At 38.1% G+C, this 72,089-nt stretch overlaps 4 protein-coding genes and 1 pseudogene across 4 annotated transcripts; 2 read left to right on the top strand and 3 right to left on the bottom strand.

The window, feature by feature from the left end:
• Positions 1-4,760: 4,760 nt before the first annotated feature.
• LOC110876865 lies at positions 4,761-5,748 on the bottom strand. Its single transcript, XM_022125025.1, has 2 exons — positions 5,203-5,748; positions 4,761-5,102 (listed from the first exon to the last, which is right to left on the bottom strand). The coding sequence occupies exons 1-2, from the start codon at positions 5,746-5,748 to the stop codon at positions 4,761-4,763; spliced, it is 888 nt and encodes a 295-aa protein (XP_021980717.1).
• Positions 5,749-33,508: 27,760 nt separating this feature from the next.
• On the top strand, positions 33,509-39,652 carry LOC118488394. The gene is made up of 4 exons (XM_035985915.1): positions 33,509-34,294; positions 37,761-38,141; positions 38,327-38,576; positions 38,663-39,652. Exons 1-4 carry the CDS (start codon positions 33,565-33,567, stop codon positions 39,411-39,413), a joined length of 2,112 nt encoding a protein of 703 aa, XP_035841808.1. The 5' UTR covers positions 33,509-33,564; the 3' UTR covers positions 39,414-39,652.
• Positions 34,615-36,103, top strand: LOC110879836. Its single transcript, XM_022128371.2, has 2 exons — positions 34,615-34,800; positions 34,889-36,103. The coding sequence occupies exons 1-2, from the start codon at positions 34,629-34,631 to the stop codon at positions 36,052-36,054; spliced, it is 1,338 nt and encodes a 445-aa protein (XP_021984063.1). The 5' UTR covers positions 34,615-34,628; the 3' UTR covers positions 36,055-36,103.
• Positions 39,653-40,923: 1,271 nt separating the features above from the next.
• On the bottom strand, positions 40,924-51,454 carry LOC110879835 (annotated as a pseudogene).
• LOC118488393 lies at positions 48,913-50,437 on the bottom strand. Its single transcript, XM_035985914.1, has 2 exons — positions 49,335-50,437; positions 48,913-49,137 (listed from the first exon to the last, which is right to left on the bottom strand). Exons 1-2 carry the CDS (start codon positions 49,789-49,791, stop codon positions 49,097-49,099), a joined length of 498 nt encoding a protein of 165 aa, XP_035841807.1. The 5' UTR covers positions 49,792-50,437; the 3' UTR covers positions 48,913-49,096.
• Positions 51,455-72,089: the final 20,635 nt, after the last annotated feature.

The following is a 72,089-nucleotide window of genomic DNA, read 5'->3' as shown; positions in this document are numbered from 1 at the left end:
AACACGGGAAAAACTATACAAATTTTACACTACGTAGACAAAGTTGAGGTGTATTTTTACACTACGAATACGGGTTGAGCCGTAGCCCGTGCAGCCCCTACTAACACCTTAACTATCACTTAGAATATGAGCTTGAATGAGCAATATAGAGTGTGTGTGTGTGTGTGTGTGTGTGTGAGGGAGTATTGGAGCTTTCATTGTACAAAAACTCTGCTCGAATCAATATATGACATGTTGATCGCTAAAATCTTTATTTATTGATACATACTCCCACTCGGTTGTGGTGTAACTTGGATTCTTCACTCGTTATACCATTCGAAACAACAAATCCTTGTATTCGAGATCCGAAATTTGGACCTACAGTTATCATTCCATAAAACACAGGCATCATTCCACTCTACATCCAAATTAAGCTTCCTCACCACCTACCACAAACTATAGTTAGTCTCTATGAGATTTGTTGACTTTCAAGACTTTTGATCCGTGAGTATATTCATACGTTTAGTGATGTTTCGTAGGACGCTTGGATGGTCCCATGTTAACACATATGCTATAATTGTTAGCATCAATCTCATGACATAGAATTCTTGCAACCAACACATGGTTTCATTGGTCCAAAAAGTCTACTAAAAATATTTCATACAATGGAACATTAAAAGTATAAAATATGAACCCAAAGTGTGTATTCACGTTAACAAACGCTGTTAGAAACGCCTAACTTACTTTTTTTCAAAAAAAAAAAGCCACTACAGAAATAAACTAAATATAGGAAAACTTACTTTTCTTTGGAAATTAATCTGTTTATGAAGACGGCAACAATCTTTTGATATTAGTTTTCTATTCTAAGTTAAGCCTTGTAGGGAGTGTTGCCGGCTATAGTGTGTAATTCGTCAAAGTTGCACCTAGACAACAAGATCATTACCATAACTTTTGAAAACAGGGTCTGGTTTCTCTTCAATAATGAATACAAGATATGAAGGTATGACACCTGGCACTTGGTATCCCTTCGCTAGAAATGATAGGTTTGTTCTCTTTTTCACACTGGTTTGATGTCTATTGTCAACATCTTTTTAGCTGTTATTGCTCTCCTGCATCAAACAGTAGAAAATCATGTTAGACAGAATCGATGTATCAAAATATGAATTTTGTATTAGGGTTTGCAAATAAAATCCATGTTCATATAAGGCATGTAATCCAGCTCACATGGATAGGTGGTATAACCACCAGGAGCGGACCTACTCACTTGCGTGGGTGGGCAACCGCACCCTTTGAAAAAAAATAGGGTTAAATTTCACGTAAAATCATGACCGCACCCCTTGAAAATTTTCGACTGCACCCGTTGGAAATTTTCAACCACCCCCCTTAGAAAAAAATGTTATAAATTTAGAGAAGAATTGTAAACACTGATTTTTATTAAAATATAACCCATTATATATAATTATTCTTTAACCACTTTACTTAACAATTTAACCAAATAACTTTCACTTAATCATTTAGCCATTGTTAGAATTCTGGATTTAGGGTTTCGAAGAACGGAGAATATCTTGTGTTCATAAAATGAATTGATAAAAAACATCCGGTCATGTTACATAAGTATATATATACATACATAACAAGGCAATAACTGGCGTATAATAATAAATAATTATAATAATAATAATAATATGATCTAAGCTTATAAACATTCGTCTAACACCCTCCCGTAAGCTTGATCATTTCAGATTCATATGCAGCAACTCCTTTATCCGAGCAAAGTCCTTAGGCTGGAGAGCTTTTGTCATAACGTCTGCCAACTGTTCTTTTGTTGTGCAGAACAAGACTTCAACTTCCCTCTTCTTAATTAGGTCTCTTATGTGCTTACTTTAACCATGATACACCGGGTCTCTGGCTAGATAAATGGTTGATTTGTTGTCACAAAATATCGAGATTGAATATTCTTCTTTTCCTAGCAGATCATCTAGGATTCCTTTGATCCATAAAGCTTGGCATCCTGCTAGAGAAAGGGCCATATATTCTGCTTCCGTTGAAGATAACGCTACTACCTTTTGTTTCTTTGATTGCCATGATATAGGTCCGGTTCCTAGATGAAAGATATATCCTGAGGTATTCTTGCTGTCATCTATGTTTCCTGCATAATCACTGTCACTGAACCCTGTTAAGTGTTTCTTTCCTCCCTTCGAATACGTAACTCCTTGTTCTTGGGTTCCTTTGATATACTTTGGTATACGTTTTGCTGCTTCCTAGTGACTTCTCTTTGGACATTCCATGAACCTACTTATTTTGTTGACCGCAAACATAATGTCTGGTATGGTGTTTGTCAAATACATTAGACTTCCTATCAGACTACGGTATAGTCCTTTATAAACTCTTCTGGATCATCTTTAGATAATTTTAACCCGTATTCCATTGGTGTTGATACCGTGTTGGAATGTGTCATTCTGTACTTTTCTAAGAGATTTTTCGTGTACTTCTTTTGGGATAGAGTGATATTTCCTTTTTCATATGTAACCTCCATGCCAAGAAAGTAATGTAATCGACCCATATACATCATTTCAAATTCCTCTTTCATTGATTTTTTGAAATCTGAAATTAGTTTCTCCGAACTACTTGCTATTATTAAGTCGTCCACATACAAACAAATGATGATCTTTCCCTCATTTGTATCTTTGATATACAATGTGTGTTCATAGATGCATTTTTTGAATTTGTTTTTAACAAAATATGCATCTATTCGACTATACCATGCCCTAGGAGCTTGTTTTAAACCGTACAGTGCTCGTTTGAGAAAGCATACCTTTTTCTCTTCTCCTTTTTTAACATATCCTTGAGGTTGTTCGATATACACTCGTTCTTCTAGTTTGCCATTTAAAAACGCCGTTTTCACATCCATTTGATGGAGGTGCCATTCATATTGTGCTGCAAGTGCTAGCACTAAACAGACTATTTCGAATCTAATCACTGGAGCAAAGACTTCCTGGTAGTCTATGCCATACTTTTGCTTATATCCTTTTACAACCAACCTGGCTTTGTACTTGTCCACATTACCTTTTTCATCATACTTCGTTTTGTAAATCCATTTAACTCCAATCGGTTTTTGCTGTGAAGGAGGATCTACAAGTTCCCATGTTTGATTTTTATGTATGGACTCTATCTCTTTGTTCATTGCTTCTAACCATCTTGGATCTTGACATGCTTCTTCAAATGATGTAGGATCGGAGCTAGTGAAGAGAACAAAATTGACCACTTGATTCTCATGATATTTCTGTCTAATTTCTGCTTCTGTCAGTGCTTTCGTTCTCCGATAAACATTATATATGGTTTTTGTACGAATAACTTCGTTCTCCGAGTCTGATGTGGAGGAGTTATCTTCATGATCCTGTGCTGATTCTACTGTGGACTCGTTCTCGTTGTTCTGATTAAAAGCAGTCCGGTTCTCGTTGTGCTGATTACAAGCAGTCTCTAGATGTGATTCTTCATTCTCTGGTATTGTTGAGTCATTGTGCTCCGGAACATCATCTGTTTGTATCTGCTCTTCGTGTGTTTTATCAGGTTCTGCATGTTTTTGTGCTGAAGCTTCATCACCGTCCGATACTATGAATGGAGCCTCGGAACTCTCTGAGGGTATAACCCACTGTTCTACATCACGACTTACAATAATTTTATTCGTTTGGGGATTGTATAACTTGTAACCTTTACTGTGCTCACTGTACCCAACGAACACGGCCTTTTCGGATTTTTCATTCAACTTGCCTCGATGTTGCTTTGGAATATGGACGTAAGCTAAGCAGCCGAAAACCTTTAGATGTTCTACTTAACTCCATACCAGGCTTCATAGTGAGTTATATTGGGCCTGGTCTTGGTGATAGTTCGGTTCAAAATATATGTGGCACAAGCTATTGCTTCTGCCCAGTAACTGGTCGGTAATTGCTTAATATTCATCATACTTCTACTCAATTCCATCAACGTCCTATTTTTCTTTCTGCCACTCCATTCTGCTGGGGTGTGTAGTTATTCGTGAGTTGATGACGTATACCATTTGTTCTCAGATAATCTTGGAATGTCTTACTACAGTATTCACCCCCACGATCTGTTCTTAAAGTTTTGATTAAATGTTCGGACTGTCTTTCATTCAGGGCTTTGAAAGTCTTAAAGAAATTTAATGCCTCTGATTTAAATTTGAGAAAATACACCCATGTTTTCCTTGAATAGTCATCGATAAAAGTAATGAAATATCTGCATCCTCCTATTGATTCTGTTCTCATGGGACCACAGATATCGAAGTGAACTAGCTGTAAGGGTTTGTTGGCTTGCCACGTATTTTTCTTTTGAAAAGACTTCCTTGCCTGTTTACCCGAGACACATCCTTCACATACACCTCCGTCCTTCATGATCTTTGGTAATCCGAGCACTAATCCATTAGTTTCCATATTGATTAGTGTATCCATATTTACATAACCATATCTCTTATGCCATAGTGAAGACATCTCCTTTATTGTCATGGTCATTGCAAGATTTATATCACTGCTTAGTCGAAGTGGAAACATCTTATTGCTTGTCATTTTGATATTTCCAACGATTTCATTGTTTGCATCCTTGATTATGCATTGATCTTTTTTGAATAAAACTACATACCCTTTCTCGATGAGTTGCCCTACGCTTAAAAGATTATGTTTCAAGCCCTTTACATAGAATACCTTCGGTATTCTTCGAGTTTTGTCCCTAATTGTGATCGACACTTCGCCGCATCCTAACACTAACAGTCATTTATCGTCACCGGTTCTCACTTCTTTCTTTACTGATTCATCTAGTTTGATGAATAATTCTATGTTTCCCGTCATGTGGTTACTACAACCACTGTCTAAATACCAACAATCATCCTTGACTGTTTCCTCCATATTGAAGATCATGAACATTGTGTCTTCTTGTTCATTGTTTTCTTCGTCTATGTGGATTAGTGCGTTGTCAGATTTCTCGTAATCATCCTTCCGATGACAAAACTTGACAGTTATAACATCTAACTGTACTCCATTTTCGACTCTTGTTCTTACCGATTCGGTCTTGATTGGAATTACGCATTTGACATGCATGTTCGGTTGGAATATCTTCATAGCGTTTCAATCTCAGTTCATGAGATTGTAAAATTCCCATTAATTCCTCGGTCGAAATACTCTCTAAATTTTTTGTTTCTTCCACAGTTATCACCACAGACTCATAATTCCGAGTCAAACTTCGTAGGATTTTTTCTACGATTCTTTGTTCACTAATTGATTCTTCGTTCATTCTTAATTGGTTAACAATAAGAATTGTTCGATTGAAATAATCATCAACCGATTCCCATTCCCTCATTTTTAACGAATCAAATTCACATCGAAGAGATTGAAGTTTAATTGTTTTTACCCGATTTTCTCCGCGACAGGATTTGTGCAGAATATTCCATGCGTCTCTCGATGATGTTGCAAGCGCAATTCTTTCGAATATGGTTTCACTCACTGATTGAAATAAGATATGCAGTGCACGTTTATCTTTCTTGATTGCATCCCTGTGCGCTGATGTCGCTTCTTCCGTTGGATTAGTACCCAGTTCACGAATTCCTTCATCAACAACATTCCACAGTTCTTGAGATTCAAGCAGGACTTTGATTTGAATGTGCCAGTGGTAATAGTTTTGCCCTGTGAATTTAGGAATTTGAGTTTGAATTCCTTGTCCCTGATTCATATCTCGAGAGTTTGATAATTTCTTGGATTGCATCTATGTGGCTCTGATACCACTTTGTTAGAATTCTGGATTTAGGGTTTCGAAGAACGGAGAATATCTTGTGTTCATAAAATGAATTGATAAAAAGCTTTCGGTCATGTTACATAAGTATATATATACATACATAACAAGGCAATAACTGCCGTATAATAATAAATAATTATAATAATAATAATAATAATATGATCTAAGCTTATAAACATTCGTCTAACAGCCATTAGCCCAATAAAAATTCCATTGTAACCCAAGCCCAATTAAATTTGAAGCTAAATGAAATAACTTAACCCAATCGCCCTTCCAATTCTTTCTCCCTCTCCCTATACTTATCGCGCGCGAGCGACGCACGAAAGTAGTCAACACGTACGACGGGAGCGGTGTTGATGCACTTAGTGTGGATGTCGCTAGTGATGTTCGAGACCGTTCAAGACACGACTGAAGTCGACGGCCTTCCTCCGTCGATTCGACTCGGCATACAAGATGCAAGTGACAACGAAACGATACGGCAGGAGAATAGCATCATCACAATTTCAAGATCTCATCATCATGACATGGCGATGATGATGTCATGTTCATTCATAACTTAACAACATTCTGTTGATTTTGTAATCACACGAAACATGACTTTTGCATGAGTTGTTTATGTATACATGAAATATAATGGGACATGAAACACAATATCACGAAATACACATGTTTCGTGTATATCCCATATATTTTGTGTGACATGAAGCTAGTGCTTCGTCCTGTTATTATGTATTTCGTGTTGCTTCGTGTGTGTTCCCTGTTGTATCGTCTATAAATAAAGCAGGATAGGGTTCATTTTAGAATAGTGCATTTTGAGAGAGTATTGGAGCTTGTATTGAAGTTTTTGTATTGTTACTCTGTCAAAATCAATTGAGAAAATTTTGAGTGATTTGGGTGTTCTTGATTGTTTGTGCTCTTTCTTGGTTGTGTATAAATCAGGGATTCCGCACCTGTTTTATGCATTTGATTACTTGAAATCACCTAGTTGTTGGATCCTTTTAGGGACCTACAAGTGATATCAGAGCATAGGAGTGATTTCTTGTTAAAAACCAAGTATTTTGGTGAGATTTTGTGAGTTTTTGAGTGATAATTGAAGGATTTTAGACAAAAACACAAAACCCACTTGTGAATGACATAAAATGGACAAAAATCAACCTAAATGATGTTATTTTTATGAATTTCTAGTTGAAATCTTGCTAAAATCAATTGAGATAATGAAAACCCAGCTTGTTTTTGAATTTTAAACAAAAATTTTTCAAACTCCGTTTTTTCCGGCAAGAAGGTTGGCTGGAATTTGTTGCCGGAAAAGTACACTCACCTGAATATTCCCTTTTGTGAGTTGGAAGGATTTTATATAACCGAATGGTACTATCTGTCTGTTAAGTTTTTGTCTTATCTGTGTCTTGAGTATGCACACGAATCCTCTTTCATGTCACATTTTCGTGTTCTGCATGTTTGTGAAAGAAAGTGTTTTGCCTAAAGAAATTTCTTCGCTTGAAAGAAAGTATTTCGCCTGAAGAAAGTGTTTAGTGTTTCGCTTGAAAGAAAGTGTTTCGCATGAAGAAAATGTTTTGCCTGAAGTTCTAGTATTTCTCCCCACAATGTTTCGTCCAAAATCTTAGTATGTATTTCACCTGGAATTCTAGTTTCGTGTAACTAAGTATTTCGTGTAACCAGCATACTGTTTGCGTACTTTCGTGTGGATTCACAACTATTTCGTGTCAGCTCACAATTATCAGATTTTTCAACAGTAAGTGTTTTTGTCCCTGTTATCCATCATATTTCCAAAAGTTATTTTTATCATTTTAGTATAAGTCAATATATCAACCAATCCATGGGATTGGAGTGTCAACGGTACTTTGAGCGGTACCGCACCTACACAAAATACTGGAACATCATGGGTTCAATCTCTCATGCCATCTCCATCTGCAATGATATCGGCTAATCAGTGGGCATTCATCGCAAACTAGAATCAAAGCATTCAAAACCTTTTGGTTAGTGAAAGCTAATCTGGAAGTAATATTCATCCACCTAAGCTTGCCCTTAATAACGACTATCCTCGGTGGAAAGGTAGGTTTCACACGTATGTCCTTGGTCATAATACCGAACTTTGGACGTGTTTTACAACTCCGTACAACGAAGCACTTAAAGAATCTGGATCGAGCGCCACAACATAAGCAAATTTAACAGAGGAAGAGAAAAAGGCATATGATTTGGAAAAGAAAGCTTTTGCCCTTCTCACTCAGGCGCTTGATAAAGACATCTATTATCAATTTATTTAATGCACAACTACTAAGCATTTGTGGGATACTTTACAAGCTAGAGTAGAAGCAAATGCGGCTTCGAGAAAGACTCGACATGATTTATTGAAGAAAGAATTTGAAAGGTTCATGCTTGTGGAAAACGAATCATTGGGAGAGATGACAGCAAGATCTTACCACTTGTTAAGCAAAATATTTTCATATCAAGTAGTTGTGTGTCCGCAAGAGATTGTTTCCCGATTTGGCGATGCACTACATCCAAAATGGGGTCAATTTCTGGAAATCTGAAAGCAAAATGGTGTTTTGAGCACGATTAGTATCTATGAATTTGTTCAAACGTCAGAGAATAAAGATGAAGAAGATATTAGAAAGGCCAAAAGAATTTTAGTTCCGCAAAATCCATAAATGTATTTCTGTATTGTTGGTGGTATTAGTGGAACTTCACAACCGACTCAACATACCAAGTTGCAAACCGCTTTTTTCTCCAACATAAACCCTTTCCTACCACAACAACCCACAATTTTGGAACCCGTTGGCCTAATCCCTTCCAACGCAAACCCTTTCCTACCACAACAACCCGCCTTTGTTCCCCAACCATTCCTAGACCCAAATCAAGCAACTCAACAAGCTTTCTATGGAGGTTCATCTAATCCTTATGGTAGACCAACATTTAACCCAAATCCAGTCCATCTTAATACCTCCGATCTCAACAAAGTTAGTGTAGAAGGTGCCAAAGAACACATGGAGCTTCTAAACACTTTGGTGAGTTCCTATTGCGGATTAGTTGATGGACAAGTTGGCAACATCAATTTAAGCAGTGAAGAATACGCATAGATAGATAAGGAGGAGATGGAGTTGACTGATATCGAAGGGGCCTTTGCAAGTGCAGTGAGGAGAGCAAAAGACTTTATGGAGAAAACGGAAAGAACTAGCCTGGAAAGCAAAAAGAATACTCCATTTGGTTTTGACAAAGGAGTGGTTACTTGTTTCAACTGCAGAGAAAAGGGGCACTTTAAAAGAGAATGCACAAAGCCCCCACAACAAGGAAATCAGTATCCTTTCAACAGAAATCAAGTATCCAACAATGAAAGAGTAATGGTTCTTGAAAAAAATGTCAACCGGGCGTTGTTTGTTCAGGCTGATGAAATCTATGATTGGTCTGTTCAGTTAGGAAACAGTGGTGGAGGAGGAACTGCATGCTATGCAGAAATTGTAAAGAATGTTAACGATGGGGAATCTTCGGGAAATTATGAAAGTTCAGGGTATAGCGGTAGTTCAGATGAAGAAGGATCGAGTTATGGTGAAGATGGTGCTGAGGTAGATGATTTGATTGCTGAAGCTGAATTGATGGATAGCAAGGAAGCAGCTTTGGAACAGAAAATTGAAGACTTATCTGATGATTTCTCCAAGCATCTTTCAGAAGTTGGATCTTCTACTTTTTGTGTTGCATTCATGGCTCGCTTGGATTACTAGTCCAGTCAGGAAAGTTTCAATAAACCTATCTTGTCTAAGTGTGTTGAATGTATGTTGTTAAAATATAAATACTTACAACTAGAGGGTAAATTTGATCACTCCAAGAAAAATCATTAGAGTTTGATTGTGGATTTGACAATGTGTACTGAGGCAAACACAACTCTTAAAAGATGAAAAGGAATTTAAAATGACAATTGAAACCTTAAGGAAAGATAATTTTGTACTTATGAAAACTATTCTCAACAAGCAAATTGGAAATAATAACTACATTAATATCATTGATGAAACAAAGATGCGAATATGATGCAATCAAACTTAAGTTGGATAACTACTCCAACTCGAGATATGTTTTGGATCATATCATTGATGTTCAAAAGAAGAAGGGTGATGTAAAATGCATCGGTTGGTTATCTGGCCTGTCCTCCTCCGGTTAGACACAACTACACCAAAATGCTAGATGACGAGGATATGCCACATTTTGGACCCACTGCTCCTTTAGATTTTGATGAATTTACAGTCGGTCTTGGGTTCACTAAGGGTGCATCCTCAAGTCAAAGTGAATCGGATGAGACCAATGATTCAAAGTCCATGAATAATCAGAGTCCTCCCATTGTTGAGGATTGTGATAGTTTGGACGACGAATCGGATGAGGACAAACCTAAGCAGTCAGATACAGTAACAAAAGAGGAAAACATACCTATCGAGAATCACATTCTTTGTGATCCACAAGCAAAACCGTTTGTGACTGTTACGGCCAGGTCTGTTGAACCATCTATTGAAAGTTGTGAAAGCGTGAATTTGCTTTACACGTTGATTAGATCTAATAAAATATATTCAGATAAGGATTTCCCAATAAAAAATGTCAATCAATTTTTTATCGATAAAGTTTTGAAGATTCTACTAGTAGGTTTTTGGGCAAACAAGTCCAAAACAAAAACAATCAACGAAAGCAAAATTACGCTAACCAAAGAAAAGGAAAGGGCAAACAAGGCCAAAACAAGAAGAAGGTTCAGAATGTGAACATTGTGAAATCTCAAAGGACTGACAAAATCAAATCTTTTGAAAACAAATCCAACCCTGATTTTGTTAAACAATTCCAGATTTTGAAAAGAAACAATCAAAACAACTACACACAACACACAAACTATTATAATGTAGGCCAAGGTACCTTAAGATCACGAAGTTCATCATCAAGCTATCACAGTCATGACACTCCAAGGTTTGTTGAGTGGAGATCATGCTTTGAATGCGGAGAGTGTGGGCACATTGTCAGAAACTGTCCATACCGCACGAAGGGAAAAGAAAAAGTTGATACCCCTCGTGGTAACAAGGACCATGCAAGATCTGTTTCACCAAAACAGGATCCTCATCTTGTTAAACAGCGACAAATGAAACAAAAGAAGAGAAAAAAGAAAAGAAGTTGAAAATGCTTTAAAACTGAAGGTTATCCAAACACAGTCTGTTAACTCAAGTGTTAAAAATGAAAAACAAAAAAAGATTTGGAAACCAAAATCGGTAACTATGTCAGGGGGAGCTCAATCAATTTTGAATCATCAGGAAATCAAAGTCACAATTCTCGATGATGCCGGACGACACAAGTCTACGAAGGCTTGGGTCCCACTCTCCAACTGATCGTTAAAAGAGTGTATAAGATGTTCCGGCAGGAACTATTGATAGTCGTAGGATTTTTGATAGTGGAGCATCCAACACCTGATCGGCGACATGAGGCTTCGAAACATTGTTAATTCAAGGAGGATATGTTGCCATTGATGGAGAGAAAAGAAGACAAAATGTCCGGTGAAGGAATGATGATGAAAGAACGTGGATGAATGAAGTTGAAAAAACCGACAAAATGAAAAATGTGTCAAAATTTGATTGCTATGGCTTTGATCGGGTCAAGAGGATAGATTCCAACAAAATGTACGCACTTGCAGCACGTCTGTCACACCCTCAAATTCCACAAGCGGAGTACTACCGCGAGGCGTGTGACTGGCCAGGATCCATCCACCAATCATATTGAATAATTATAGTAGTAAGCAGTTATATTTAAATACAATTAGTGACGAATAAAGTTCACATCCAAAGTATTGAGTTCAAAACAACGTTTGAAGGAAATAGCGGAAGCATAATTTAAACAGTTTAGTCAAAAGTTCAAAGTTTAAAAATTATTAAAAACCCAACACGGGTTAATGCGTCCACTACACTTCCCAAGTTGCAAGCTCCTGAGTCACTATGTCCCTACAAAGCAGGAAATCAGAAAATGTTTTTTGTTCATTAGTGAAGTTATTGGCTGAGGTTTTTGTGGCTAGATAGGTCAGCTCATTCATATTTAACTCTATAAATTAGGCTTGTAGATCTTTATAACAACCAGGGTCGTAAGATATGTTAATGAACTCATTAGTTTTAGTTATGATGGTTATATTTTGAGTAACAAACTTACCTCACAAGTTTTCCGATAGGAGAAGTGAAAACCTGCTTGATTTAACTGGGTATACGGTTGATCTAGACACTTGCAATGTAAATCTAGTATAAAATCTCAAAGTGAATTAAATTTGATGCTCCTAGAGACAAGTATGGATGAAAACAGATGATAAAGAAATATAATATGTCAAGTAACGGAATGAATTCAGAGTAGGATTGAGTACTAAATAAAGTATTGATGTGAAATGAAGGTGAACGAGCCTAATGGGCATTAGCATTAGATGTAGATACCGTATAAATCTCAGTTTTTAACTATACATACAGAGATAATGAGTCATCGGCCTTAGGATTTGGTATTAATCCTCTTCTATTTTGAAAATCTAACAAAACTTGTTATGTATGTAGGAAGATGTGAAGATTCATTTATGTGAGAAAAATCGTTTATTTTGTCTATCCGAAATGCAATTATGGAACTAATACTAGATAGTAAAATTACTCTAGTGCGTTTGTGTACCAAACCACGTACATTCTATAATTCTTTATCATTTTCCTGTTTGCATTTCGAATATGTGCCATATATGACTGACTGTGTGTTGTATGTTTGTGAAATGTTCTATGTGAGATTTCATATATACATCTTGTCAAAAATCTACATGAATGATGATCAAACTACTCTTTCTTGGTTAGGACACATCCAACAATGATTGGCATGTGAAGTTGTCTTATGGACCATGATGGATTAGATTATTTGGTGGCATTGGTAACTTCTTTTGTTCAACAATAATTGACATGATTAATTATATCTTAATTCTCTGTTTAACTTTTCTTTTTCTTTTTTGGGTTTTAGTTGTGATGAATGGCATGATGTTGATCCGCATACAATTGTGGAAGAAATATGGTTTTATATAAGGTTAAATATTCAAGAGCGCCTGCAATATATAAAAATAGACAATGTAGCATCAAGTTCGGATTTTATATACAAACAAAGACGGTGATGGTTGATGATTTTGAAGGTGTTGTTTTTCTTTGTTTTTTTTTTTCAAAAGTGGCGTATCCAAAAAAGAACGTCCAAAGAAAGGATTGTAGACCTTACCGATCCATGATTTCTGACAATCCCCTTCCAATGCCAGATAAAAAAAGTTAAAAAAAGTTGACCCAAATATTGTCCTCATGTAAATTATGAAAAATATCACAATTGTCTCTTCCATTAATCATTTTTTGGATTATGTTAAACTTATACCGACTCGTCAAATCTTTGATTGTCTTTATTTTCGTATAATCGCCAGACTAGATTTTAGTTTTACTCCATGAGTTTTATTAGGATTTCTCATCATGATGTCTTGATCCTAAAACTACATGAATGTATATCGTGAGGAATGTGTGGTTCAATGAACACAAGTTGTTGTTGATGGACTATTCTGGATGCAGCTAGTGTCGGTCTGACCGAAGTCGAACGACGTTCCTCCATCGTTCGACTCGAAGAACAAAGATCAAGTGACATTAAATGAATATTATAAAAGTTGCAAGGAAATAATTTAAAGTGAAGACTTTAAGTCCATGCATGTCATATACAAACCATCGTTTGGAGCGTGGTCCTTAGTTTGGAATTCCTTATTTGATGGAACCATCATTTGAATATACACAATGACACATCTTATCCAAAAAAACAGGGGTATCCCATTTTTTTTTAGAATCAGGGGTATCCTTTGTATAACACCGGAAAAACTATACCAATTTTACACTAAATAGATAGAGTTGAGGGGTATTTTTACATTACGAATACGGGTTGAGCCGTAGCCCGTGCAGTGCAACCGAACACTTTAATTGTCACTTAGAATATGAGCTTGAATGAGCAATATAGAGTGTGTGTGAGAGAGGGAGTATTGGAGCTTTCATTGTTTAATCATTGTACCAAAACTCTGTTCCAATCAATATATGACATGTTGATCGCTAAAATCTTTATTTACTGATACATACTCTTACTCGGTTGGGGTGTAACTTGGATTCTTCACTTGTTATACCATTCGAAACAACAAATCCTTGTATTCGAGATCCGAAATTTGGACCTACAGTTATCATTCCATAAAACACAGGCATCATTCCACTCTACATCCAAATTAAGCTTCCTCACCACCTACCACAAACTATAGTTAGTCTCTATGAGATTTGTTGACTTTCAAGACTTTTGACCCGTGAGTATATTGATACGCTTAGTGATGTTTCGTAGGACGCTTGGATGATTGCATGTTAACACTTATGCTATAATTGTTAGCATCAATCTCATGACATAGAATTCTTGCAACCAACACATCGTTTCATTGGTCCAAAAAGTCCACTAAAAGATATTTCATACAATGGAACATTAAAAGTATAAAATATGAACCCAAATTGTGTGTTCACGTTCACAAACGCTGTTAGAAACGCCCAACTTACTTTTTTTTCAAAAAAAAAAAGCCACTATAGAAATAAGCTAAATATAGGAAAACGTACTTGTCTTTGGAAATTAATCTGTTTATGAAGACGGCAACAATCTTTTGATGTAAGTTTTCTATTCTAAGGTAAGCCTTGTAGGGAGTGTTGCTGGCTACAGTGTGTAATTCGTAAAAGCTTCATCTAGACAACAAGATCATTACCATAACTTTCGAAAACAGGGTCTGGTTTCTCTTCAATAATGAATACAAGATATTAAGGTATGACACCTAGCACTTGGTATCCCTTCTCTAGAAATGATAGGTTTGTTCTCTTTTTCACACAGGTTTGATGTCTATTGTCAACATATTTTTATCTGTTATTGCTCTCTAGCATCAAACAGTAGAAAATCATGTTAGACAGAATCAATTATAACACCTCGAAATTTTGCGTCCAATAATGTATTGACACGTGTCTTAGGTTTACACGTGGTAATAAATACTAAATAAGGACTAAAGTTGACAAACATAGAAAGTATGTGAATCCAAGGGTTCAAAATGTCAACAAGGGATAAATATACTGTACAGTAACCCTAAATGATGCCCGTACCTTCAAACGAATAAATCATGGATCGTACGGAACGAAATGTGGAAAAAAGTGAGAGATTACAAACTACAGGGGTTAAATGTGTCAACATGTTTAAGTTATACCTCTGAGTGACCCTTTAACAAACCCGAGGCTTTGTAACAGTAAATTACGCTCACTAGAATATACGATATAAATTTCGCAAAGTTCTGTTTTAAAACGAGAAAGTTATGATCAAATTCGTATGCGAGGGGTTAAAAGCGTCAACATTAAAAGTTAAGACTTTTCGAGTAGTAATAAACTAACCGAGGACCTAACGGCGCGGGTAAAAGTCACGAGGCCCTTATACGTAAATAAAAGAGGCCCAAAGTGCAAAGTTACCCCTTCGAATCGGCAAAGGCCAACAGTAATAATTGAAAAGATTTGAAAATCTTGAAGACAGGTCTCAGGCGGGCCGCGTAAAGGTAGCAAAGGGCTTTACGCGGGCCGCGCTGACAGTGAAGATATGGGCTCTGACAGTGAGATCCAGGCGGGCCGCGTAAAGGTTACATGATCTTGGACGCGGGCCGCGTCAGCCTTCAGATGCAGAAAAGTCGGACAGAAGCACTGTTTGATGTTTTAACCGACATATGAGCCATTATGAGCAGCATGGGCACCCCCTAAACGTCCCCTAGCACTCAGGGACAGGTGTTGATCATCTAGGAACACTTGTAGCACTTGTTGGCAAAGATCTAAGGTGCCTAAACTACTATAAAAGGGCCTTATGTTGCAACATTGTTCTTCACACCTCAATCTGCTTTCTTGATCACTTCTGGAGCTCAAGAACACTCTCCTAGCATCTCTGGTCGTGTACCAAACTTCTGTAAGTGTGCTTGACCCTTTGTGGCTTAGTTTTACTTAGATATAGCTTAAAAGTCAATCCGTCATAATTAACGATTGACTTAACGGTTAATCACAAATGGTCCAGTGATTAATCGAAACAAAGGTAGTTATATGTTGGTAATCATGTGGGCATTAAACCCTTAAAAGGGCACCCTCTGATTCCCACTTTATCTAGTCCAAATGTCGGGTCAAGTTGCTTAGAAAAAGTCAACAGAATACTAACTTTCGATTTTATGCATAATCAGCAATGTAGATGGCGTGTAACCTATTTTGACACTCATATAACATGATAATAAGTATTATAACTGGTCTAAGCTTGTTTGATCCGACCATTTACTGTTTTGACCCGGTGCGGAACCGAAAGTCGCAAGACTTTGACTTTTGCTTTGACTTCAGTTCTGACCCGTTATGGTATGATTTAGATATGCCTTAGGACTCTCTTGGGACCAGGTTACATGATGGTATAACCATCTGTGACCAGTTCGTTGTTTGTCCGAGTTGTACGCACATTTCCGTTATATGCTTAAATGTTGACCATAACGCCCTTTTAACTTTAAAACGAGAATTTTGGACATGTGAAAGGACAATAACCTTAATTACTGATTTCTAAGCATGTCCCTAAAAATTCATGTCAATCCGAGGTCTAGAATAGGAGTTATGCTAAATAGCGCAATTAAGGAAACTTTGGTAATTAAACGGCGCAATTAGCATAAAGCCTACCATAACCCAAATTTCGACAACAAACCTTTTGCACACTGATGTAAAATAATATTTTGAGAATTTTAAAGATTTTTAATTATTTTTACCTTGCTCATAACCTAAGGTTATGGCATTGATTCGGTAAATACCGAATATACCCTTTTCGGACGTAAAATGAGTTCTACATGGTATTTTGACCCGAATCCAGTTGCTACTGATTTTAAATATTAAATAAAGTATTTTGAACTTTATAACATGTTCGGAAAACTCAGATTTCCTGTAGAACTCGGAAACCTCTTTTATAATCTTTAAAATGACCGAAATACCCCTACGGGGCGTATATTGGGATTAAACTCGTCATGGGCATAATGGAAGGTATCCTACTAATACCACAACCTCTTTTAAGCAAATTAACTTAAGAAACCTGTGTAGAACTCTTACGGTTACCCGATACGCCTTTTACACGTACGGTTCGGTTTATGTAACTAGTTTACATCAACTGGCCGAAACGGGTCAAACCTTATCGTTTTTACCTCAAAATCCAGAATGTGTTTATATTACCCACATAAAACAAGTCTTCAAAATTGTTGGGTCCAAACCACATTCCATTCTCGGTTTTCGCCTCTCATGCGATTAAACCGTATTTATCATTTGAAACTGACCGGTCTAAGCTAAGGCTAAATTAAAGACCCGTTAGGATTCTAATAGTTTGTTATAAACCTTCGTTCCAGAATAGGAGACCAGTAAAAGATACTTGCATTTGTTTATTGAGGTTATTACTTGTTCAGGTAAATACTTTTAACTTATTTCCCGTTATACGGGCTTGGTTTACGGTATATAAAATACCGCTTGGTCGGGCAATTGACCCCAACTCATTAGTAGTTGGGTATTACCAATGTGACCCGTTTAAAAATTTGGTTTTGTTGGCTTTACGCCTTTGGGAGCTTAATGACCATGTCCCGGATATCCTTGGCAGCATTTTACGAAATGGCCACGACCTCGACACGCGGGTGTAGGCGTACACCCGACAATGTGTCTATATTTATAAAGGTATAACCGTTGGTTTTCCCGCCACGGCTTTATGCTATGTGGCGTGTCTATTAACCTTAAACCCGGCACGACCCGGGCGACTGAACGCATAGCGAAAATGTAATTCTTTTACAAGATTCGATTGATTAATTATCCCAAGTTATAAAGAGTTTGTGCCTTGTGCATTCAAATCAATTTTCATAACCTTTTACAAAAGTGTCGGTTGAATGTATTTACCAGTGTAAACTGAGGTATTTTCCCCAAAAAGATTAAATGCAGGTTCTACACAAAATAGGCTGGCCACTCCTTAGCATCGTTAGAGTCTCGCAAGCTTGGGATGCCACTATCTGTTGAACATTATATTTCTATTTTATTTTGATCCCCTGTGGATTTATTTCAACTACTTGTGATACTTGGATATTACATTCTATGGTTGAAATATATCTATCTTTATGCTTCCGCTGTGCATTTAAATATTGTGTGGTTTGACTATATTGTTGCCAACTACGTCACGGTAATCCCCCACAGGGCCCACCGGTGAAACGTATGGAAATCGGGGTGTGACAGGTTGGTATCAGAGCCAACGTTGAGTGAATTAAACACTAGTCTTTTGTGTTTAATCTCAATGACACAATTGCACATAATCGAGTCTAGACAAGAACCTAGGAAAATCTCGAATTGTTTCTTTAGTTGTCCTTTACTGTATATTGTTGATTTAAAAAAAAATTATGAAAGCAGGAAATATGCCTCCAGCAATTAGAAGAGGAGGAAGAGGCAAAGGGACGATCACTACCCACAATGATCACGAGGCCGGACCTTCACATATGCGAGCTCCTTCTAGCACGAGGAGTGAAGAACCTCAGAGGCGTAGGAGGAACCTCTTTGAGCCCGCTAGACGGTCTACCTCGCATAGTTCGACACCTTCATACCGGTACTCATTTGGGCCAAATTCAGAAAACGAGCCCAGTAACCCTCAACCTTCGTTCATACCTCTCCAGCGTTCTGTTTTGCACCGTTCCTATGGTGATCTCACTCCTTTCTTCCAAGGCAAATTCAACCTGGCAGACTATGTCCAAGAACCAGTAGGTTTTAACCAACTAGGACCAGAGGACCATTTCTCCGAAGACAATGCGATGGATATGGACGAGGACACGGATCCCATCGAACCTGCAAGAGGTACCCCGACCATCCTATCGAGATCTCTGATGGGTCATCCTTTCATGGAACACCTTATCAGGGTCCCGACAGTTACCAGGCGAGGTTTAACCAGTGCGAGTGGTACTTTACACCCTCTCACCATTCTTCACCTCACCAGCAGCAACAGCAGCAGGATCCTTCCGAGGATTCGCGTTTCGTGGCAGTTACGCCACCGCCTCCACCGCCACCAGTTCAACAAGCACCTCCGGACCCGCCGAGGCATAGGAGATCAGGCGCGCGGATATCTGCAAGAAGAGGGGATTTTCATTTCAGCACCCCTCGACACTCCAGCGGCAGTCATTTTCCGCCACTGCAAGAAGACCCAGAAATGGGTGGACCTTCGAGTCACCCTGCAGAGGTAAATTCTGCACCAGTTGCACCACCTCCGCCACCATTCGGCTATGATAACCCGATACCAGCATACGCCGGATCCACAGCATATAACCCGTTTGAGTTACCGACTCACACCCACTATAATTATGCTGACGCCGACCCATACTTGGTAGCGGCCAATTACAACGCCCTCCATCCCGCAGGACCTTATGGAAATCCCTGGGGATTAGGATACGCAGCTCATGGGTATCCAACACCTTCTAGACCTCTGGTTAAGCAACCGTCGCAGCAGCCACGTTTTTCCCCACCGGAGCAGGAAGAAATCCTTCACCGTTTAAATAGGGTAGAACGAGACTTTGAGCAAGAACGTAAGAACAATCGTGGATTCCTTAAAGGCCTAGCAAACCTGTTAAAAGGGAAGAAGAAGCGAGATCATTAGTCTCTAGATGTACTATTGTATTTCCTATTTTAATCGAGTCCCTGTGTGGACATTTATTTGTTTTAGTCCCTGCGTGGACCATTGCCTTTTAGTCCCTGCATGGACTTATCTCTTGTCCCTGTGTAGACATCTATCCTTGTATTTGGTCCCTGCGTGGACTTGTTTTCTGTAAACCTCTGCGTAGGTATTTTGACTATTTAAATGTCCCGTTTAGGGCAGGGTGTAATCGTTCTTATGATTAATGGAATGTTAAGTTATAAAACTTCATTTTTGTCATTATATACATTATTATATGAAGTAAATCAAAAATCATTGCTTTTAAATAAGTCTGCCCAAATAAAGAATCTTAATGGTAAGACCTAGCCTGGTGTCATTATAAGACCCGGCCAAGATGGTGAGACCTGAGTAAAAGATTCAGATCCCTGTTAACCTCTGAAAACATGTTAACATTCTTGGCAGATGTGATTTGTTAAAATGACACGCGTCATTCTTATATAAGAATCCTTCAAAGGATTCCAAAACCAAATTAATGATTTATAAATCATAGGTGTAAAATCATCAATTAAGATGATCACTTATCAAACATCCATTAGTGATGTAGTGCCTACGGGCCATACTTATCGTCATATAAGACAAAAGACAGTTGTAGTCTATGACTCCCTGTCAGAAAAGGTAAAAGAACTATGGGTCGAACCTTCATGCCTTGATTCTCTGAAATCGTGGCTGATAATATATAAAGCGTCCTTGTGACTAGGCTTTTGTGCCACTAACAATATTGTTTGTAATTAGGATAAGTTATATTCAAATCCTAAATAAAAGTGAGTAACAAATTAACCAAATATGGTCTATGTTTACCATGGTTAATGAATTGCCATAAAAGACAATTCCAGAATAAACCCCTAAATAAAAATTTTGTCATTATCTTCTGTAGCAGATCAAGTTTTCAATGGCTAACTCGGAGGAGAATAATAGTCATCCGAAGGAGAATGACAATGATAACGCCCAAATTAATATAACGGGCGCTGAACTAAAAGCTTTGGTAGACGACGCTGTTAAGACGGCCTTAGATCGGCAATATGAAGAGTATAGCGAGTCTCGAAGCAGGACCCTATCTACACCACACTCAAAACCAAGAACCCATTCTGCATCCCAAAGCAAACCACCCTCAACCCAGTCTAAACCTAAGAAGAATGACGATCGACACTCATCGAATGAGAATAGTGTCCGTCCCAAGAAATTAGTGTTCACTGATGCACCTCGCGCCAAGGGTTGCACGTATAAGTATTTTGTTTCCTGCAAGCCCCGAGATTTTACTGGGGAAAAAGGCGCGGTGGATTGCATGACCTGGCTAGACGAAATGGACACAGTTGTGGACATAAGTGGTTGTGCTGAGAGGGATGTGGTGAAGTTTGTATCCCAGTCATTCAAGGGTGAAGCCCTAGCGTGGTGGAGATCATTGGTTCAAGCCTCTGGGAAGGTTGCTTTGTATAGCATGACATGGGAGCAATTTATTGCTCTCATCAAAGAAAACTACTGCCCTCAACACGAGGTTGAGAAGATAGAGTCTGATTTCCTATCACTGGTCATGAAGAACCTGGACTGCCAGGCTTATCTCACAAGTTTCAACACCCTGTCAAGATTGGTTCCGTACCTTGTGACCCCGGAACCTAAACGGATCGCGCGTTTCATCGGGGGTCTGGCCCCGGAGATCAAAGCTAGCGTGAAGGCTTCTAGGCCCGCTACATTTAGATCCGTGGCAGATATATCTCTGTCTCTCACACTGGATGCAGTGAGACAGAGATCTCTGAGAAATGCTGACACCGAGAAGAGGAAACGTGAAGATGATGATTCACGTAGGTCAAGCAAGAAGCATCGGGGAAATCATGACCACAAGAAGGGATCAGAGGCCAAGAAGAATGACCGACAGTCGGGCGATTGGCCCAAGTGCAATGTTTGCAAGAAGCACCATTTCGGAAGGTGCAGGTATGAACAGAAATCCCAGCCGAAGGCATGTGGGATTTGCAAGTCTTCTGAGCATAGGACACTTGAGTGCAAGAAACTCAAGGATGCAACTTGTTATAGTTACAATGAGAAAGGGCACATCAAGACTAACTGCCCAAAGCTAGTAAAAAAGGCTGAAGAAGGGAAAAAGACCAATGCCAGGGTCTTTCAGATGAATGTTCAAGAGGCTATCCAGAACGACAACGTCAAAACCGGTACGTTTCTCATTAATGATGTATTCGCAAGAGTATTATTTGATTCTGGAGCAGATAAATCCTTTGTGGATGATAAGTTTTGTGAGTTGTTAAAATTGCCTGTAAAAACCTTGAATGTGAAATATGAAGTAGAACTAGATGATGGGACTATGGGAACAGTCTCAACTGTTTTAGATGGATGTGTTATATCCATTAGGAATCACTCATTTCCTTTATCCCTGTTACCCTTTAAACTCGCTGGTTTCGACGTAGTATTGGGTATGGATTGGTTATCGCATAACCAAGCCCAAATTGTGTGCAACAAGAAATAAGTGGTGATCAAGACTTTGTCTGGAGAACCACTTACCATTCAGGGAGATACTCGGCATGGATTGCCCGCGCAAGTGTCTATGCTAAAGGCATCCAGATGTTTGAAGAAAGGATGTGTCATTTATATGGCACAGGTGACTATTGGTGAGGAGAAACCCAAGATTGAAGACATCCCAGTCATCTCTGACTATCCTGAAGTTTTCCCGGAAGAACTACCTGGTTTGCCACCAGATAGGCAAGTGGAATTCAGTATCGACATCTTTCCAAGAGCAGCGCCTATTGCAAGAGCACCTTATAGATTGGCACCGACAGAAATGAAAGAATTGAGAACGCAACTAGATGATCTGCTAGCCAAAGGTTTTGTTAGACCCAGTTCGTCTCCATGGGGAGCACCAGTATTGTTCATCAAAAAGAAAGATGGGTCGATGCGTCTATGCATCGATTACCAAGAGCTTAATAAGGTTACAATCAAGAATAGGTATCCTTTGCCCAGGATCGACGATCTGTTCGATCAGTTGCAAGGAGCGAGCTACTTTTCCAAGATTGATCTCAGGTCAGGCTACCATCAATTGAAGGTCACGGACGAAGATGTGCACAAGACTGCATTTAGGACTCGTTATGGTCATTTCGAGTTCCTAGTGATGCCTTTTGGGCTCACTAATGCACCTGCCGCATTCATGGATCTCATGAATCGCGTCTGCAAACCGTATTTGGATAAATTTGTCATTGTCTTCATCGATGACATCCTCATCTACTCAAAAAGTCAAGCTGACCACAAGAAGCATTTACGATGTATTCTTAAATTGCTTCATCAAGAAAAGCTTTATGCCAAATTTTCTAAATGTGAATTTTGGCTACGAGAAGTCCAATTCCTTGGACATGTAGTCAGTGAGCGTGGTATCCAAGTGGATCCCGCCAAGGTTGAAGCCGTCATGAATTGGCAGGAGCCGAAGACGCCTACAGAGATTCGCAGTTTCCTGGGTCTAGCAGGATACTACAGACGCTTCATCGAAAATTTCTCAAGAATTGCTGCACCCCTAACTTCTTTAACTAGAAAGGATATAAAGTTTAATTGGGGCCCTAAGCAGCAAGAAGCTTTTGATATCCTTAAGCAAAGGCTGAGCAATGCCCCTGTGTTGACATTGCCGGACGGAATGGAAGAATTTGTAATGTATTGTGACGCATCGCACACCGGGATGGGTTGTGTGCTTATGCAGAGGGGCAAGGTGATTGCCTATGCTTCACGACAATTAAAGGTGCTTGAAAAGAATTACACCACCCGTGACTTGGAGTTGGGTGCCGTTGTATTTGCACTAAAACTATGGAGGCACTATTTGTATGGCATTAAATTCGTGATCTATTCTGATCACAAAAGCCCCCAGCACCTGTTCAATCAGAAAGATTTGAATATGAGGCAGCGACGTTGGATGGAAACTCTGAACGATTATGACTGTGAAATAAGATACCATCCAGGCAAGGCCAACGTAGTCACGGATGCCTTGAGCAGAAAAGAAAGAGTGAAGCCAATAAGGATCAATGCCAAGAGCATTGAAATCAAGAACAGTCTGAATGAGAGATTGTTAGCTGCACAGAAAGAAGCTGTGTCAGAAGCTAACTATCCTAACAAAAAGCTAGGAGTAACTGAAGAACAGTTATCCTATGGCAAAGACGGAATTCTGAGATTAAATGGAAGGATATGGGTTCCTGTGTACGGAGGTCTTCGAGACGTTATCCTTCAGGAAGCCCACAGTTCCCGATATTCCGTTCATCCTGGAGCTGATAAAATGTACCAAGACTTGAAGGCAAACTTTTGGTGGATAGGATAGAAAAAGTCTATAGCCACCTATGTAGCAAAGTGTTTGACTTGTGCGCAAGTAAAAGCTGAACATCAAAAGCCGTCAGGCTTGCTACAACAACCTGAACTTCCTGAGTGGAAGTGGGAAATGGTGACGATGGATTTCATCACCAAGTTGCCAAAGACAAAGAAGGGAAACGATACAATATGGGTAATAGTTGATAGACTGACCAAGTCAGCACATTTCCTACCCATAAAGGAGACTCACAGCTCCGATATGTTAGCCCAGTTGTTTGTAGATAAGATTGTAGCCCTTCATGGCGTGCCTGTGTCTATTATCTCTGACAGAGATACCAGATACACGTCACACTTTTGGAAAAGTTTCCAACAATCTTTGGGCACACGTTTGAACTTCAGTACGGCTTACCACCCTCAGACAGATGGACAGAGTGAGCGTACAATCCAAACGTTGGAAGACATGCTTCGTGCATGTGCGATCGACTTAGGTGGTAGTTGGGATAACCACCTACCGTTGGTCGAGTTCTCCTATAACAACAGCTACCATACGAGCATTAAGGCTGCACCTTTTGAAGCCCTATATGGTAGAAAGTGTAGAACGCCCGTTTGTTGGGCAGAAGTGGGAGATATCCAGATGACAGGACCTGATATAATATTTGAAACAACGGACAAGATTGTCCAAATTCGCGATCGATTGAAAGCTGCCCGAGATAGGCAGAAAAGCTATGCAGATTTGAAGCATAAGCCTTTCAATTTCGAGGTAGGTGACAAAGTATTGCTTAAGGTATCACCCTGAAAGGGGGTGATGCGATTCGGTAAGAAAGGCAAGTTAAGCCCGAGATATATTGGACCCTTCGAGGTAATCGAACGTGTCGGATCGGTTGCCTACAAATTAAACTTACCGGAAGAGCTCAGTGGTATCCACAATGTGTTCCACATCTGTAACCTGAAGAAGTGTTTCGCTAACGAATCACTGGTTTTACCGCATACAGATGTACACATCGATGAGAGCTTAAAGTTCATTGAAAAACCTGTGTCGATCAAGGATCGACAGGTTAAGAAACTTCGCAGGAAGTATATACCGATTGTGAAGGTAAAATGGGATTCCCGTAGAGGTCCCGAGTACACGTGGGAAGTAGAATCCACGATGCAAGAAAAGTACCCTCATTTGTTTCAATAAATCTCGTGGTCGAGATTTCTTTTAAGGGGGTGAGGATGTAACACCTCGAAGTTTTGCATCCAATAATGTATTGACACGTGTCTTAGGTTTACATGTGGAAATAAATACTAAATAAGGACTAAAGTTGACAAACATAGAAAGTATGTGAATCCGAGGGTTCAAAATGTCAACAAGGGATAAATATATTGTACGGTAACCCTAAATGATGCTCGTACCTTCAAACGAATAAATCATGGATCGTACGGAACGAAATGTGGAAGAAAGTGAGAGATTACAAACTACAGGGGTTAAATGTGTCAACATGTTTAAGTTATACCTCTGAGTGACCCTTTAACAAACCCGAGGCTTTGTAACAGTAAATTACGCTCACTAGAATATACGATATAAATTTCGCAAAGTTCCGTTTTAAAACGAGAAAGTTATGATCAAATTCGTATGCGAGGGGTTAAAAGCGTCAACATTAAAAGTTAAGACTTTTCGGGTAGTAATAAACTAACCGAGGACCTAACGGCGCGGGTAAAAGTCACGAGGCCCTTATACGTAAATAAAAGAGGCCCAAAGTGCAAAGTTACCCCTTCGAATCGCCAAAGGCCAACAGTAATAATTGAAAAGATTTGAAAATCTTGAAAACAGATCTCAGGCTGGCCGCGTAAAGGTAGCAAAGGGCTTTACGCGGGCCGCGCTGACAGTTAAGATATGGGCTCTGACAGTGAGATCCAGGCGGGCCGCGTAAAGGTTACATGATCTTGGACGCGGGCCGCGTCAGCCTCCCAGATGCAGAAAAGTCGGAGAGAAGCACTGTTTGATGTTTTAATCGACATATGAGCCATTATGAGCAGCATGGGCGCCCCCTAAACATCCCCTAGCACTTAGGGACAGATGTTGATCATCTAGGAACACTTGTAGCACTTGTTGGCAAAGATCTAAGGTGCCTGAACTACTATAAAAGGGCCTTATCTTGCAACATTGTTCTTCACACCTCAATCTGCTTTCTTGATCACTTCTGGAGCTCAAGAACACTCTCCAAGCATCTCTGGTCCTGTACCAAACTTCTGTAAGTGTGCTTGACCCTTTGTGGCTTAGTTTTACTTAGATATAGCTTAAAAGTCAATCCGTCGTAATTAACGATTGACTTAACGGTTAATCACAAATGGTCCAGTGATTAATCGAAACAAAGGTAGTTATATGTTGGTAATCATGTGGGCATTAAACCCTTAAAAGGGCACCCTCTGATTCCCACTCTAACTAGTCCAAATGTCGGGTCAAAGTTGCTTAGAAAAAGTCAACAGAATACTAACTTTCGATTTTATGCATAATCAGTAATGTAGATGGCGTGTAACCTATTTTGACACTCATATAACATGATAATAAGTTTTATAACTGGTCTAAGTTGTTTGATCCGACCATTTACTGTTTTGACCCGGTTCGGAACCGAAAGTCGCAAGACTTTGACTTTTGCTTTGACTTAAGTTCTGACCCGTTATGGTATGATTTAGATATGCCTTAGGACTCTCTTGGGACCAGGTTACATGATGGTATAACCCTCTGTGACCAGTTCGTTGTTTGTCCGAGTTGTACGCACATTTCCGTTATATGCTTAAATGTTGACCATAACGCCCTTTTAACTTTAAAACGAGCATTTTGGACATGTGAAAGGACAATAACCTTAATTACTGATTTCTAAGCATGTCCCTAAAAATTCATGTCAATCTGAGGTCTAGAATAGGAGTTATGCTAAATAGCGCAATTAAGGAAACTTTGGTAATTAAACGGCGCAATTAGCATAAAGCCTACCTAGACCCAAATTTCGACACCAAACCTTTTGCACACTGATGTAAAATAATATTTTGAGAATTTTAAAGTTTTTTAATTATTTTTACCCTGCTCATAACCTACGGTTATGGCATTGATTCGGTAAATACCGAATATACCCTTTTCGGACGTAAAATGAGTTCTACATGGTATTTTGACCCGAATCCAGTTGCTACTGATTTTAAATATTAAATAAAGTATTATGAACTTTATAACCTGTTCGGAAAACTCAGATTTCCTGTAGAACTCGGAAACCTCTTTTATAATCTTTAAAATGACCGAAATACCCCTACGGGGCGTATATTGGGATTAAACTCGTCATGGGCATAATGGAAGGTATCCTACTAATACCACAACCTCTTTTAAGCATATTAACTTAAGAAACCTGTGTAGGACTCTTACGGTTACCCGATACGCCTTTTACGCGTACGGTTCGGTTTATGTAACTAGTTTACATCAACTGGCCGAAACGGGTCAAACCTTATCGTTTTTACCTCAAAATCCAGAATGTGTTTATATTACCCACATAAAACAAGTCTTCAAACTTGTTGGGTCCAAACCACATTCCATTCTCGGTTTTCGCCTCTCATGCGATTAAACCGTATTTATCATTTGAACTTGACCGGTCTAAGCTAAGGCTAAATTAAAGACCCGTTAGGATTCTAATAGTTTGTTATAAACCTTCGCTCTAGAATAGGAGACCAGTAAAAGATACTTGCATTTTTTTATTGAGGTTATTACTTGCTCAGGTAACAACTTTTAACTTATTTTCCGTTATACGGGCTTGGGTTACGGTATATAAAATACCGCTTGGTCGGGAAATTGACCCCAACTCATTAGTAGTTGGGTATTACCAATGTGACCTGTTTAAAATTTTTGTTTTGTTGGCTTTACGCCTTTGGGAGCTTAATGACCATGTCCCGGATATCCTTGGCAGCATTTTACGAAATGGCCACGACCTCGACATGCGGGTGTAGGCGTACACCCGACAATGTGTCTATATTTATAAAGGTATAACCGTTGGTTTTCCCGCCACGGCTTTATGCTATAAGGCGTGTCTATTAACCTTAAACCCGGCACGAACCGGGCGACTGAACGCATAGCGAACATGTAATTCTTTTACAAGATTCGATTGATTAATTATCCCAAGTTATAAAGAGTTTGTGCCTTGTGCATTCAAATCACTTTTAATAAACCTTTTACAAAAGTGTCGGTTGAATGTATTTACCAGTGTAAACTGACGTATTTTCCCCAAAAAGATTAAATGCAGGTTCTACACGAAATAGGCTGGCCACTCCTTAGCATCGTTAGAGTCTCGCAAGCTTGGGATGCCACTATCTGTTGAACATTATATTTCTATTTTATTTTGATCCCCTGTGGATTTATTTCGACTACTTGTGATACTTGGATATTACATTCGATGGTTGAAATATATCTATCTTTATGCTTCCGCTGTGCATTTAAATATTATGTGGTTTGACTATATTGTTGCCAACTACGTCACGGTAATCCCCCACCGGGCCCACCGGTGAAACGTATGGAAATCGGGGTGTGACATCAATGTATCAAAATATGAATTTTGTATTAGGGTTTGCAAATACAATCCATGTTCATATAAGGCATGTAATCCAGCTCACATGGATAGGTGGTATAACCGCCAGGAGCGGACCTACTCACTTGCGTGGTTGGGCGGCCGCACCCTTTAAAATAAATTAGGGTTAGATTTTGCGTAAAATCGTGACCGCACCCCTTGAAAATTTTCGACTACACCCATTAGAAATTTTCAACCACCCCTTAGAAAAAATGTTATAAATTTATACAAGAATTGTACACACTGATTTTTATTAAAATATAACCCATTATATACAATCATTCTTTATCCACTTTACTTAACAATTTAACCAAATAACTTTCACTTACTAATTTAGCCATTATTGTGACATTTGTGCTCTGTAAACACTGTACGATGTAGAACAATATCAAAATATCAATGAAAAAATGTGTTTTGACCAAAATATTTGTTTATTTATTTTTGACAATTTCATGTTTCAATCCTTATTCGATTTCAAGTTCTAAATCACTTTCTGGAATGTTATACGCAAACTGTTACGTAAACGTGATCAACTTAAGGCAACATACACTCCGGAACAGTGACATAAGCTTAACATACCTTAAATAACTTTTACATAACTTAGAAATAAGTTTTGAAGGGTTTGGTGTGTTAAAAACAAGTTTATTCGATCACAGGGACTATTTGCGTCAAACTGCAAAAGTCTACCAATTCGCATACCAACGTACACTCTAGAACAAGATCATAAGCTAAACATACCCTAAATACCCTTAACATAGCTTAGAAATAAGTTTTGAGGGGTTCGGTATGCGAAAATACGCTTATTTGATCATACGGACTAAAAGCGTCAAAACTGCGAAAGTATGCAAATGCGTGCATATCTTACGTTCTGACCATATCCGGACATCCAAAAATTTTTCCGGTCACTAAAATATTTTATTTTAGTGATGGGAATGCAAAAATACCATTCATCGTGTAGTTTGAATCGTTTTCGCGTCCGTTCGAGTTTCATCGTAATTAACCGAAAAAAGTGATCGTACGACCAAACAAACCAACATCCGTGATATTTCCAAGCATATTTAAAGTCCCCTATGCTTTATCATTCTTTTAGAGCCTTGGAAATGGTTTAACGGGGGTCAAACACGTCGAAAAACAAGTTTCGGAGCTGCAGGGACCTGTTTTGATGAAGTTTGAAACTTCTGTACTGCACTTGGTCGCGGGCCGCGAAGATAGAGACCTACTTGGTCGGGGGCCGCAAGGAATAGCGCTGGGCAGAAACTATTTTTTAGCAAAACAGCCTGCTGCACTTGATTTTGAACCTTGTTTTTGGGTATTGTGGGCTTGTTTATGTGTTCTCTAAGTCCCCTAATCAGGTCCTAACAAGTGTATGGTCTAGATTGTTCCTCGATCATCACACAAAACATTTGGCAAGATCATATTCATCCTTGAATCCTATAAATACCCAGGAACTTCATCTATTCAACTTGCTCATTTCCATTTTCTTTCACTCTAGCTCTGAATTGAGGCCACCACATTTGTTGGAGGCCTCGTACCTGAGCATACTTAGTCTTATTTTCCAGCCTAGAGCACTTGTAAGTGTTCTTTCATGTCTTGTTCATTTATTTCAAGCTAAAAATTCAAACAGTTATTTACTTTCAGCTTTGACCATGATTTGGTCAAGTCAAAGTTCGTTCGACCTTTGCAACGTGAGCGTAATCACGATGGTTATAGTCCCTTGCGACTATACCTACTAATTACCACGTTGACTAGTCGAAGTGACGAGTCAAAGTTTTGGTCAAAATGCACGAATATGTGCATTTTGCGACGAAACTATTTTCAGGTATCAAAACACTTTGTTTTGATATCAAATCAGTTACCGCTTAGACTTTCGAACCCGACCCGTTTGGTCGATCATTGGGATCCGACCAAACATAATTTATGACCATAGTTATATAGGGAATAACCTTCCGAGGTTATACCTTATGGTCACTTTGTTTAATTAGTTGTATGATCGGTAGTTTATATGCCTTAGGAAAAATGACCAAAATGCCCTTTTGCGCATAATTTCAATGTAAGCATATGTAACCCAAATTTTGACACTTAAACTGATTATGCAACATTATTAAACATGTTTAGGCATATAAGACTTATCATAGGACTAGTTAGACCATCCGAACGCGCAAACCACCGGATTAAATTATGATTCTTCCTGGCCCTCCAAATGAAACAAAAATAACCCTGTTCTACGCTCCTATACTGAGTTCAATACACACACGAACCCTAGTCTGATTGCTAACTTAGAATTCTGACATCCCTTACTTTCTTGTTTCTAAAATTTCCTGGCCACCAATACGAATCACTGTACCGGTAAATTCAATTCTCTTGAATTCAACAAACTCTCAAATCTTTAACCCGCGTATAACCTGAAACACGTAATAATCAAACAATCTAATTCGCACTAAACCCCAGAATCAAAATCCTAGATTCCTAACCCCGGTTCGACCCTGATCCGAAAATAAAACTAACTTACGAATTGAGAAAAAATAATAAAACCTGATCACGAATTCCCTGCGATGCCTAGAGCCTGATGCTCTGATACCAATTGTTGGCCCCAATGGATCTTTGATCTCTAGACAATCAAATAACTTGAATAGATAAACTAAGAATTTGTATAATGGAATGTGATGAACGAACTACAAATGAAACTATCTATCCCTATTTATAGTTTCTAAATGGGTGCGATCCAATAGACGCGTCTCTTCATGAACGGGTGCTTCTCTTGAATATGTGGATGTAATTAAACATGAAGGGGCGTGTCTCTAGAATTAAAAAGTCATGTCCCTTCCTTCTTGTGGTTGCCAATCGACCAAGGGGTGCCTCCCAAGGGATTTCGCCACCTTGGGGTGGTAGTTACCAAGTTCTGTCTTGTCACAAATAGTCCCTCAACTTTGTAACCGCCAATCTTTATACTAATTACCATATAACCCTTGAACGTAAAGGATGTGTAGGGATTATAACTTTCAGGATATAGATGTCCTAATCTTAAAAGCTAATCGAATCTATATTGTAAGGCATGTGTGTTTAAGTGAACACAACATCGTTCCACAAAAACAATCAACCGTTCCACATCATGCCTCTCTCAACATATGAATCTTCCTACCACCTACCACATGCCAATGTCTAGCTATGAAATTTTTGGACTTTCAACTGATAAACGTATGGTGCCTTTGTAATATTATTTGTAGGATGTTGGGATGTTCACAGATTTACATCGACTTTTGCAAAGCAACAAATAGTATAATGTTTGTCTAGAAAGGCGAATATAAAGTTTTAGGAGACACCGTAACTGAATTCATATCGTTAAAGCCATGAATTTAACTTGCGAACTCCAACGCATCAAGCTCCCATGTTAATTATGGTGTGACAATAATGTTAAGAGAGAAAGTGACACATATAGAGAATTGTATTTGAAATGGGTGTACATATTCAGACACCTTTTTCCCTAAATCCACACCCTTCTATACGCTTCGTATAGGGCAATACGAAGCGTATAGGGTTGCTTTTCCCGACCAACTTCTGCACCTCGTACAACGTCACATCAGTCAACTTATACGGGGAGTCTAGGCCTGTACGAGGGGCCAATACGAAGGCCCTTAGACGCCTCGTATAGACCTATACGAGGCGTCTTGGACTGACCGATTTGACTATGAAGGGACTATGTCTGACATGACTTAAAGGCATACGGGGAGTAAAGACCTATACGAGGCGTCTTTAGCTCCCATAAAATGCAACCTACAGTGCGTTCTTGGTCCACATCCGAGGTTTCAACAAACAAACACTCACATTCTGTTTGTTTTTTTATTTGTGTTTGCGTTATTATCATCCCGGAGTGTTGAAATGTCATCATATTGGAACGGCAACTATATCTTCGGGCAATATTCTAGCGAAAACTGGGGGCACGAAAGCGTTCCGGTAACAGTTATTAGCGTAAATGTTATAATTACTTGTTGTTTTCGTTTATTATTTACTAATGATGATACGGTTGTCTATTTTGGAGGAGTCTGGCATTCCCGATTCTAATGAGCAAGAGGAGGTTGTGTCTAGTATACAAGGAAAACAAAACAGCCCGTTTCTAGATTTGAACAAGCATCCTCCTGTTGATGAAACAGCCCCTGTAGATGACTCATACCCTGCTAGTGGATACGGAGGAGACGGTGGATACGGAGGAGACGGTGGATACGGAGGACACGGTGGATACGGAGGAGACGGTGGATACGGAGGAGACGGTGGATACGGAGGACACGGTGGATACGGAGGAGACGGTGGATACGGAGGAGACGGTGGATACGGAGGAGACCGTGGATACGGAGGAGACGGTGGATACGGAGGAGACCGTGGATACGGAGGAGACCGTGGATACGGAGGAGACGGTGGATACGGAGGAGACGGTGGATACGGAGGGGACGGTGGATATGGTGGATACGGTGGATACGGGGGATACGGTGGATACGGAGGAGACGGTGATCATCAGCAATTCATTTCCCCGGGCACTCCTTATGTTCATCAAAACAATTCGGACGTTGGAGGATATGGTGGTTATGGTGGATATGGTAGATATGGTGGTGAAGCACCTCCCATTCTGGACAGTCTGTACTTAAAAAAGACGGTATAAATTACTATTTTATTATTAATATTTTATTATTATTAATTTTATTATTATTATTTTTATTATATTATTATTATTATTATTATATTATTATTATTATTATTATTATTATTATTATTATTATTATTATTATTATTATTATTATTAATATTGTCGATGTTACAGGTTTTCAACTCCTTAGATGAACTAAAGAAACGGATACAAGAAATAGCAAATGCGGATGGTTTCGTTATTGTCACCCGTCGATCAAAGAAAATCGGGGGATGAACCGGGAGGGTATGGCTTGAATGTGATCGTGGTGGTGAGCACCAGAGTACAGCAACACTTAGAAAAGCTGGAAGCAAAAAAACCGGTTGCCCGTTTTACCTGCTGGCTGTCCGAAACCACCCGTATGAAACCTGGGAGATAAAAGACGGAACAATTGAACATAACCACGAACTTTGTGAGGACCTGTCGGCCCACGCGTTTGTGCGAAGGTTTACTCCAAGCGAAATGAAACTGATCGAGCAGCTGACAGCTCAAAACATGGAGCCGCGCAAAATATTTCAAACGATAAGGAAGCAGGACCCCGACAGGTTTCATGTTCAGAAAGACGTTCAAAACGTTGTAGCGAAGATTAGAGCCGAACAAAGACAAGGATTGACTCCCATGCAGTCACTAGAAAATGTGCTGATGAAGAACGACTTTATTTACGAGATCCGGGAAGAACCCGGAACAGAGATCGTAACAGAGATCTTCTTTCTTCATCGGGACTCGAGAGTCTTGTGGCGTGCATTCCCCCACGTCATGATGATCGATGCAACGTACAAGACAAACATATACAATATGCCCTTTATCCAGATTGTTGGTATGACGCCTACCAACAAATCGTTTATTATCGCGCATGCCGTTGTTAGTAAAGAACGGGGTGATAACTTTGTGTGGGTGCTTGAGAGGGTTAAGGCAATGTTGGATGAATGTATGGAGCCACGTGTGATTTTAACGGATAGAGACCTAGCCCTTATGGGCGCGTGTGCTAAAGTATTTCCAGACGCCTCCAGGCTTCTTTGCAGGTGGCACATACAACAGAATGTTATGAAGCACTGCAAGGGTGCCTTCACAGACGACGACTGGAAGAAATTTTTGTCATTCTGGGGTTCATTGATTGAGTCTCCATCCATACCCATCTACGACTACCACTTGCGCAACATGCGAAAGCGACTTGTGGAGTGCAAACGTTCTAGTAAGTTTTTCTAATAACATACGACTCACCTATGCAAATTTTATTAAATTATTTTTACTTTTTAGGAGTCTTCAAATACGTGTACGATAACTGGCTAAAAGACTATAAGGAGATGTTTGTCTTTGCGTGGACTGATAAGAGGCGCAACTTTGGTAATCGTACTACAAACAGAGTTGAGAGCCAACATGCCAACTTAAAGAGATACGTCGAAGATAGGAGCTCGCTGGACCGTATAGTTGGTTGTGTCCGGGATATAGTTGAGACACAGTTCGGTGAAATAAGGAAGACTTTTCGAGAAAGCATCGAAAAAACAATGAAACACCACAAACACCCGATGTTTCAACACCTACTTGGAAAAGTATCCCACAAAGCCCTTGACTTGTTGCATGGAGAGGCAATTAGGAGGCTAGATGTCTTGGAGCGCTTTAATTCATCATGTGGTTGCCAAATGTGGCACAGCTGTGGGTTGCCCTGTGCTTGTAGGATAGAAAAGTACATGCGTGAAGGTAATAATTATTGAACGTCGTACAACACTTGTGTGATATATTTCCTTTCCTTCATTTTACCTAAACAATATTGTTTTTAACTGTGCAGAGCGTCCGATTCAACTCGAAGACATAGACGTCTTCTGGCGGAAACTTAACTTCCAAAGTTGTAAATTGATAGACGACTCCCTTGACGTGGTCGAAGAGCTAGATGTTGTTAGACAACAATTACAGTCGCACCCTCCAGCTCAGCAAAAAAGCCTGCTTTCAAAGATTAAAGCGGTGTTGACTCCAACGAAATCTACCAAGAAACCACCGGTTGTCCAACAAAATACTCGTGGCCGACCAACAACAAAGCAGGTACAAGAAAGGTTGGACGAGGCCTCTCGTATAGATGAAGAATTGAGGAGAAGCTCCTTCGGTGATGCAAACACGTGCTTTGAAGGTTCACGACAAAGTAAGTACGATAAACCTCGCCACAGCTCGTACGTTCCGTCTCAAGCCTCACAACAGTCGGTTATAAGGTCCCAAAAACCCAAAGCGACCCTAAGCCGTTCAAAGAGTTCTAAGAAGAAAGAGACACGAGATGATCACGGTTTTCCTTTAATCATTGGGGACGAGTACGTGGGAATCATCGAACGGTTTAAGTCTGACATTCCGCCAGTGTTCCATCCGTACGTCTCGTGCATACGAGATGTGATGCCGGACGGTCATTGTGGGTTTCGGTCTGTGGCTGTGGGCTTAGGGATGGATCAGAGTTCATGGGGGCGTATTAGAAGGGACCTTGTCCAAGAAATGGATCAGAACGAATCGATCTGGTTCCCAATATTTGAAGCATGGGCTGCAGGTTATTTTTACACGCATCGTCAGGGCCTAATTTGGGATTCAGTGGCCGGTTGTGGGGAGAATCACTGGATGGACTTCCCCTTTGCAGGACTTCTTATTGCACAAACGTACGGTATCGAGGTGCACCTGTTAACGACAACCATGGGTGCGAGTTCCACTTACTTCCCAATACTAAGTCCTCCGGCTAATCAACAACCATTATTCATAACGCTTACACATGTTAACGAGAACCACTTCATACATGTTAAGCTGGAAGGGGATTATCCTATGCCACCAGCACACGGGCTATGGTTGACCCACCGAAGACCCCACACAGAACAATGGGAAGATATGTACTTGCCACGTCTAGAATGGTATACATCGATAATGAATCCTCGACCAAGATCAAACCCCAGTCTTAATTACATAGATAGTTACACGGAAGAATGATTTTTGTAATTAATAGTATTTTTTTGGAATTAATAGAATTTTTTTGTAATTATTAGTATTTTTTTGTAATTAATAGAATTTTTTTGTAATTATTAGTATTTTTTTGTAATTATTAGTATTTTTTTTGTAATTAATAGTATTTTTTTTGGAATTAATAGTGTAACTTTGTAATTAATAGTATTTTTTTTTGTAATTAATAATATTTTTTTGGAATTAATAGTATTTTTTTAAATTTTTCTAAAAAAAAACTATACGCTTCGTATAGGACTAGACCCCTCGTATAATATTGCACAAAAGACCATTTAGCCCCTGATAGGCCCCCAATATAGGCTTATTCCAGGGGCTCAAAGGTAATTTTACTCCAACCAGACGCCTCGTACAGACCTGTACGGGGCGTCTATTTGAGCGGGATTTTGAAAATTCAATTTTTGAATTTCTGAAATTCAAAATTTGAATTTTTTGAAAGTAGACGCTTCGTACAGACCTGTACGGGGCGTCTCTTTGAGCGGTTTAAATTTGAATTTTGAATTTGAATTTTGAAAATCTTTTTAGTTAATTACTATTTTACCCCTGATATGCCCCCAGTATAGCCACTTAGCAGGGGCTAAAAGGTAATTTCAAAATTGTACGACTCGTACAGACCTGTACGAGGAGTACAGTTGAGGCGGTTACTTTTTCCCATTTCTTTTTTTAATTAATAAAATGTATTATTAAATTACCATTATGCCCCTGTTTACCCCTTAGTATAGCCTTTTTTCAGGGGCAAAATGGTAATTAACCATTCCAGAAATATCTTTTTGGAATGGTTAATTACCATTTTGCCCCTGATAAAAGGCTATACTAAGGGTAAAACAGGGGCAAAAATGTCATTTAGCAAAAAGCATAGACGCCTCGTATAGGTCTATACGAGGCGTCTAGGCTTCGTATAACACAGGGGGGGGCCTAGACGACACAGATCACACACACAAACAAAAACACACACATATACGGTGCATTCTGATCTATACGCCTCGTACGTATTTCAACCGTATTTTTGAAGAATCGAAGCATCACCGGTACGTATTTCATCCCGTAGTTAAGTATTTTTGTCTCGTTTATGCCTTTAGACCGTAGGTTTGCCCTAAAAGTTGAATTTGGTTGGGTTTTGGGGGTTTGATGTTGATGATGATGATGATGAAGAACTTGTGGAACAGGACGCTGAGTATAGCCCTATACGAGGGCTATACGAGGGTCTGTTTTTTTTTTTTTTTTATTAATTATATTATTATTATTATTTATTAATTATTATTAAATATTATTATTATTTATTAATTATATTATTAAATATTATTATTATTATTATTTATTAATTATTATTATTAAAAACATTATTATTAATATTATTATTATTTATTTATTTATTTATTTATTTATTTATTTATTTATATTATTATTATTATTAATTATTGTTATTGTTATTAATATTATTATTTATTATTTATTATTTATTTATTTTTATTATTATTATTATTAATTATTGTTATTGTTATTAATATTATTATTTATTATTTATTATTTATTATTATTAATTATTGTTATTGTTATTAATATTATTATTTATTATTTATTATTTATTATTATTAATTATTGTTATTGTTATTAATATTATTATTTATTATTTATTATTTATTATTTATTAATATTATTATTATTGTATACGTATACAGTATTTATTATGGAGGACGATCTGATGCCGGGCGATGACATTCACATAGAGCCGGTTCAGCAGGGTCCACGACGGAGACAGCGACCGCCTGTGGATACGTTGCAGGGGCATCCCTATCTAGAGTTTCCCGACGGCACTGACGCCGCCCGTCATTGCCAGAAGCTTAGGAGGATGCACGTTGGATCGCATGCATCGATCGACTGGGATGCGATGGAGGAGATTGCTGAGACGCCGAGAGTGCGTCGGTTTATACCTATCGATTCGCCGTGGCATCGTCTTTTTGATTTGGCGCACACGCCGACCTACAGGGAGCTGCTGGTCGAGTTCATTTCGTCATTCACATTTCACCCTCCTGGGGAGCCAGTGCCGATTCCGTACCCAGGTGAATGTTATTGATATTTATTTATTTATTTATTAATATTATTTATTTATTTATTTATTTATTTATTTATTTATTTCTTTATATTATTATTATTATTATTATTAATTATTGTTATTGTTATTAATATTATTATTATTATTTATTATTTATTATTTATATTGTTTTATTTATGATTCCGTACCCAGGTGCTCCCCCTCCGCCTGAGGTTTCTTTCAGGCTTGCTGGCGTTCAGCGTTCGATGACGCTAGCAGAGTTTGCGGTGCGCTGTGGTTTATACATGCAGGAGGAGATCGAGACTGAGATCTACACAGCGGGGCTAGTGGTGGTTGAAAAACCCACTCTTGTTGGGTTTTGGCAGGTGATTGCGGGGGCGGATCATTGGGAGCATGACAAGTCGAAGGGGAGGGTGTCGTTTGTTAGCGACCCACTATACAGGTATGTACGTTTATTATTGCAATTATTGTGATTATATGCACTGTTTATTAATCTCTGTTTTTGTATTTCGCTAACACTATCTGCAGGTATCTGCACCATTTGCTCGCCACTTCTATATCAGCGCGCGGCTACAGCCGTGAGTGGTGTACGACCACAGATCTTTTTTTCCTATATTGTTTGTTGTATAGGAGGCCGTGCGCGCTAGCACACGGTCTAGCCCAGTACTTCGCCTCCGGCCATCACCGGCAGGAGCGCGGATTTTTGTATGGCGGGGCGTACGTGACCGTCATTGCCCGTTCATTTGGCCTCGTACCACATCAGGACCCACATCTACGGACGCCGGCCATCATGCCGACGCGGATGGGTATGCAGTCGCTATGGGGGATGAGGGTTATCAAGAGGTTCCCGGTTGGCCCGCGGTTTAAAAACCGCGAGGGGGGCGTATGGAGAGAGGAGGACCTACCAGAGCATTTCGAGGACGTTCATCCTCCTGCAGATCCTGCTGATGTAGTGCCCGTGGAGGACCCTCCGGAGGATCTAGACGGTGCAGCGGCGCCACAGCCACCGCCACCTGCCGGGGCACCTCAGTTTCCACGTCACGCTATTCGAGGTGGTGTCCCAGGAGCTGCACTACATCCGGATGTACGAGCCAGGCTTGACAGGCTCGACGATTTGGTAGGTTGGTTGGTACGGGCGGAGCAGGATAGACGAGAGAGAGAGGGATTACCCCCGATACCGCTTCCACCGGTTCGAGCACCACATCAGCAGCAGCAGCCGCAGCAGCAGCACCAGCCGCAGCAGCAGCATCAGGATTCAGATTCGGATTTGGATGCATAGACCTGTTGTTGTTTTTATTGTTATTGTGGATGTACAAACTTATCTTCTATATTTTTGTTATGGATGTAAACAGTTATCTTATATATGTCATATTTATGTTTGTTTTCAGTTATTCGGTTACTCAATGATTGTTCTCTTAAATTTAGATAATACGGAAACAATATAACCCCTGAATATAATACGGAAACAATATTTGAAAGAAATAAAATTTTAATCGAAAGAATAATATTTAAAAAAGTAAAATGTTAAAAACAATATAATATATTTAAAGAGCCGATTTTTAAAATAGTTGATTTAATCGACGCTGAAACAAAAAATTTTTTTAAACTTTTTATAGTGTAAAAAACAAAAAAAAAACAAAACTTTTTTAAAAATAAAAAAAAAACGATTTTTAAAGGCAAATAGTTAATTTTTAAAAAACAACAACTTTTTATAGTGTAAAAAAGAAAAAAAAAACTTTTTTTAAAACCTAAAAAAATTTCATCAAAAAAACACATCTTCAAAAACCATCCAAAAAACCAACCCAAAACCCACCAAAACACCCCTCATTTCAGCCAAAAAAAAATACCAAACAGAGACGCCTCGTATAGCCCCATACCCTGCGTATAGGGTTCCTTAAACAACGTGCCTGACACCCTCTGTACACCCATCGAATTCAGTGCATGGACGCCTCGTATAGGTCTATACGAGGCGTCTAGGTTTGCAAAAGTGTGGATTTAGGCGCAGTGGGTGTCCGGATAGGCGGAGCCTTTGAAATTTATCTCAACGGATGTCCAACAAGGTGATGTTTTTGCCAAAAGTCCTCATACTCTAATAATTTTTTTTATGGTCACTTCAGATAGTTACACATTCTTAGCTTGAGGGAGCTTGTAAAGAGACATTACAGTACATATTAGGCTTTGCCCAAAAGGTTATAATTTGCTCTATGGTTTGATTCAACATAGGATATTGTTTCCTTAAATACCATGGTACAACCCTTTATAATATATATAAATACATTGTGGTTTACATCGCATCCTCCTGATATCCACCTACTAATCCTTTTACAACAGTTTTTTTTTCTTGAAAGATCAACAAAATATTCGCCATTATCAAATGCTAGCGAGGAACTAGCAATACACTAGTACATCATTCAGTAAACAAAGAAACACTAAACAAGTACTTAACCTCTACCAACCCATTTTATACATTTTAAAACCACTCCAGATCTCCCAATCCGCCTTCTTAATTAGACCTAACTTTGACCCACAAGAAGCTCAAGTTTTTAACTTCTCCAATGGTCTGCTGCAACGACCCTTGTTTACCTTCAAAAACTGCACTGTTTCTAGACTTCCATATGCACCAGAGAACAGTTTATTAACAAAAACATGTTGATTTGCATTTTTAAGGTAGTTTTCATAGTATTTAGATTTTTCAAATGTCATTCTGTAAACAGACTATAACAATTAGTTACCACATGTACAATCTAAAAATACAAAAAAAAAAAGCCTTTAATTTACAAATCTCACAGTTTACTACAAGAAAAAGCTACAGTAAAGCAACTCCAATATTCCATTCCTTTATAAACATTAAAAGTTTAAAATATGAACCAGCCTGTATGTTCTAATTCACCAACTTGCTAGCAGCTAGCGCACAACTACGGGACTACCATCTTCAAAGTTCAAACGAAAGCCATTAAAGAAACAAAAGAAATAAAATACATGTGAAGTTACATGTCTTTGGCAGTAAATGTGATCACGAGGACAACAATCTTTTGATGCCAGTTTTCTGCTCTGAGGTAAGTGTTCTAGGGAACTTGATTTTGAATTTTACCTTTAGGTTCCCTTTCTTTGTCGGTTCTTTGGATATAGGCATACCTTCTCCTTTGACCACTTCATAAGTAGGGCTAATAACAGAATTGATTGGAATAGTTAAGTTTCGTCCATCCAGTGTTGACAGTGGACAGTGTAGCCCGTTAAAGCTTCGACTAGAGATATCTTTTGGGTGACAACAAGATCATTACCAACCCTTTTAAAAACAGTGTGTAGTTTCTCGTCGATAATGAAAATAAGATCTGAAGGTATGACACCAGGCACTTCATTTCCCTTCTCAGGGAAAGTTATGTTTGTCCCATTTTTCCACCCAGGTTTGATATCTATTGTCAGCATCTCTTCAACTGTTGTTGCTCCCCTGCATCAAACAGTAGACAGTCAAACTAAGCATAAACATATAAATAAATCATATATTATGTTATTATAACTTCATATGTCCACTCTATGTCACATGGACACTAAAACAAAGCATAAACATACTAATAAAGCATATATTATATTATGACTTCATATGTCCACCCATGTCACATGGACGAAAACAGGTATCCTAATGTAACCAGTATTTTTACCAAAAATGTACAACCGCTAAATGGAACATAAATGCAAGTCTAGAAAGAAAATTTATTTAACCATAAAAAGGAAATGTGCCCTTATTTTCAAAAATAATAAGCAGGCTGCAAATAAGTTCTTCATCATCATACTCAGTAAATCCCACCAATACCAAAGCTAAAGTAGGGTCTGAGGAGTGTAAAATGTAAACAGCCTTACCTCTACCCCGTAGGGATAGAGAGGCTGCTTCTAGTGAGACCCCTGGCTCGATAAAGTTATGAATGCTATCAGATACTTTTATAACTACTGCCATACACTTCCGGATTTAGACAAGATAACTGATGTGCTAAAAATGGGTTAATTAAAAACAACTAAATTACCCTAATTCTAGACTCTCTAAGTTTTAAATTTATAAAACTAAGACTCTCTAAACCCTAAACCACACAACCGGCAAGTGTACCGATCGGTGTAGTATAGCCTAAGGAAGTCCGAGTATCGAACCCAAGAGACTCTACTGATTACGCTAACGACTCTATCTAGACTTAGACTGACACGGACTTTAACTAAATTGTTTATTGATTGGGGGGGTTTTCTAAATATCCTAAAAAAATAATAAAATATTAAACTAGAAAAATCAAAGAAAAGACTAAACACGAATGTGGACGAAGACTTTGACCAGAGATGATGAAGACTACCTAGGCTAGACGCAAGCTAAACTCAGAATGGATCTCTATTCGATGATTTTGTGGTGTGGAACCGGGATCTTTGGATACTAAACCTATTAAGACACCACTAAGCCCCTCAAACACTCTCAAGGCGATTCTTATGGCACTACCTAGGCTGTTACGCTCACCGGTTTTCTAGATTTCTTTTCCATCCTCTAGTTTCTTGAAAGTGCTTATGTAAGACGCTCTACCTTTCAGCGCGAACGTCTAAAGCGACAATGGGTTTTAATCTTGGCTTAATAGACAATGGAATGTTAAGTCCTTATAACCAAACCGAGACCTATTAATATCCTCGAGCCTTTCAGCGACGAGTCTAGCAGAACACTTGATTTTATTAAATTACCGAATATTACTTCTAAGGTTACTTACTCGATTTTCACCCTAAAGGATCAAAGATTTATTATGTGATATAGACACTCACCAAAACCTAAAACCCTAGCCCGACTCTATTCCGTGATAAAGACCGTCACCAAGAATCGAACAAAGCAATAAACAATAATAAAATAATCACAAGCATGCATACGCACCAAGTTAAATTCCCAAAGCTTTTACAATACAAGAAAAATCCACAACCACGCCAAAAATCGAATAAAGATTCAAACTTTATTTAGCTATTGTCACACTTAGGTAGCATGAAGAAATCTAGCCAATAAACATGGTTTTAAAAACAATCAAACAAGGTTTAGAACAAGAATTCATCGACAACGAACAAAGAAAAATAGAAAACTAAAGAAATTGAGTAGAAGAACCCGTTTATTCCTTGCTCTCTAAGCTTCCCGCTCGGTCCCGTAGATTCCGTAGCCTTGATTTCTTGCAAAAGGAGCTTAACAATTCGTCTCTGATGTCCCTTCGTGCATCTCCGATGTTACTGTTGTATGCGTATCTTCTTTGTACTCAGCCGATTCTTCTTAAATAATATTATATCCGTTTCCTTCTATTGCTGCCGTCCAATTGTAGTTTCCGAAAGCAATAACCACCCTACAACTAAAATGGGCTTGGCTTGGCCCAATTAGTCTTCTGTCGCCCATTATATTTTCGAAAATAATGATATTAGGGGTCCCCCACTTTACTGCCGTGATGATGTTGCTTATGTCCCCCAAAATTAATGTGATGTCTAAAATATGATGGATGATGTGATGATAAGCCTTTATGCCCTTCACGTGACTTTTTTTTTCAAGTTTCCATTTGCCTTTTCAATGTCTACATACAAGACTTCCACCCATGTGCCATCCAATTCTTGATAACATTAGAAAATCGCAGCGAATTTCCTTCGGTCTCTAGCACCGCACTCTGCTTAACTAGCTGGTTATTTATTTATTACTCATTTCCGCTCCATTTACACCAGAACCTGTCAAAACACAAAATAATATAATATACTACTAAAAACTAAATAAACCAAACAAAAACTATACAATAATTATACACTTTACACGGGACAAATATATGTATTTTATCCTACATCAATAACCAACTCCTGAAGAAGAACAAGCAAAAGGAAATATGGATGAGATAAGTTAGATGTATAACAAATAACATATAAATATTACAATCCTCATAAACAATGTATATGAAGAAATGTTCATCTTAAAAATCAGATCAAATCTATGAAATGTTGAAAAACCCAAAACGACATTGATTTAATTCTAAGATTTGGACAAGAAAACTGAAGAAATAAACCAAAACCAGACCAGGTAGTTATTAGAATATATAAACTTAATTATATTTGTATTAAGTATGTATTAGGATATTAAAGTTATACTTATATGTGTGTAACGAAAATATTCGAACGGTTATGACGGTTTGAGAGACACCGTTGCAATAACGGTTGTTCCCTCCAAATCAACCACCATGTAAACATTATGTATTATGTATATATATGTCTTGCCGGAACCATTTACCGGAACCAAGACAATTTCCCACTTGGATTGTCCATTGTATCAAAACTGTATTCAATTGTCTCTGTATATCACAAACACGAATACGAAGATGATGATATCGGCTTCCGCTAACATGTGGTATCAGAGCGCATGGTTAGAAAACAAAGAATTAGGATCAGAATTACATGATCCTGGGAAGATACGGATGAAGAAGATGAAAAACAAACACGGGAAGAGGCGAGAAACAAATAGCGATTCGGATCATATAAGTCCGCGATTACGCGCGATTGCAATCCTGAAACAAGAGATTGCAGTAATGGAATTGCAATACGAAATTGCATTACTGGAATACGAATCGGGGCGTCTCAAAGATATCGGAGATAAAGGCGAAGTCATAACACCGAAAGAAGAGAATTCAATGATACAAGAAATTGAATTCGAGAAACAGGACAAAGAAGAAGGCGATTCCGAAAGCGAAGAGATGGCCTGTAAAGATGTTAAAAAAAACAGTAAGATGCAGGAAGACAGGGATGGTTATTACAATAGAGAAGACGACAAGGATATGAAATCAAGAGAGAAATCGGAAATTAACTGAAAGCATCACAAGAGAAAAGAAAGGGATTACAATGATGATTATAAAGATGGTTGTGAAGAACAAGAAAGCAATCGGACACGAAGAATTACAATGATAAAGGAAGTGAACGGCAAAAGGCATGATACTCTGTTTTTTAAAGAAGTTTATACAAGATATATTTCTGCAAATAAATCCAAAAGGATGATTCAGAGAAGAAAGAATGATTTAGTGAAGACTTTAGCGACTAAAGAAGGATTTTACACAACAGAAGGATGATTAGCAATGAAATGGGAATTTATGAGGCTGATGTATGCAATATATTTAGATGTTTTAGTTTATTACTATAAGTTTAAATCTACTCAGACAAGAGTTCATGAGAAAGAGATAGTGAAGAAGGTGATGGATCCGAGAAAAAGCCGAAGTCAAGATGATGAAATCCAAGGCACTTTTGCGGATCAAACGGAGAGGAACACAAGGAGTGACAATGCTGCTGAACATGAAGGAGAACATTATGCATTTTATGAAGGCAATGATTGGCAAGGGATGAAAAAGCTGCAAAATAGGAGAAGATTCGTCTTCAAAGAAGTAAAGAAGGCTGTGGATGATGCAAATCAAAGTGTTTTAATGCACTCTCACAAATATAATTATGTTTAGGGGAGTGTATTAGAATATATAAACTTAATTATATTTGTATTAAGTATGTATTAGGATATTAAACTTATACTTATATGTGTGTAACGAAAATATTCGAACGGTTATGATGGTTTGAAAGACACAGTTTCAATGACGGTTGTTCCCTCCAAATCAACCACCATGTAACCGTTATGTATTATGTATATATATGTCTTGCCGGAACCATTTACCGGCACCAAGACAATTTCCCACTTGAATTGTCCATTGTATCAAAACTATATTCAATTGTTTCTATATATCACAAACACGAATACGAAGATGATGATATCGGCTTCCGCTAACAGTAGTAGCGATACTAATGATATAAAGTTCTAAACATGTTAACTTCAGAAAGTAAAAACAAATTGTATGTGCTAGGTATTATGCTTTTACTATTGTTTAGTGTGCCTGTATTAGTCTAAACCATTAAGGAAAACCAACTAGATGTAAGATTTAGTTTTAAATTTGTTTGTGGTCATTGATTTGCAGGATTCGATTGATGGCGTACCCAACATTCCACCGGTTATATATTTTAATGATAAGGTTGATTCTATTATCCATAACCTTATAACTCAAGTACAGTTCAAGTTTAATTCAGCCAAGGAATACACAAGTGCACGGTCTTCTCCTCATGAATCAAAACCATGAAATTCTTTAACTTATTATGAAGAAACAAGCCTTTAATTTCTATCAGAATCCACCAAATTTCATTGATCTTTAGCTTAAGAAGGTGAAAAGTAAATTAACGTTTAAAGCCAGTGCTTACCAAGATGTATCAGTTACATCTTATTGAATAAAAAAGTGAATGAATATTGAGATACAGGAGATTACACTTTATACTACTCAAGTTTACAAATAAGGGCCTACACTAAAGTGATATTACAGGAATGTGAACAGTTTGACTATCTAATATTCCCCCTCAAGCGAGATGGTGGCGGTCCAACGTGAAGCATATGTCGAAAGTAATTAAATTATGGTTTTGGAAGGCTCTTTGTAAAAATATCCACCACTTGAAGCTTGGTAGGAATAAACTTAGTGATCAACTTTCCTGATGAAACAAGTTCACGAATAAAGTGATAATCCACGTCAATGTGTTTGGCCCGTTTATGAGCGACAGGATTTTGAGTAAGAAATAGAGCACTTCGATTATCACATAGGAGAGTGGGGCGATCAGGAGGTAGCACATGTAACTCTTGTAGAAGATGTGTTATCCATATAATTTCAGCAGCAGCATTTGCCATGGCACGATATTCAGATTCACAACTTGATCATCGAGAGACTGTGGGTTGCTTCTTTGCACTCCATGATATAATATTCCCCCCTAAGAATATAGAATATCCATAAGTGGAGCGACGCGTTTCTAGGCATCGGGCCCAGTCAGCATCAGAGTAACCAAGGAGACCACTGTGAGATGGACCACTGTAGTGTAGACCATATGCTAGACTTCCTTTAACGTATCGAAGAATGCGTTTGACTTCCTGATAGTGGTTAGTAGTTGGAGCAAGTAAAGCCGGTGTGGATAAGAAAATTACTTAAGCGATGAAACCAAGCTCTAGGCGCTTGTTTGAGCCCATAGAGAGCCTTGTTTAATTTGCATATGTGATTAGGATGTTTAGGGTCAACAAACCCAGGTGGTTGTTCCATGAAAACACATTCAGTTAGATGTCCATGTAAAAATGCATTGTTGACATCTAACTGGTGTAATTTCCATTGATTGATGACGGCCAAGGCTAGGACAGTGCGAACCATAGTGGCCTTTATAACCGGGCTAAATGTGTGAGTGTAATCAAGTCCAGGAATTTGACTAAATCCCTGAGCCACAAGGCGAGCTTTATACCTTTCAATTGAGCCGTCAGAATGAAATTTAGTTTGGTAAAGCCACTTAGATCCCACAATATTACAATTTGGTGGACGTGGAACTAATGACCAAGTGTTGTTTTTATGAAGGGCATCGATTTCACGACGCATTGCAACAACCCATTTATCATCTTTTGAGGCACGAGTATAGGTTTTAGGATCAGTGGTGGAAAAAAGGGCTCGATGAAGTGGTATGTTATTAGTACGAGACAAGTCAGCATGGTGACGAGGCTTAAATATACCGGCCTTAGAGCGAGTGATCATAGGATGTTGTGGAGGCGGTGGTGGTGGAGGTGGAGGTGGGCTGGGAACGGGACTATGGAAGGGAGATGTGGAATGGTGGGATGCTTCGGTCTGAGCAGAGGTTTGTTCGGTATCGTTGTGAAGGGCGAGTGGGGTGTGAGGTGTGTCAGGTGATGTATCCAGAGGTGTGTCAGGTGGTGTTTGCTGATTGGTGGGCGTTGAAGAATTGGGTTGAGGTACCGGGTTAGTAACGTGTTGGAAAATAGGGAGATCACTTAGACAAATTGAGCATGGTGGGGTTATGGTTTTTGCTTTTTGTTTAGGTTGATGGGTAGTGGATTGACTTGTTTCAGGGTTTTGTATGTCATAAGAGGTGTCCAAGAAGGTAGATACATCAAGTTCTGTAATGCTTTTGGGATTTGTGGCGTTATCAAATGGAAAGTGATGCTCATCGAAACGTGCATGTCGTGTGACATATATGCGGGTGGTACATGGGTCAAGGCATCGATATCCTTTAAATTTTGGGCTATACCCGATAAAAATGCAAGGTATGCTACGAGGAGCAATTTTGTTCGGGGCATAGTCACGTAGGTACGGATACACCCGACACCCAAAGGTGCTTAGGGAAGCATAGTTTGGTTTGTGTTTGTATAGTAGTTCAAAAGGGGATCTTCCATTAAAAACGGGAGTGGGTAAACGATTAATTATATAGATTCCCAAAGTGAAGGCATCAAGCCAATACGATGTTGGTAATTTAGCATGAAAAAGCATAGCAAGCCCAGTTTCAACAATATGTCGATTTTTTCTTTCCACCCGACCATTTTGTTGAGGGGTGTATGGGCAAGATAGGCGATGTAGGGTGCAATTTTTATTGAACAAATCTTGAACTTTATGGTTTGTAAATTCAGTTCCGCCATCACTTTGAAAGATTTTTATTTTTCTTCAGAATTGGGTTTGAACAAATGGCACAAAAACAGATAATGCATCGAAAAATTCAGACTTGGCGCAAAGCGGGTAGAGCCAAGTGAACCTGGAAAAATCGTCTACAAAGGCCGCATAGTATTTAAAATTGCCAACCGACTTAACCGGTGATGGCCCCCATAAGTCACAGTGTATAAGTTCCAATGGCTCAAGGGCACGTTTATTATTATTCTCAAAAGGTAGCCGTTTGGACTTGGCTATTTCACAAGGAGAACATAAACCCGGTTTGGGTAAAACTGAAGTAAAAGACAATAGTCCAAGGTTTTTTAAAATAGAAATAACATTAAACGAGACATGCCCAAGACGGGAATGCCAAACTTCAAATGAGTCTTTAGGACAAGATGAAGTTGCAGTTAAAGCCTCATGATTATTACCATGAACATATAAGCCGTCTTCACGGCAACCCTGAGCTAGAGTTTTCTTGCTTTGTCGATCCTGAATATAGAAGTAGGGATGTGAGAAAAAAACATCAACATTATTGTCTTCGGTTAGTTTACTTACCGAAAGAAGATTTTTGGTGATATTGGGGACCACCAAAACATTTTTTAAATCAAGAGAATTGAAAAGTTTAGCATTACCCGTATGAGATATAGGGAGAGACTGTCCATTACCAAAATAAACTCTAGCATTACCTGGTGCGGGAGAAGGATTGGAGATATTGTTTTGAGTATCAGTCATGTGGTCAGATGCACCCGTGTCAGTAGTCCAATCAGGAAAAGGATGGGTCACATGACATTGCGCATGGAAGGCATGAGCAAGTTGTTCATCTGTGGGTATGGCTGAAGTCGCGAAAGATGCAAGCTTAGAGCATTGGGAGGCATAGTGACCCGGGGTTCGACAGAGTTGGCAGTGGGAGGCTCTCCGATTGCGGTTATTAGATGAGCCGTTTCCACGAGATGGACGAGGGTGCTGACCACGATAAGGCTGATTGGCAAGGACATGATATCCACGTCCTTGCGAAGGGCGATGGGAAGCCTGACCGGGCTGATGTGCAGTGAACGCAACAGGGGGCTGGTGGGTGCCATGAAGGGCCTGGACAAAGAGCTCGTGGCTTTCAGCCCGTGCGAGCAGGTCTGAGAACGAGGGCATGGGACGGCTGGACCGAACAGAGGTGGAAAATGTCTCGAATGAGGGGCCAAGTCCACATAAGAGCCAGTGGATTTGGTCGGATGGATCAACGGGGTGGCCAATTGCACTTAGTCGGTCACAAATCCCTTTAAACAGACGCCCGAAATCTGAAACAGAGCGATTACCTTTGCGGGTCAGCCTCAAATTGTCCCGCAGATTCTGAACTCGCTCAACCGAGGAGTTGGCAAACGCTTACTCGAGAGCAACCCATATTTCCCAAGCCGTAGACAAACCGACAGTGACAGATAACGCCTCTTCTGTGAGGGAGGCATTGAGTAAAACAATGGTTCGTTGCTCAGCCACCAACCAAGAAGCATATTCAGGGTTCTCGATTGGTTTATCATTCTGGGTGACGGTCAGTGGTGGTGCGACTTTGGTACCATCAACATGTGATGTCACCTGTGCGATGGATAAGAGGGGAAGCAACTGGGTTCTCCAATACAAATAATTGGAGGCTGTTAGCTTGATAGACAACATGTGAGCCAGCCCACTCATGGGTAGTGGGTTATTTGATGAAGAAGAAGCCATGGCAAAAAGAAGGAAAGAGAAGGGAGATCGGAGATGAAGGGATAAGGAAGAGGAAAGTGAAGAATTTGGAGAAAAAGGGTTTTAGGAGAACTCAAAAGGCTGATACCATATTGAATAAAAAAGTGAATGAATATTGAGATACAGGAGATTACACTTTATACTACTCAAGTTTACAAATAAGGGCCTACACTAAAGTGATATTACAGGAATGTGAACAGTTTGACTATCTAATACATCTCTTGATATCTTATGTTTTTTTGTAGTTCCATGATATAAATCCTCCAAGCTAAACTGCAATTTGTGTTCAATTGCGCGCAGCTGCTTTTCTAGATGGCATACTTGCAGACCCTTGTGAACTAGCACATGCCCCTTTGAACTGAGAAAATGGGCCTAAAGAACTTGACTAGCCCATTTGCCCCATTGATCCGAATACGACGGATGCCCAAAAACCTGTGAAAATAATTCAAATGCCTTCGAATTAAACCTAAAAGTGGACGATCCTGTAAACCCACGACTACCAGACGATGGCACATGCCCCTTCAAACCCTCCTCACCGAATTGATCATAGAGGGCCCTTTTTTGAGGATCACTCAAATATAAAAATCCAAATTTCAAACTATATCAATATGAAATGTGAGCCCAGAAAGTCACATGTATAGAATTTAGCTGTTAAAATTCAAAAAACCAGATACACATACATTCATTCATTCATATGCATACATGTAAATGTGACACTGGTCACTGTTTATATAATCAGTTGCCGATTATAAGACTTATGAAATTTAATAAATTCCATAAACTTAATGAAAATTCGGTGATCGCTTTATACCCAATGCAGTTTAAGTTGATCATGTTATGAACTGAAGGAGAAATCAATTAGAACTTATGAATAAAACATAAAGAACATAGATATTGGATATTGAATACATACACGTTAGGCTTCTAAGATTGTTTTGAATTTGGCTTGGGCTTCGTTTTTGTTGTTGAAGTTCTTGTGAGGGTGCCACTTCATAGCGAACTTATGGTAAGCTCTCTTCAAGTCGTCATCGTTTGCATTGCGGTTGACTTCCAGATCATTGTAGTAATCAAGACCCATGTCACCCAAACTCGCTGTCACTACCTCTCTCACTATATAGAGTAAAGCTTTTCTTGTACTCTGGGACTTCAGAAATAAAGAAATAAAGAAACTTCTCCGGTGTTGGGCAAAGAGAGGATGATTATATAAGAGAAAGCAATAAATTTTGTTTGTAATCAAAGTGTAATCTCATTGAATCTAATTTTACGTATTTCGTTTGTATAACAGTAATATATATCTTAAATGCACATGATCAATGAATTTTAAATAATACATTTAAACAATACATACTACAAATTCTTAAATATTATTCATGTTCTCAAAAAAAAATCTTAATATTTACGGTCTAAAAAATATAGTTGAAAAGTTTAAAAATTTATGAAAAGTTTAAACATAACTAAATTTAAAGTAAAGGAAAATGAAAATAAAATTTAAAAGGGGCATACAGCAGCGTAACAAACCACATACGCCCACAGAAGGATCTTGCAAAATGTGACGTATGTGGGTCTCTCGTTAACTCGTCAACTGGGCACCACACTACTAACCAAATGAGTATCACCCACGGACAAAACGCATTTTGTAATTTTTGACGGATTTCCGACTAAGTTTTATAATACTTTAGAGAAAGGTTTGCCAGTCCTTAAGTAGATAAAATTCTTAAGTTTTAGTGGAACTCATTGCCAACACACAATTCGTCGATAATATATCTTAAGTTTTAGTGGGAACGCATTGCCAACACACAATTTGTCAACAATATGTTTTAAGTTTTAGTGGGAACTCATTGCCAACACACAATTCGTCGATAGTATGTACTATGTAGTAACTATGGATATGATTTCCAATAAGATTACTACACAAGCTTTTAGTTTTAGTCGTTTCTCGTTGTAATGCCAATTTCTGCCGAGTTATCTATATGTGGTTATGTATATAAATAGAAAAAAGAAAAACCTCCCATAAATGACAACACATCATCTATTGAACCTTATAGAAAACTACAGTTCGTCCATCTTCAAATCAACTAATACCCCAAGTCTTTAAAGTCAATCTCGCAAAGTGGATAACCTATATGATGCTCAAAAAGAAAACAATTAGCTATAGTCGGTAAGTTCCTAATGTACCACATGTAAAGTGTGTTGTCAAAAGTACCAAAGGTTGTGCTTGTACAACCATTTGAAATTTATACAATCAAGGATGTTCGGATGAGGTTCCTAATTGGAGGTCACCCAAGTCGGGAATCATTACCCAAGTATGGAGATCGATAATGTCCAATCATCTTACCTAAGTCACGGGAATAGATACCCAAGTCTAAGGGTGGTTGCCCAATTCCGACTTTCACTGTCTACACATACATGATTCCAAATAGCCTTACATATATAAAGTTACGAGGCCTAGGCCTAAACACCCTATCACATCATAGTTTCCTTCCCATTGGAAACCATGGCAGAAGTGGGATCTGTTAGACTTCTATATAATTGTGGCCTTTATTGATCATCTAAATACAATTAACCATATGACATTATTATCCTAAATATTAATTATAAGTCATTATTTGATAGAAATAATGACATTAGGAAGAATGTGTAGGGTTACCCCTTTGAGTATCCATAACATGAGAATAAAAGGAGAATAATCTACACCAAATAATCTCTCTCCATCTTTTACTTTTCTCTAAATCTTGATCCATCCCAAGAGGACACTCTAAAGTGGAACCAAGAACATCTTGACGGGAATTATGGCTTCGTCATCATCCCCAAAGATAACCATACCATCAAGTACGTATCTTCATTTAGTGTCCATGTTTATATGTATGATATGATTGAATAACATGATTATATTTTTTTGTTTTTTATACATGTTTAAAGATATAATCAACATGTGGTATCAGCGACTATGTTGATTATATCAATTCAATCATAATGAGAATTGATTCGATGGTATGTGATCTTTATGATAAATTTACAATTTTTTTTTTTTTTGGAATTGTATGAAGTGTTCTTCAGTAAATTTCACAAATCCGAATTCATAATTTACAAATAGATAATTGGATTATGTGTGATATGAATTACAAGATCACAAACTGTTTTACTTTTCAATTTATGATATTATTGAATTATTTTAATAGATCACTGAAAATATTCTTTTTAATTAGTGATATCATTTATTTAATTTAATTTAATATTATATTCTTTGAATTGGTTTGAAGACAATGTTTTTCCACATGTATATGAATTTATTCAAAGTCATGGCTATAGATACTGTTCGAATAGGTGATGTAGATAATTTATCCCTTTTTGAAATATCTATTGCATAATAATGTCCTTTTGGACATATTTGCCTAAAGTGATGGTGGCATTTTAGTACATATTAAAGATTGCATAAATAGAATTTGTAGACATATTCTGTTTGTTTTGCCTAAGTAAATTAGTTTAAATTAATGGTCATATTTGGTGCATGCCAATACCCTGCTGTATGGTTTTTTGTTTTACTAATTTTCAAGCCTAGTTGCATAAATATGAATCTTATGGTTTCTTCATATTCATATGTATTGGTTATTTTAGGTTAAGATTGAAATAACTTTATTAATGTGACTAGAATTAACACACTTGAATTGTAGTATTTGTTGTTTAATGTAATTAAATGAGGTACTTGATAAGACCCTTGGTATTTGTTGTTTAATGTAATTAAAGGAGGTACTTGATAAGACCCTTGGTATTCGTGATAAGACCCTTGGTATTCGCAATTTAAGTTCAATCTTATCATTTACTCCACAAATAAATAGAACTTAGTTCATGTATTATGAAATATGTTCATTATGAAATTTATATGACTTTTGATGGAGTAGGAAACAAATTGTATTTTAGTATTATTTCTAGTTTTCAAGAACAAATAATTATTGTTTCCTTTTAGTTTCTTACAAAGTAAATGATGCTATTCCATTTTATGTAATGACATGTATTGTTTACAATGAACCTAAAGCCAAATGGTTTGATGATACATATAATAAATTATAAGCCTAATTACATGGATATATCATTTCTTGCCCAAAGGTGTTATGATATGTTTGTGTGCTTAATTTTATCATATATACGCACGTTCATAATTCATGAATTTTGGTCAAAGCCAAAACGAAGCCAAAATTCAAGTAGAACATTAAGTCGGTTTATTGTGTTCATAATGCATGAAGTTTGGTCAAAGCCAAAGCGAAGCCAAAGTTCATTCCGAACAATAAGTTAGTCTATTATGGTATGTTTATAATGCATAAATTTTTGGTCAAAGCCAAAGCGAAGCCAAAGTTTATGTAAAATATCAAGACAGTATATTTTTTTTGTGTATGTTCATAATGTCTGAATTTTGGTCAAAGCCAAAGCGAAGCCAAAATTCAGATAGAATCTTAATTAATCTATTATTTTGGTGTTATAATAGATTTTATCTTCAATGTACTTATCTTTGTCTGTCTTGCTTGATTACCCCTAAATAGATTACTCTAACTCTTCTGTTTGTGTTGATCTAGCATCCACTTTTAGTCCTAGCCTTGGAATTGAATTATTGACCGGGGCAAACTTTGCCACATGGAGGGATACGGTTAAACTTACTCTTGGTATGGTGGATCTTGATTATGCCCTGAGACATGACCATCCTGCTGCTCTGACTGCTGAAAGCACTACAAATCAGAAAATAGAGCATGAAAAGTGGGAAAGGTCTAACAGAATGTCTCTTATGGTTATCAGAAATTCCATCTCAACTGCCATTAGGGGAGCTATACCTGATTCAGAGAATGCCAAAGAATATTTGAATTCAGTTGAGGAGCAATGTCTCGTGAGATGTGGCCTAAACGTCGATGCCACAATTTAAATGATGTTTCCAAGTCATGTTTTCGTTTTCATTTTCGTTTGTTGGTTTTCTCATTTACGTTATATGACAACAAAGATTTCGAAAAACTATCATCTAGTTCTAACTTATAGAGATTTCCATCCAGATAACCACAACCAAGAACTTGGGAGTTTAAACTAATAGTGACCTTTCCATGCCCATGTAAAACTTCAAAACCATCATTGTCTAACTTTGATACTGATACTAAATTCTGAGTAATTTTCGGTACATATAATGTATCATAAAGTTTAATACAATGACCATTTTTCATAATAAGTTGCATGGTTCCTATGGCCTAAACTTCAAGTTCTTCCCCTCCTCCTGTTCTAAGTGTTCTTTCGTTTCTTTCCAGCCTCTGGATTGTAAGGAATCCCTGTGTGGAATTGGTAACATGAACTATTGAACCAGAGTCAACCCACCATGTGTTAATTGGTACATTAATATTAAAGGATTCAATTATCATAAATGCATCATTACCTTTCGTAGCCAACCATTCCTTGAATTTTGAGCAATCTCGTTGCAAGTGCCATTTGTTATGGCAGAACTTGCAACGAGACTGTCCCTTGGAGACATTAGGGCTGGAAACAGTATTTGAATTAACTTTCTAGACTTTGGAATTTTCCCCTTTAAAATTTCTCTTCCTTTTCACTGACTTAGTGGTAGCGATATAAGCAACTTCTGGTTGTTCTAGTTTCAAACGTTCCTCCTCCTGCAAACACATTGCTATCAACTCACTCATTGACCATTTGTCTTTCTGAGTGTTATAGTTGATCTTAAAAGCATTAAAACGTGCAGGACGAGAAGTCATGATGAAGTGTACTAAAAAACCGTCGCTTATTTCCATGTCTAATCCCTTTAACTTATGGGCCATGTCGCTCATCATCATTATGTGCTCACGCACACCACTAGTCCCTTCATATTTTGTAGTAAGCATCTGCAAAATTAGAGAACTCGCATGTGCTTTAGAAGATCCCTTGAATTGCTGATTTTATAGAGGATTTTAAGGTCAGTGGGAGCAGTGAAAGTGGAGTCTTTGATTTCCAAGAAGTGCACGAGGAGGGGGGATGGGCTTTTCAAATTTATCTCCTATTACACCTCTTGTACATAACACTACACCATCCCATGTTTCCGCTGAAATTAATGCTCCTAACGTCCCTAATAATGAAGGCACATCAAACTCACAAGAGCATAACCAAATCCCTGAACCAGTTAATGAACTTGTTGAACCTGAAAATCAGCTTAGGAGGTCATCAAGGCCAAGAAGGCCCACTAACTTTGATGATGATTATGTAACCTACCTTAATGAAGCTGATTTGGATTTAGGAAAGTATAATGATCCAACCTCTTACAGTGAAGCGACTGGTAGTGATAAATCTTTTGCGTGGAATAAAGCTATGATTGATGAGCTTGATTCCATGAAAAAGAATGGCGTTTGGGAATTGGTTGAATTGCCCAAGGGGGTAAAACCCGTAGGATGTAAATGGGTATTCAAAACCAAATTAGACCCAAATGGAAACGTCGAACGCTACAAAGCACGATTGGTTGCTAAAGGCTATACTCAAAAAGAGGGAATCGATTATCAAGAAACCTTCTCACCTGTCTCACGGAAGGATTCTTTGAGAATCGTTATGGCATTGGTAGCTCATTTTGATTTAGCGTTACATCAGATGGATGTCAAAACTGCTTTCCTTAATGGTGACTTACATGAAGATGTGTTTATGACTCAACCTGAAGGCTTTAAACCTAAAGGTCAGGAACACTTAGTCTGTAAGTTACAGAAATCCATATATGGGTTAAAACAGGCATCACGTCAGTGGTACTTAAAATTTGATGAAATTATGAAAAAGCAAGGTTTTATCAAGAATCAAGTGGATCAATGCACCTACCTCAAAATGAGTGGGAGCAACTTTGCTATACTTGTCCTTTATGTGGATGATATCCTTTTGGCGAGTGATAGTTTAGATTTGTTGCATGAGTCAAAGCGATTACTTTCGCAAAATTTTGACATGAAGGATCACGGAGAAGCCTCTTACGTAATAGGCATCGAAATACACAGAGATCGTACAAATGGGATATTAGGTCTATCCCAGAAGGCTTATATTGATCGTGTTCTTACACGTTATAACATGCTACAATGCTCTCCATCAGTGGCTCCAGTAGTTAAGGGAGATGTTTTTGGCTCTTTTCAGTGTCCAAAAACAGAGGTTGAAAAGGAGCAAATGAGATTGATACCTTATGCTTCAGTAGTAGGAAGTTTGATGTATGCTCAAGTCTGTACTCGTCCCGATATTGCATATATTGCTGGAATGCTAGGCCGATATCAATCTAATCCCGGCCTAGATCATTGGAAAGCAGCAAAGAAAGTGTTGCGATATCTACAAGGAACGAAAGACTATAAATTGACATATAGAAGAACTGACAACTTGGAAGTAGTAGGCTATTCCGATTCTGACTTTGCTAAATGCAAAGATGATAAGAAATCGACTTCGGGGTACATCTTTATGCTTGCAGGCGGACCAATTTCATGGAGGAGTCATAAGCAACAGTTAACAACAACCTCAACGATGATGGCAGAATATGTTGCAGTGTACAATGCAATGTGTCATGGGATGTTGTTAAGAAATCTCATCACTGGACTCAAAGTCGTTAACTCCATATCACGACCATTGAAGATGTACTGTGACAACTCAGCTGCTGTTAGTTTCTCGAATAGTAACAGTTCGAGCGGAGCTCGTTTATACCTCGATACAAAGTTTTTGTTCGTTCGAGAACGCGTAGAGGAAAATAATCTTTGTATCGAGCACATAAGCACTAAAGATATGCTAGCGGATCCGATGACTAAAGGTCTACCACCCAGAACTTTCCAAGATCTTGTAATGAGAATGGGTTTTAGTAAAGACCTTGTATGAAAGCATACACTATGTATGAACGATTATTATTTCCTTGAATGTTTTATTTTGTCTATACTAATGTTCGTGCACACCTTATGATTTATAGACAAAACTTATGTAAGGTAATTACTTACCTTAAGGATTTTATTTCAGTCATTTTGGTTTTATGATTAAGTGTTTTATATTGAGACTTTAGTATGACTGTTGGGGGTCTCGAATTGACTTCAATTCGAATGACTGTAACTCTCTACTATGGTTTCAACATGAGACTTGATGAGTATTTTAAAGTTGGCCAAAATTACTTAATACTCATCGTTAATGATCACTCGGCCAAGTGGGAGAATGTTAGACTTCTATATAATTGTGGCCTTTATTGATCATCTAAATACAATTAACCATATGACATTATTATCCTAAATATTAATTATAAGAAGTTAAGATAAAAAAAAAGTCATTATTTGATGGAAATAATGACATTAGGAAGAATGTGTGGGGTTACCCCTTTAAGTGTCCATAACATGAGAATAAAAGGAGAATAATCTACACCAAATAATCTCTCTCCAACTTTTACTTTTCTCTAAATCTTGATCTATCCCAAAAGGACACTCTAAAGTGGAACCACGAACATCTTGACGGGAATTATGGCTTCGTCATCATCATCATCCGCAAAGATAACCATACCATCAAGTATGTATCTTCATTTAGTGTCCATGTTTATATGTATGATATGATTGAATAACATGATTATATTTTTTAGTTTTTTATACAAGTTTAAAGATATAATCAACAGGATCATGTCTTGATTCAAGTAGCACTACCCATGTATGTGCTCGGTGCACAAACCATGTGAGTTATTGATTTTCATAATTTTAAATAAAAATGCACAAGTAAAAGAAAATCACCACTGTGAACCCCAAAAGCATTTGGAGCATGTATACTCACTAAATAGTTTAAGTAAAATGGATAGTAAGTTATGGGATTCACCTTAGTCTTTAGGTTGGGTACTAGCCTAGTATCATCAGCTAAAGTGTAAAGTCATCGATGAAAGCCCAAATAATAAGCATAACATAACTATATGGTACTAGGGTAATATTGTTCCACGTGTGGTTGAGTTATGTCGATTCGTTAAAATGTTGTGACCTGTTAGTAAATGTTGTTGGGTTGTTGCTGTTAGATGGTATATAGTTACTTTTCTGAGGGTCGTATCCTATACTAGTAGCTTTCAAACAAATGTGCTTTGTACGTATAACTAGAATGAACGTTACACTCGACATAATTGTTGACAGTCTATTGAAGGACCCTAATTTACAAAATGATTTGGGTACAGGTTTATTGACCATGAGCAGTTACACAGTAGTTGGTGGTAGGGTCAAAATTTTAAACATTATAAAGAGACATGTGACTGTGAGGATGAACTGCACCATGAAAGTCAACATTTATAGTAGAGCAATTGAAGACCAAGAGTGTAAGAAAAAAGTCAAACTCTAGAGTACCAGTCACCATTTTTTTTTTTTTTTTTTGTGAATTGTATGTGGTATATGTATACATACTAGTTGATGTCCCGTCGCCCGCGTTGCGGGGCGATGACCGAATAGTTCTCAACAATTAAAAAAAGGAAAATTGGTATTTAATAAACCAACCTTTAACCAGTTGGTAAATAATAATCCAACCTACAGAATTGGTATATAATAATCCTACCTATCAATATGTTGGTACTCAATGAACTTCCGTTAATTTTTTTTAACTGAAGTTAGTTTTTAAGTTTTATTTATTACACAAACAGTCCTTGTAGTTGTAATTTACTAGATTTAACTATTTTATGAAACAAAAAAACCACTCGAAAATCCTCCTTTTCCTCGATTTGAGGTTTATAAAATAGTTAAAACTAGTAAATTACAACTACAGGGACTGTTTGTGTAATAAATAAAACTTAAAAACTAACTTCAGTTAAAAAAAATTAACGGAAGTTCATTGAGTACCAACATGTTGATAAGTAGGATTATTATATACCAATTCTATAGGCTGGATTATTATTTACCAACTGGTTAAAGGTTGGTTTATTAAATACCAATTTTCCTTAAAAAACACTACTATAATTTTTGTAGAAAAAAAACTAAAACGATGATAAAACCGTAATTTTAGGCTCGTGGCAAAACTGTAATTTTTTAAGACTAATGAGCGAGTGTTATGCAGCTCCTTTAAACCGAAAAAAAAACTTCACCAATTAAAAAAAAACTTTTATAGTTTTGCTACAAAAATTAAAACGATGGGGAAAACGTAACTTTGAACTGAGGGGGTAATCATAGTTTTGTTTTGGGGATAAAATCGTAAATTAAATGGACCAATGAGGTTGCGGGCAAAATCGTAACTTGGCTGTGTGAGGGGAAAAACTAATGACAAAACAGTAAATTTAAACGGCGCAAAATCATAATTTTGAACGGAGGGCAAAATTGAAATTTTTAGCTGGGAACAAAACCGTAAATTTATTTTTAAATGGGGTAAAAAATAATTTTGAACAGATGGCAAAATCGTTATTATAAGAAAAAAAAACCTAATAGCAAAACTGTAAATTTAAACGGGGCAAAATCGTAATGTTGAACCGAGGGCAAAACTGAAAATTTTTAGCTGGGAGCAAAAGCGTAAATTTATTTTTAAGTGAGGGTAAAAGCATAATTTTGAACTGATGGTAAAATCGTAATTTTAAAACGGGAGAAAATCGTAAATTTGTTGGGCCAGTAAGAGAGTGTCATGCATGACTATAAATATAAACGTGGTAAAATCATAATTTGAAAAAAAAAGAAAAAAGAAAAAAGTGGCATGTGACCGCCCAACTTTACCAATCGAATGAAAGTCCTATTGAATATGTCACACCCCGATCTCCACGTGTCACCGGTGGGCCCGGTGTGGGGTATAGTGACGTAGTTGGCATCGTCATAGACAAACAACACAATATAATAATGCACAGCGGAAGCAGAACAGATTCATTTCAACTTTAAATACAATGTAATAATAAATATCACGAGTAGTTGAAACGGATCCACAGGCGGATCAAATAAAATAAGATAAATGTTCAACAGTTTATTTGTCGTCCGAGCTTGCGAGACTATTGTGGACGCTCTAGGAGACAGCCAGCCTAGTACGTGTAGTACCTGCACTTAACCTTTTGAGAAAAATACGTCAGTTTACACTGGTAAATACAAATTAACTGACTCATTTTGAAAATGATTGAAAATTGATTTAAATGCACATGGCATAAATATTTTTATAACTTGCGATAATTATGCAATATAAACTTGTGAACGAATTACATGCTACTCGTACGTTTGGTAGCCCGGGATCTTGTCCGGGTTAAAGATTAATAGACACACCACATTAAAGAGTTATACACGACGGGTGTACGCCTACACCCCGTGCTCTGGTCGTGGCCATCTCGTAAGATAATGCCAAGGATATCCGGGACACGGTCAATAACCCCCCAAATGCTTAAAGTAAAACAAGACTGTTTAAACGAGCCGGACAAACTATTCCAATTGCATACCCAAGGGTGCAAGATTTGAACGCTCGATCACGCGGTATTCTATATACCGTACCCCAAGCCCGTATAGGGAAAATAAGTCAAAATGTATTTACCTGAGTAAGTATGGATCACAATTGGTAAGTGTAGGTAGCTTTTACCGGGCCTCCTATTCTGGAACAAAGGTTTATAATAACCTATTAGATTCCTAACGGGTCTTTATTTAAGCCTAAGCTTAGACCGGTTAGTTATAAGGACGATACGGTACAAGCGCACGATTAAGCGAAAGACCGGATAGAATGTGATTTAGACCCGACAAGTTTGAATACTTGTATAATATGGGTATACTAAATACATTCTGGATTTTGAGACAAAAATGATAACGTTTGACCCGTTTCGGTCAATTTATGCAAACTAGTTACATAAACCGAACCGAACGCTAAAAGGGCGTTACGGGTAGGCAAAAGAGTCATATGCAAGTTCCCTGAGATAATATGCTTTAAATATGCTATAATATCAGCAAGTTATGTTCTATATTGCCCCGAATGAATTTAAACTCAATTTACGCCTCATAAGGGCATTTTGGTCATTTAAAAGATTATAAAAGAGTTAATTTGGAAATCTGAGTTACAGGTCTGATTTATACAGTAAATATACTTAGTTTGACATATTATAACAGTAGGGTATGACCCATATACAAAACTTGTCATTTAAAATCAAACTATGCACCGTAGGGGTATTTTAGTAATTTCACAAGGGCTAAAAACGCCAAAACTGGAAATCTGAGTTCAAAATCTTATACTTACTGTTATTATATGAAAATATGCTAAATACATCAGTAGGTATGAATCTTATGTGTTTAATATGGGTATAACGCATACTATGCGTTAAAACGCTTATAAGTGCGATTTAGAGCCGTTTCCGGGTTTTTAAAAGAAAGCTGAGATTTTTATATTTCCAGAATGCTCAAAATAACTTATTTAACAAATAAAATCAGTAGGAAAAGGTTTGGGGTCAAAAGGACTTGTAAAACTCATTTTATGGCTTAAACGGTCAAAACCGGCATCAACCGAATCGACTTAGCGACCTATGATACGATCAGCCAAAAATTAAATAAAAATCTTTAAAAATCCCAAAATATTATATAACATCAGTGGGTAAAAAGTTTTATATCAAAAAGTGGCCTTAAATAGGTTATATGCTAAATGCGCCGTTTATTTAACATAAAGATATAGTTTTACGATATCGGCCATAACTCAAAATCTGGACCACCAACTGATCTCAAATTTTCGGTGCAAGTTTATAAATTAGTAATAAAGATTTCTACTCTTTCACTTTTCCAAAAATCACGTTTTATATCAAAAAGGGCAAAATAGTCAACTTTTAAGCATAATCGGAAACATGCATACGAATCGGTTAAGCATAGACTCAAGTTGTAAAAATTCCAGAGAGTTAAACTAAAATAAAAATGGTCAAAAATAAACTCCAATACAGATCTCAAACATGCATGCATGGATCCGAATCGAGAGTCAACGAAAAAGTCGTTTTATAAGACTTTCGGTTCCGATCCGAGTTTATACTAAAGATTGTCGAGTTGATCATGATAAAACATATTCTTACATTCAATATAAAGCTAATTTTGATGATCAAACTGATTGCATGTCATCTACATTACCATTTATGCTATTTTTCACAAAAACAATTTCTGTTGACTTTTTAAGAACAACTTTGACTCGACAAATAGCATGCTTAGATTGGGAATCAGAGAATACTCTTTTGAGGGTTTGTTTCCCACATAAATACCAACTTATAAGTGGTTTCAATTTGAGAAATGACAGAGCCAAACTCGTTTAATCGAAAAGTCAAACTATATGAACAACGGTTTGACTTTTAACTAATAATCTATGCTAGAACATATTAGAGGATGATATGAATGCTTACCAAGGTCCTAATGAAGCCTAGATAACACTTGGAAGTGGTCTTGCCGATCAGAATGCTCCTGGAATGCTTTGTGAAGCTTTGAAAGTTTGCTTTGTTCTTGTTACAACACAAGTGCCTCAAAAAATGAACAAATGATCTGATTTATGGTGAATTCAGGTGTTACAAGAGGCTCACAAGTGTCCCATAATGCATGTCCCTCCATTGGTGAGTTTTAGAGGTGCTCACAGCTGTTTCCCACTCAAAAATCGGACCAAATGGCACTGTTTCGCGAAACTCTGCATCTGGGCACGGGTCGCGGCCCGCGTAGGCCTGCCCAGGCGGGTCGCCTGGTCTGCTGATCAGCCAAACATTTTTCAAATGTTGCAGTTTTGGTCCCTGTCTTCGCATGCGAGGTTTTGGCTGCTTATCTTGACTCGTAAACCCCCAAATCTGATTTTTAGGAACCTTGGGACTTTTACCAACATGGTAAAGTCCTCGGTTAACTTTGCGCTTACCCGAAAAGTCATGAAATTCGACGTTGACGCTTTTAACCCCTCAAGTACGGTTTTGGCCATAACTTTCTCATACGATAACGAAACTTCATGAAATTTTTACCACATATTTTAGTGAGTATATTTTAGCATTACAAAGCTTCGGGTCTGCCAAAAGATCACTCAGAGGTATAAATTCAACATGTTGACACTTTTAGCCCCTATAGTTTGTAATTCCTCACTTTCGTGCAATTTCCGCTTCGTATGATCCATGATCCATCCGTTTAGGGTTTTAAACATTACGTAGGGTTATCATAGAGTCTATTTATCCATTGTTGACACTTTGGACCCTTACGTTCCATAGTTTTCACCGTTTGTCAACTTTAGTCCCTCTAAAGTTTGTTTTTGCATATGCAAAGCTTATGACACGTGTTAATGCATTATTGGACGAAATTTTTCGAGGTGTTACAGAATATCATGGTTTTTGTTATTGTAGACATAATATAATTAGTAGATGCCCTGCCCGCGTTGCGGGGCGATGGCCGAATAAATCTCAACCAATTAAAAAAAGACTACTATAATTTTGCTTGGAAAAAACAAAAACGATGATAAAACCGTAATTCTAGGCTAAGGGCAAAACTGTAATTTTTTTGGACTAATGAGCCAGTGTTAGGCAGCTCATTGACACGGGAAAAAAATAAATCGAGTAAACAAATTAAAACAAAAAAACCTTTATAGTTTTGCTAAAAAAACTAAAACGATGGGAAAAACGTAATTTTTAACTGAGGGCGAAATCATAATTTTAATTTAGAGATCAATCGTAAATTAAATGGGCCAATGAGGTAGTGCCAGGAAGCTGCCGGCATGACAGTAACTTTACACTGGGGGCAAAATTGTAATTTCACCTGGGAAACAAACAAAAACGATAGGCAAAATGTAAATTTAAGTTGGGGGCAAAATCGTAACTTGGTGTGAGAAAAAAAAAACTATTGGCAAAAGTATAAATTTATACGGGGCAAAGTCGTAATTTTGAACCGAGGGCAAAATTGGAATTATTAGCTGGGAGCAAAGGCGTAAATTTATTTTTAAGTGGGGGTAAAAACATAACTTTGAACTGATGGCAAAATCGTAATTTTAAAGGAAAAAAGATAATGGCAAAACTGTAAATTGAAATGGGTAAAATCGTAATTTTTAACCGGGAGCAAAATTGAAATATATAGCTGGGAGTAAAAGCGTAAATTTATTTTTAAGCGGGGGTGAAAACATATATAGCTGTCTGGCACTATTATCCTTGTCTCCAATGTTTTTAAAACCGGACCGGTGATCGAACTGGATGACTTACTGGTTCCCAGGTCGAACCGGTATGAGAATCGGGTTACATTTTAACTAATTAAAAAATTACATAGCATAAAAAATTAACATAGAATAAAAGATTATAATAAAATTGAAGGAACATTTAACAAATAAATAATATTATCATTTTCATTATAACTCATTTAATAAAAACAATACTTACAAAAGATAAATGATGAAAAAAAGGCACGTGGTGTTCTGACTTCAGTTTTCTGGTTCCCAAATTTACTTTTTATTCTCTCAAGATTCCAAATTTCAAGTCATTTACAAATAAATGGAATGCTTTTAAACTCCTTCCAATTTATTACCATGTCTCACATATTTACATTTTTACCCTTCTTCTCTACGGCTCCACATCGATACGAAGTACAAATTTGTTGCTTCTCATTTTCAGATCTGATTATTTGCACGTTTGAGCTGCTCATTCTCAGATCTGGTTGTTACTTTGCAAGTCTATGTCCCTCATTTCCAGATGCAGCTGCAAACTCTTCATCTTCCCCTCTTGTTCTCATCTCCAAATACAAAATCCGATCTGACAGCTGACCGCCGGTTCACGGTCCAACCGGAACCCGTCAAGAACCGGGCGGTTTTATGTAAAACGGTCTGTAGATGGCTAATCGGACCGCTGATGACTCCGTTTCCGGGTCAACCGGGCCGACCGGCCGGTCCGGTCCGGTCTTCAAAACCATGCCTGCCGCCCATTAATCCCAATGAAAGGCGACAACTGTTACCGTGTCGGCGCCGACAATTGGTTTTGTTGTTGTTGAAAATGAAAATGAAAATTTGCTCTAGGTACGCATGTGTGTATATGTATGTAGATAAATAAATACAAATTCAATGTGTCTACGTCTTAGCCATATGTATGTAACTTTGTATGCCTCAAGTTAAACTGTCATATGTAATAATGAAATAACCCAAAAATTAATACTTCTCCTACATCAAAAATTAAATAACAAAAGAAAAAATATAAGTTTTTTCATCTAGAATTTGAGTGTGTATATTTTTATGACAATAACTGACATATGGGTTTGTTGATGCACTTTTGTCGATGTAGCTAGTGACGGTTCGGTTTGAGAAAGACGTCAACGATGTTCCTCTGTCATGTGACTCGGAGATCAAGATTCAAGTGACAAAATGAACCAAGCGTGGAGCTATTTGATATGGGCCATGGAAGGTTTGGTGTTATCATTTTAAGTTTTGGGCCATGTCTATGTAAAGGCCCAAACACAAATTAGCTTAACCAAACGACAAAACCAAACAACAGTATTAGCTTAACCAAAGGACAAAACCAAACGACAATGTCTTGTCGTTTGATCATGTCACTGTCACTTGGAGCATGTAAAACTATCGCTTGGTATGTGATGTGTTAGTATATAAGGACATCCTCTATCACTTGTAAATGTTGAGCTTGAATGAGCTAGATAGAGAGTGTAGTGAGAGAGTTTTGGAGAGCTTTTATATGTGTGTAATTTAAAATGAAACTCTGCTCAAATCAATACACGAACGGTTAAACGTCGACATATTTATTTATTGATTACATTCTCTTGCTCGATTGTGGTGTAACTTGGATTCCGCACTCGTTACACCATTCAAAACAAGAAATCACTTTGTTCGAGATCTGATTTTAGGCCTACAAGTGGTATCAGGGCTTTACCTCAATTTCTTGTTGAAAAAACGAGTCCTTGGTGAGGCTTTGGAGTGATTTTTGATGGTATTTGGGACAAAACTCAACCATGTTTTGTTTGATGAAAATACCGATTAAAACTCAAAAATCAAATGTTATTTGATGATGTTTATGGGTAAAACTTGTTAAAACGGTAGGAGACAATCGAAATCACTTTTTGTTGAGTTTTGAAGTTAAAACCCAAATCACCATTTTTTTTTTCCGATGAGCTAACATACCAGAAAAGCAACCAAAATAATACAACTCCAGGTTGGAATCGTATTGATTGACATTTAATGGAGAAATATGTCATTTTTGTGTGCTGCAGCCTGTACGTTTTATCTCTTACAACTGTCTCCCAAACGACAATGTGATGTGTAACTCATCTTAAATGATAGTGCCATGTCATGTGTTAAAAGCAAATGATAGTTTCCATCACTATTGTTTGGTTTTTAAATGAAAGAGGAATATTAATTTCTCAAACGACAGTAAAAGTTCATTGATGTCAAATGATAGTGTTTCCTCATATATTACAAGCGACATTTAGGGTTTTCAATCCAAACGACAATGGTTCAGCGATTGATAATTATAAATGACAGTGAACCCTGTGCAATATTATTGAACGACTGTCCATATTAAATATCATCACACTATTCTTCATTGCAACACAATCCAAGATCAACATCGTTTACCCAAGCCCAACATCAAAGATAAAATACCATTGTTTGATTAATGAGCTTTAACGATAGTTTAATGCAATCAGTGTTTCCTGAGTTGTTACAAAGCCCATTTTTTAAATACCTTTGTTTAGGCTGTGTTGTGAAAAACAACTATTGTTTGGCAATTATTCAAAACAACATCGATTTATCATTTGGGCCAACAATCATTTATTTTTCAACAAGCCCATATTGTTTGAGATAATTCTTAACCCATTTTTGCTTGGCCAAAGTCGTTTTGAATAAAACAAATTGTTATTGTTTGTGCCTTGATCCAAAAGTCATTAGTTTAATCTTTTAAACCCTTTAAACTTGAGTTGTCGTTCGACCAAGTTTTTTATCGATTGACTTGAGTTGCGGTTTGACCAAAAAGTGATTTGGTTAACTTAGTCAAAATTTTCACACCATTTTAAGTTAGAAATTAAATGGCAGCCAACTTGTGGGACCGGGTTAATCACATAAACCCAAGCAATCCAAGCCGGAGTAACTCTTCATAGCAATTTAAAACAATTATTGACTTCTCTCTCTCCAACGAGGCGATTTTGGCGATCTAGGGTTTCGATGAGAGGTTTCAGCCGGCTCAAATGGATGAGTGGTATGATGTTCCTTCTAGGAAGGGTAACGAGAACAGAGATCATCGGCAACATAGTAACGAGGTAATCAGTAAGTTTTTCGTATCGAACCTTCCTCCTAGATGTTCTTCCGAGGATTTGATGAATGTGTTCAAGATTTATGGGGATTATGTGGGCTCGTATATTGCTCGGAGTCTGACAGGTTGGGTAAGAAGTTTGGGTTTTTATCGTTTCGTAACGTTAACGATGTTAAGCGTATGGAAGGGGTTAGGGGGGACGTTTGGATGGGTTCATACAAGTTGTTCGTTGCTAGGGCAAGATTTGTGGATGGCGAACGGGTGGTAGGGGGTTCGGATGGGAATAAAGAAAAGACTTCTGATAGATCGAACGATTTCATGGCTGAGAAAGATGCACCACATGACGGCCATGCAAACCCTAATCAGGGTGGAGTGGCTTCACGTGTGGGAGAGAATAGTAGGTCCTACCGAGATACGTTTCTTAATAAGAATGTATCAGTTAATCAAGACGAGGTGTTAAAGATTGATGATAGTGTGGAAGGCTATTGTGAATGGCATAAACTTTCTATTTGTGCTAGACTTAAGAATTATAAGGTTCTAAGCTCTCTTGATGAACTTTTGAAGATCAATGGTGGTTTATCGGCTGCAATTAAATATGGGGGATGGTTTAATGTGTTGTTAGTCTTTAACAGTGAGCATGAATGTGCTTCGTTTCTGGACAATAAAGGAGTATGGGATGAGTGGTTTGTATCGGCAGCGATATGGACTGGGCAAGTCCAAAAGTATGAAAGAATAGCTTGGTTGAGAGTCCATGGGATCCCTATTAGTCTTGCTGTGGATGAGGTGATCGAGGCTATTGGTAAACGATATGGAAAGGTGGTCCAACCGGCATGTTATTCGAGTGACGAAAAGGATTTTTCTTATGCTTACATTGGGGTTCTATGTGGAAGTGATTCGAGAATTGATGATAGGTTCTCTTTGTTTTGGAGAGGTAAAACGTTCAAGGTTTGGGTTGATGAGGACGTTGGGGAATGGTCTCCGGAATGTATTGAGGTGAATGAAGACTGCGAGTTGGAGGATACTTTGGAACCCGAATCGGGAAGGAATGGTAGAGACGATCAAGACAACAGAGGGCATGGTGATGGGTTGGAGGTTGAGATGGGAGAGAATGGTAGCAATGATCAGGTGAATGTTGTTCAAGTAAATGTAGTGGATGGTGAGCCGAATACTTTGGTGGACAATTCGGTTAGTGCGTCTCCAAATCAGGTTATTCAAGACAAATCTAACTCTTTACGGAAGAAGTTTAGAAAGAAAAATTCACTTAGGAGTAGAGTGGTTTCGCCGGGTGAGAATGATCGTCCGAAGAAGCGTGCGCGGGAAGATTCGGATTACTTTGGAGTTGATAGGTTGATTGGTATTCTAAACAGGAATACTAATGTTGAAGTGCAAGGCGATTCGGAAACGGTTTCGGGTGATTTTTGTACTCCTGATTTGAATAAGAGTTGTGCCTTTTCGGTTTCGTCTAAGTGCCATAATGTTGATTGCGAGGAGGAGGTAGAAGAGAGTGTATCCGACCAAGTTTTGGCCCAAATTCAAAAGCAGGTTCAAATCGACAATGAAGAGGCAACTACGGTTGCTCTAGGTAGAGCTTTGGGGGTGGATAACTTGTGTTATTTTGGTACGCAGGTGAAGGAACAAATTGTCAACGATGGATTTCAAATTGGTGATCAATGAATGTGTTCTCTCAACAATCGGGGTATGGGAGTTCAAGGTAAAGCTTCTTGGGTTAGGAATTTAAGAATTCAAAATGAGGCTAATTGTGTTTTTTTACAAGAAACGCAGCGCAGCGATGTGTCTGTTTTTGATCTTGGGGTTTTTTGGGGTTGATTACCATGTAGGATCCGGGTTTCTTCTCAGTCATGGACGTCAAGAAATCGCAAAATACTCTACTTGTTGTTGGTACGATTAAAGGAAGTGGCGTTTTGACTTGTTTGATGAATGTGTATGCTCCTCAACAACCGGTTGCGAAGCGGGCTGTTTGGAACGATATTGAGCAAAGTATGAGCACGACAGACGGGTTTTGGTTGGTCGCGGGAGATTTTAATTCAGTGAGGGATAGTTCGGAGAGAAAAAATTCTAAAGTTTCATGTGTCGCCTTCCCAAGAGTTTAATGATTTTATCGATAGGGCGAACCTTCATGAATATGGGTTACGTGGTTGGAAGTTCACTTTTGCTGCAGGGAACAAGTTAAGTCGGATCGATCAAATTCTAGTTAATTGGGATTTTTTTATGGAGTGGCCTTCCGCGAAATATAGAGCATTGTGCAGAGATAAACCAGATCATTCCCCGCTTATTTTGAAGCTTGTTTCAAGAAACTTCTGGCCGAAACCGTTCCGTTTTTTCAACTCTTGGTTAGATAGAGATGACTTCCAAGAGGTGGTTACTGGGATTTTAAATGAAGCGCAGGTAGATGGTGCTCCGGATGAGCGATTGATGGAAAAAATTTAGACTTTTACGCCAAGGTATTAATACTTGGAAGGATGATTGTATGCACCATGAGTTGGAGTAAAAGCGCCTATTGGAGCAAGAGTTACACCAGCTTTGAGACTATTATCGAGGTTAAAGATTTAAGTGAAGAAGAGCTTTGGTCGATCCAAGAGATTAAGAGGAGACTGTTCGAGTTAGATAGATTGAGAAATAAGGATTTGCACCAAAAAGCGAGATGAGTGGGCGATTGACGGAGATGATAACACCAGGTTCTTTCACGGGGTTATTAATAAGAGGAGGGTTGCGAATCGCATTCTGGGATTGATGGTAGATGGCGAATGGGTGACCACTCCGAACAATGTTAAAAGAGAGGCTTTGCGGTTTTTCAGAAATAAGTTCATTGAAAATTTAAACACACGTCCTCGGTTTTCTTACGACAGTATTAAGCGTTTACCTAGTGTTGTTGCTGCGAAGATTTCGCTTCCGTTTACAGTTGAGGAGATTAAAGAGGCGGTGTGGGATTGTGGAGGTGATAAAGCTCCAGGGCCAGACGGGTTTAATTTCCGATTCATTAAAAAGTTTTGGAGTCTTCTTGAAGCCGATTTTATTGATATTTTCAGGCATTTTTTCGATTTTGGTCAGTTCAGCCCGGGAACTGGTTCTTCGTTTATTACATTGATTCCGAAGAAGGTGGAACCGACTAAGCTTGGAGATTTTCGGCCGGTTAGTTTAATTGGTTGTATTAATAAGGTAGTTTCTAAAGTGTTAGCTAATCGAATCAAAGGGGTGATGGATTTGGTTGTTTCAGAATCCCAGTCGGCGTTTCTTTCCGGTAGATACATATTGGATGGTCCTTTGACCACGAATGAAATTATTTCTTGGGCAAAGAAATCTAACCGGGAATTATTTATGTTCAAAGTCGACTTTGAAAAGGCTTACGATAATGTGAACTGGGGTTTTTTGTTGTCTATTCTCGAGCAGATGGGGTTTTCTCCTACTTGGTGCAAATGGATAAAAGGTATTATTTCCGCTTCAAAGGCGTCTATTTTGATTAATGGCTCGCCTACTTTTCAATTTTCTTGTCAGAAGGGCATTCGCCAAGGTGATCCGTTATCTCCGTTTTTATTTATTCTTGTTATGGAGGCTTTTTCGGAGATGGTTA

This window comes from Helianthus annuus, chromosome 16 (assembly GCF_002127325.2).
Source record: "Helianthus annuus cultivar XRQ/B chromosome 16, HanXRQr2.0-SUNRISE, whole genome shotgun sequence".
NCBI classification, from domain to species: Eukaryota; Viridiplantae; Streptophyta; class Magnoliopsida; order Asterales; family Asteraceae; genus Helianthus; species Helianthus annuus.
This window is presented reverse-complemented; position numbering and strand designations above follow the sequence as displayed.

What these genes read in the sequence shown, in the direction of transcription:
- LOC118488393 (XM_035985914.1), bottom strand. Translation starts at nt 49,791, where the DNA reads ATGCCCTCGTTCTCAGACCTGCTCGCACGGGCTGAAAGCCACGAGCTC. An exon ending in CAATCCTTCTCCCGCACCAG is followed by an intron (nt 49,138 to 49,334) that starts GTAATGCTAGAG and finishes TTCTATATTCAG; the next exon opens with GATCGACAAAGCAAGAAAAC.
- LOC118488394 (XM_035985915.1), top strand. Translation starts at nt 33,565, where the DNA reads ATGAAACTGATCGAGCAGCTGACAGCTCAAAACATGGAGCCGCGCAAA. An exon ending in TGTGGAGTGCAAACGTTCTA is followed by an intron (nt 34,295 to 37,760) that starts GTAAGTTTTTCT and finishes ATACGTATACAG; the next exon opens with TATTTATTATGGAGGACGAT. An exon ending in GTTAGCGACCCACTATACAG is followed by an intron (nt 38,577 to 38,662) that starts GTATGTACGTTT and finishes CACTATCTGCAG; the next exon opens with GTATCTGCACCATTTGCTCG.
- LOC110876865 (XM_022125025.1), bottom strand. Translation starts at nt 5,748, where the DNA reads ATGCAATCCAAGAAATTATCAAACTCTCGAGATATGAATCAGGGACAA. An exon ending in CTCGGAATTATGAGTCTGTG is followed by an intron (nt 5,103 to 5,202) that starts GTGATAACTGTG and finishes AACGCTATGAAG; the next exon opens with ATATTCCAACCGAACATGCA.
- LOC110879836 (XM_022128371.2), top strand. Translation starts at nt 34,629, where the DNA reads ATGTTTCAACACCTACTTGGAAAAGTATCCCACAAAGCCCTTGACTTG. An exon ending in AGAAAAGTACATGCGTGAAG is followed by an intron (nt 34,801 to 34,888) that starts GTAATAATTATT and finishes TTAACTGTGCAG; the next exon opens with AGCGTCCGATTCAACTCGAA.